The 59,839-nt window shown below is 38.0% G+C and overlaps 4 protein-coding genes across 10 annotated transcripts; all 4 read left to right on the top strand.

Annotated features, from left to right (window-relative positions):
- The first annotated feature begins 587 nt into the window (after positions 1–587).
- On the top strand, positions 588–9,544 carry LOC149042344 (putative skeletal organic matrix protein 5). Of its 3 annotated transcripts, none has more exons than XM_089212940.1 (7): positions 588–1,344; positions 2,433–2,710; positions 2,911–3,025; positions 3,563–3,640; positions 4,187–4,220; positions 4,489–4,615; positions 4,831–6,230. In XM_089212940.1, the coding sequence occupies exons 1-7, from the start codon at positions 1,272–1,274 to the stop codon at positions 5,347–5,349; spliced, it is 1,224 nt and encodes a 407-aa protein (XP_089069066.1). In that variant the 5' UTR covers positions 588–1,271; the 3' UTR covers positions 5,350–6,230. The 3 variants fall into 3 exon arrangements, with proteins under 3 accessions (XP_089069066.1, XP_089069068.1, XP_089069067.1); XM_089212942.1 differs by lacking the exons at positions 4,489–4,615; positions 4,831–6,230 and adding exons at positions 8,691–8,817; positions 8,922–9,544 and having other exon boundaries at positions 622–1,344; positions 3,563–3,688; XM_089212941.1 differs by lacking the exons at positions 588–1,344; positions 2,433–2,710; positions 2,911–3,025; ... (2 more) ...; positions 4,489–4,615; positions 4,831–6,230 and adding exons at positions 8,130–8,410; positions 8,516–8,558; positions 8,691–8,817; positions 8,922–9,544.
- A 4,139-nt stretch (positions 9,545–13,683) lies between these two features.
- LOC149042343 (uncharacterized) lies at positions 13,684–18,613 on the top strand. The gene is made up of 8 exons (XM_089213031.1): positions 13,684–14,103; positions 15,216–15,493; positions 15,695–15,809; positions 16,343–16,465; positions 16,870–16,995; positions 17,503–17,536; positions 17,804–17,930; positions 18,036–18,613. The coding sequence occupies exons 1-8, from the start codon at positions 14,031–14,033 to the stop codon at positions 18,552–18,554; spliced, it is 1,395 nt and encodes a 464-aa protein (XP_089069157.1). The 5' UTR covers positions 13,684–14,030; the 3' UTR covers positions 18,555–18,613.
- A 7,948-nt stretch (positions 18,614–26,561) lies between these two features.
- Positions 26,562–37,620, top strand: LOC149042342 (uncharacterized). Of its 2 annotated transcripts, XM_089212916.1 has the most exons (8): positions 26,562–26,785; positions 28,202–28,488; positions 29,257–29,371; positions 29,704–29,829; positions 30,570–30,603; positions 32,300–32,426; positions 32,511–32,832; positions 37,323–37,620. In XM_089212916.1, exons 1-8 carry the CDS (start codon positions 26,674–26,676, stop codon positions 37,511–37,513), a joined length of 1,314 nt encoding a protein of 437 aa, XP_089069042.1. In that variant the 5' UTR covers positions 26,562–26,673; the 3' UTR covers positions 37,514–37,620. The 2 variants fall into 2 exon arrangements, with proteins under 2 accessions (XP_089069042.1, XP_089069041.1); XM_089212915.1 differs by lacking the exon at positions 37,323–37,620 and having other exon boundaries at positions 26,566–26,785; positions 32,511–33,140.
- A 3,452-nt stretch (positions 37,621–41,072) lies between these two features.
- Positions 41,073–53,857, top strand: LOC149042341 (putative skeletal organic matrix protein 5). 4 transcript variants are annotated; one of them, XM_089213010.1, is made up of 8 exons: positions 41,073–41,228; positions 42,321–42,598; positions 42,827–42,941; positions 43,435–43,560; positions 44,024–44,057; positions 44,325–44,636; positions 46,616–46,742; positions 46,827–47,345. In XM_089213010.1, the coding sequence occupies exons 1-8, from the start codon at positions 41,156–41,158 to the stop codon at positions 47,343–47,345; spliced, it is 1,584 nt and encodes a 527-aa protein (XP_089069136.1). In that variant the 5' UTR covers positions 41,073–41,155. The 4 variants fall into 4 exon arrangements, with proteins under 4 accessions (XP_089069136.1, XP_089069135.1, XP_089069134.1 ...); XM_089213009.1 differs by lacking the exon at positions 44,325–44,636 and having other exon boundaries at positions 46,827–47,440; XM_089213008.1 differs by lacking the exons at positions 41,073–41,228; positions 44,325–44,636 and adding an exon at positions 53,452–53,857 and having other exon boundaries at positions 46,827–46,939.
- The last annotated feature ends 5,982 nt before the right edge of the window (positions 53,858–59,839 follow it).

Genomic DNA, 59,839 nt, shown 5'->3' with positions numbered 1-59,839 from the left:
CTGGATAGGTTATCGAGCAGCGAGACTCAAAAAGATCTGTTGAACGCTTTGAAAAAATAGACGCTGATGTTATGTTAAACTGATACCCCTGTATCACACATCAAGGTCATGAAAGTATAGGAACTAATCACCAACTAAAGAAGCTCTTGATTGTTAAACATATTCTCCTTGTCAGCCCTTTAGGAAATATGTAGAGAACAGTATGGACAATATTTTCATGCCGCCACAGAAACAAAACGTTACTGCGTAACAATTCAAGTATCATCTTTAGGCAAATTTATAGAGTATATAAACGATGGTACGAATATTCTTAACAATAAAATCCCCTGATTAGTGCGCAATCACGAAACAGGCTTGTAGGGATTAAAGTATAGTCTCTCTGTTTTTTTCCACTATCGCAACACATATCGCGCACTACTTCTACGTATCAAGCACTGTAAACGGAAAAATCAATACACAGACTTCCTATATATATATATATTTTTTTTTCCCTTCTAAATTTCTAAGACTCTTTTCACGCAGACCAATGTTGATAAATTGTTGAAATTTTACGCCTGAAAAAGCATTTGATGGAAGACGTTTTATAAACTACGTGATTCGCATCTTTGAAGTCATGTCAATGGATTTTTGTGACAGCATGTGTTTGTGGAACCTGACTGTGTCAGCATTAATCTTGATAAATGAGTGAAGAAAGACAAATAAGAAGGACCATTATTTTGATCATCCAGCTGACATAGGTGTTGCATCATTAGCAAATACTCATTTGTGGAAAAAGTGGAAAAAAGTTTCTGAAATATCCATTACTATTTGTCGTTAAATGCTCCAGGTACTCTAGTTTTCAACAATTTGTTGCAGGGACGAAGACGATTTTGGGCCTAATAAGGGCAAAATTACTCACTCCTATTTCTACCAATGAAGCCAAGTAAAGCATCAGAAGCATTTATATTTTCTGTTTAGCTTCTTGCTAAGAATATGAATACCGATTTTTAGACTTAAACCGCTGTCACGTCCGAACGATTGATTATTAGATAACCCGTCGAGAGGCTTCGTGAAAGTTAATTTATTTTCATCCAGTGAATTGTTTTCGTGCTGGAACAAGGGTCAAAGATATCAAATTAAAACGAAAAACAGTAAGGAAACACCCAAGTCTCATTGTTTAAAAAAAAAAAAAAAAAAAATTTTTACCATAACAAAAACAATTCAAATAAGTTTTTCGCATCAATTTGCGCATAATTCCAGAAGTCGGTCGCGGAAACCTGGCGATCCGCGCGATGAAGAAGTCGATTTTTATCTTTGTTCTGTTACTTTCGTGCTTCATGATACTTGCTTATGTCTCATCACAAGGTTAGCCTCATCATTACTCATTTATGTAGAGAAGAGACATTAGTCCTTCATAGTCACAGTAACCGTTTAACACCTGCATGTTATATGTTTTAAGGAAGTTTTGTTATTCATCTCCACAATAGCAAAAATGTTCACAGATAGCTTAACACTTTCTTAAAATTCTTAACCAAATAAATTATTGGTAATGAAAAGATAATTTCGCAGATAGTTTGTTTGAGTACCTCTATGTGAATTTAATTGCGAATGGTTTTCTTTTCTCCTTTTTGTTTTGTTGTGGCTTTTTTCTTAATTAATTCTTTCTTTTATCGAGCTCGTCATCCAAGTTGATATATTGTAATATTTCTTACCTCTCTATCACTTCTTTATCAATTTATTATTTTTTTTGTATTTTGTTTTCGAACATGTAAAAATTTTATTGTCTTCTTAGTCTTTTGTTATGCCGCTCAGTCTTCTTATTTGTGTCGGCTGGAGTTGTTTTTGTGTTTATTGCGCTGGTAAAGTTGGATTTTTGCCTCAGTTGTGGTTAAATTTTTCTCCAGTGAATAACTCCTAACGTCAGGGAAGATCAAGAAACTTGCGATTCCTGTTAGATATGTAGCTTTTGAGGAGTAATTTTTTTCGGAAGAGGAACACGTTTTGCAATAAAGATCTTCTGCAATGACAAGCTCTTTGCAAACGTTATTTGTTCATTAATCTGGTTCATTTATGGATTTCTTCAACAATTTCGTCCGCTATACAAATCAAAACCGGCGAACTTCCTCGTTACTGAGAAAATTTACTGCTGTCTATTTTTGGGGAATTTTTTCAATGGAAAATCTTCTTACTTAAATATGTGCATTTTTGTGGAAATTAATTGCCATCTGCAAGTTTCCTGCGGATGGCAGTACGGATAATTGTCTGTAATTTATCTAGAAAGGTATTCATCTAGATGAAAAAGGGAAGCAAATGATGGATGAATTGAAATGAATATATTCCAACGGAGAAACTATCAGTAAATCCTCAATTGTTATCATCATTTTGACGTCCCTTATGGCCATCTCTTTTTTTAGTGCTTTCCTTCTTTCATGTTTTTTTTATGAATCTTAAAGGCTTTTGTGACGCAGACCAATGCCGCGTGTTGGAGTTTACCCCTGAAAAAGCATTTGACGGTAAACGTCTCATAAACCACGTCATTCGCATCGTTGAAGTTCTGACAATGAGTTTTTGTGACAACATGTGTTATATGGAGCCTGAATGTGTCAGCATTAATGTTCATAAACAAGTGAGTGGTCATGGAGGCTACAAATGTGAACTGAATAATGTTACTCACGAAAGACACGAACACGACCTGGAGATGAAAGACGATTATTTTTATCATGCAGCTGAGGTAGGTGTTGCATCATTAGCAAATACTAATTTCAAGTGAAAGAAAAAACTAGTTTCCGGTCGTAATCGTTGTAATTGTTGCTTGAATTCTAATATCACTGTCAATATTTCTATCTTTAGCATTATCATTATTGTTGGTTTAAATGCTGCTCGTTTTCCATTTTATTCATGTTTCAATGTATGATATTATTTTTGCTTCAGAGCGCTTGTGTTGATAACCCTTGCGATAACAATTCTACTTGTCAAAGCGGTTTTACTAACAAAGGATATCGCTGTTTGTGTACCACTGGATTCAAAGGTCCAAGGTGTAAGAAAGGTAACTCCTGTCATGTCAAACCGGTCGTAAGCTCGTGTTCACTACAGTTTTATACACAACTTCTCAAGGCACCTGTAAAAGTTAAGGTTCGGTTTTTTTATACACTCACACAATAACCATGCAGCTCTTTACTAACCCTTTGCTAAAGAGCTGCTTCAAAATTGCAGGACTATGACGTCGTATCCCACGTAGGTCTCAATTTGTTTTTCACATCTTATTTTCACATCTCCAATGACAACTTTGTACTTTTAAAAGTAATAAACTTTATACAAATGGTGAATTTGAAAGAGGGACAACTTCTGAAAGTACTTGTAAAAGTTTAGTTCTGGTATATTATAATCGCACTCAATAATCCATACCCAAATGGGTTTATGGTACTCCTGCATGGCCAAGATAACTGCAGGAAAATGGCAAGACTCTCACGACATCAGGTCCAACGTGGGTCTCCATTTGATGTTTACACTTTAGTTTTAAATCGGCATTAGTTTTAAAATTAATTGCAGCGTTAACGTTCTAATTAAAGGAGAGTCTTTTCAGATATCGACGAGTGTGCTACAGGGAAAACGAACTGCAGTGCTGATGCTGTGTGCAAGAATACTAAGGGATCGCACAACGGTATGTGTAAACCAGGGTACTATGGAGATGGAAATATCTGCCGTTTGGGTAAAATTTCTCCTGCTGTATTTTTAAAGCTAGTTTTTGTACTGTTTCTCTCTGTTTAGACTATTATAATAATAAGTTTTGTAATAATTATGTATATCGAGATATAGATATATAGTAAATCGATACAAACTTCTATAAATGCCTTGCGAGAAACTTCTGAGAATTCACACTAAAAACACACTAACTTCTTGATGGACATGGGAACGCTTGCCTGCGTAGATAGCAGTCTTACAGTGTGCATTTGAAGCGTCGAGCGGCTTGAGTAAAAACGGCGAGGCCGCGAGAGGTTTTGGATACTGCTTAAATTCGCGGCTCCGCTGCTTTTATTCTCATCTAGCGCATCACAAACCGCTAAGAATGCAAGCTACGAAAACACACATGTAACCAAGAACGTTGTGTATTTCCTATTCCACATGTAAATTTTCCATTTGAAAACGCTATCCCATCTTTTTTTCTTAAAGGGTTTATAACTGTTGACATGCCTGTAATTTTTTTCAGCTTCGACATGTGAGGAAATTTTGGACCGGAGTGTGTAAGTCAATTATTCACTAACAAGAACAAAGCCAGAGCGGAATATGATGAAAGAATATGAAAATAACGGTGCTACTTCTAATGATAATCCCGAAAATAATATTGCACTATGCATAGCAACCTTGATGATAAGCTTACACATTAGCTTCTCTCTTAGAAGGAATCGCCTCATCGAAAAGTACTTCATGTTATTTACTTAGTATATGGAGGCCATGGCCCTCATCAAGTTTCAACTGTCTCTTCCTTTAAGAAGATTCTTTATTTCGTAGGTCGAAAAAGAGTGGCGAGGTTACCCTGCTCTTAGACTCAAAGCCAATATCTGTTTTCTGTCACATGGGAGACTTTGGATGCGGAGATGGAGGATGGACACCGATCATGAAGATTAATGGCAATAAGGTAAAGATTCGCCTGCGAACAAATTCACTTTTGATACACGACGGTGAAGAGAAGCGACAAATGGAATGGGCAAAATCTGCAGGTTTTCCCTGAAAAACTTCGAGTCGTCATAAGTCGCTCACTTGTCTTCGCTGAGTGGAAGCCTGAAACAGACTTTCACTGATGTCCTATCGAAAATAAGAAAATAAAAATTGTATTTTTTTCATTAATTTCAGAGTACATTCCATTACGATTCCCATTTTTGGAGCAACAGAAGTGCTTATAACCTCCCAGGAGGAAAGACTGGCTTTGACTTACAAGAGACAAAGTTACCTACATACTGGACCACATCCTTCTCCAAGATCTGTCTCGGTATGAAGATCGACAATCAGCTCGGATTCACTGTCATCAACCAGCAGGCCGACTCTCTCCACTCCCTTATCGCTGATGGGAAATACCGCAACACCTCACTGGGTCGTGACATGTGGAAGTCGCTGATTGGCTCGCAAGCCTCCTTGCAATCTTACTGCAATAAGGAAGGATTCAATGCGGTGGGAGACGACACTCGTCTATCTAAAGCAAGAATCGGCATCATTGCTAACCAGGAGAATAACTGTGGTTCCTGTGACTCTCACATTGGTTTTGGCACAGGAGGTACACAAGATGACTCCAACACGTGTGGAAATGAGGCAACGCATTCGCCAGATAATGGAAACAAGCATATTAAAGCCATGGGGTACATCCTCGTACAATGACAGGATCAAAGTTAATTTCCCAAAGTTTTAAGAGAAGTCACCTGGAAGTAGACAATGTAGTACCCTAAAGCTTAAAAGCTAATTAAACAATGGGTTAAAAATTGCCCTCTGGTTGGATTTGTCAAAAACATACCTTTTTGAAATGTTGTCAAAGGTCTTTCAATTTTTGCGAAGCCAATCAGGGTCTTGTAGATGATGTAGAAAATTGGCAAAGAAGTCATATTTTATGTTCAATATACGTCGATTTCGCACAGGGAAGCCACGCAGTTAAGGAAGGGCACGAAAATTAGGACTGCCATATTTTTTTTCTCGCACGTGTCCCTTTTGTGCTTGCCTCGCGCTTTTTTTCGCTTGGTTGAAAAACGCGAAAAAACTATGCCTGTTCTGCAAAGTAACCAGAAGCTAACACTTCCTATTTGTGAATGGTTTCGTCCACATGCAAGCAATTATCCTTTTGTTGCGCCGTCCTTCCGCTTTGTGTGCTCTGGATCGATTTGGGTGCCTGTGAGTAATCCCTTGTCTGTAAAGAAATTTAATGAAACATCCACGTTCAAGGAAGACAGACAAATTGTTAACTCTTCTCTTAGAGTCTTAAGCAGAGGGTCTTCAGGGGATAAACCATTAGCCTTAAAAATGAAAAAGATTTTCACATTTAGGCTTGAAAATTGACATTTTTTAACGGCTAGTCCTATAATACTGAGTTAACCGTAAAAAATGTTTTTTAAAACGTAATGGAAAGAGAGTAGCCGTTACCCATAAAATATTTGATTTAACAGCAATTAAAACCGAAATGATGATGATGATGATATGGAAGGTTTTGTTACAGTGGTCCAGTTTTTACAATATAATTCATCAGAATTTACACATGTATAACAATTTTATTTTCACTGGTTGAGCCGTATTTAACCGTAAAATTAACATATTTGAAATAATCAATTTACAATTGAGTTATCTCGATAAAAGTGTTTATCAACCTGCAAATTTTTAGGCGTGTTACTTAATGTGCGACTACTGCATGAATCATGCTTAGCCAGTTCCAGGCTTTCAGTTGTTAAAACCAAGCGAAATGGCAAACGGCGCTATAGTAGCGAGGGAGGCTTGGGTCGGGATGGGTCATTACGCACTCGACCCAAAACCTCCTCGTATTTTTTTTCGCTCCTCTGCTACCTCAGCGCGGTTTAGTATAGCACTTCGTTTTACTGGCAGAACGCTTGGAATAGGATAGCGATGTTAAGCCGCTACATTATTCTGATCTTTATCTGGATGGACATTATTATATGCTGTTTGCAGAAAATTCTAAGATCTGTCTGAACTCGGAAAGTTAGTAGCGGAGCGAACTTAGAATGGAGCGAGACTCTCAGATACTTGGAAAGGAGATCATACAAAAAAGAAACAAACCGAATTTACTCTTAAAAACACTGAAATGTAGATTTAAATAGGCTTCAACCGATTAATACATTAAACCCTTTGCCGCTAAGAGTGACAAGCAACATTTCTCCTAAAATTATTACCACTGAATCAAACATTGTAGCAAACAACTTAAGAAAACCTTAATTGTCAAATTTTCCCTGACATCTCCATAGGAAATGTAAACAGAAAAGTTTGGAGAACATGAGTATTTACGTTTGGGTGCAAAGTGTTAATTAATTCAGAGAACCAGTTTATCCTTTTTCTTTTGGTATTTTGGTTAAGAAATTTTATCTTCAGGAAAGATGGATTTGTTTTCCATGTTAGAATGAAAAGTTGAAAATCTCAGAACTTGAGACAACTTTGTTGAAGGGCAAATGCTTTAATCTTAACCCTTTAACCCCTTAGAGTGATTAGCATCTAATTTCTCCTGACGATATCACCCCTGTATCACACATCAAGGTCATGAGAATAAAGGAAATAATCACCAACTAAAGAAGCCTTTGATTGTTAAACATATTCTCCTTGTCAGCACTTTAGGAAATATATAGAGAACAGTATGGAGAATATTAATACTGATGTTGGGGTGTAAAGGGTTAATTTCTATCCTGTTTTAAAAGCAACATTCCTTGTCAACAAAATTAATTCATTATATGCTTCGACGATGCAGGTAGTTGCGATAAACAAATCGCGGAAGTTGTTTAAAGCGTGAAAAGGTACTGGAAAGGTTATCGAGCAGCGAGACTCACAAAAGATCTGTTGAACGCTTTGAAAAAATAGACGCCAATGTTATGTTAAACAACCTCGGTCACTGTATTGTGGCCAATTTACATCGCCTACTCAATTTATAAAACCAAATGATCTTGTAACACCCCCCACCGACGCGAAGCACCAGTGTGTCTAGATTTGATCGTAAAAAATCAGTTGAACTTCATTAGGGAATAGGTTATACTTCACTTTTTGGATTGGCCTTTAAAATGCGAAATAAAGGGATGGAAAATTCAGGTTTACAAGAGTACAGCCCTCCACAAGCTTATCGCAGTCCGTAGCGTTTGACTTGCACCGAAATATATAAACAAAGACGAAACAATGAGGGTCTCAGTTGATTGAATGAGTATTCATGCATGAAAAATCGTTAATTCGTTAAAATAAACATAGAAAATTGATTTTATAAAATCGCAATATCGCCGCTCTCAAATTGGCCCTTCATTTTTCAACAGATAAACAGCAATATTGCTATTGGTTTTTTAAAGTGTACTATAACTTCTTTACAGGACACTGTACACAAACAATAAAAATATTTTAAGTAGCAACTTGTCGATTAGACGTCCTAAAAAGCGAGCAAGAAAATACGAGTTGTGTTAAACAATGATAACAGATAATAACGATGTAAAGTCATCACAATCAGTTTTCCACAGGTTCAGCAACACAGAAAATATTTTCCAACGTCGATCATTTTTCAAGATGCGCTTGCTATTTGCAATTTATTTCATTGTAAATGTTCTCGCGCTGTTAATTGTTTTGGTCCACGCCAGACAACAATCCTGTACCGCCAATCATTGCGGCGAGATCAGCAAAGACATTAAGACGCTTCATACCGAAGTTAAAAATCTTATTGCACTGGTAAAGGACACTTTACGCCCGAAGCTTACAGGTACCTTTTCGGATAATATCTATGGGTGCCTCTTTCACTGTTGTTATTTTTCAAATATTCTCAATGCGCTCAGATTTTAAAATGGCATTGTTATCTTCCTCACAGTCTATCCCTTTTCTTCTTGCAAAGAGCAGTACGACGTAGGAAAGTAAGTACAAAGTAAACTGTTTTAGTTGCAAGATTCCAAACAGAACGCTCGCTTGATGTGTTGACAGTCAAAGGACACCGCGCTTGTATACAATATGACTTATTCCGATATATATGACTTTTTTTCCAAAAGGTCGAGACGAAGTCAAGTATACCCGCTGATGTTTGGTTCACAGAAGATTCCTGTCTACTGTCACATGGAAAACTTTGGGTGTGGAGGTGGAGGATGGACGTTGGCCATGAAGATAAACGGCGCAAAGGTAAACTCCCTGCCTTCTAAAAACCCCTTGATGTTGTTGAAATTAAAAAAAAAAAAAAAAAAAAAGGAAACAAAAAATTGAAAACTGAGTTCCATGTCTTTCAGAGAACCTTCCATTATGATTCCCACTTCTGGAGCAACAAAAATGTCTATCATCTTACTGGAGGCAAGACTGGCTTTGACTCACAGGAGACCAAATTACCAACTTACTGGAATACACCCTTCAACAAGATCTGCCTTGGCATGAAGATTGGTCATCAACTCAGGTTTGTTTTGATTAACCGGCGCGCCAACTCACTGTTCTCGCTGATCGCTGATGGGAAATACCGCGCCACCTCACTGGGTCGTAACACGTGGAAGTGGCTGATTGGTTCACAGGCCTCCTTGCAGTCCTACTGCAATAAGGAAGGATTCAATGCGGTGGGAGACAACCCTCGTCTTTCCAAAGCTAGAATCGGCATCACCGCTAACCAGGAGAATGACTGTGGTTCCTGTGACTCCCGCATCGGTTTTGGCACAGGAGGTCTACATGATGATTCCAACACATGCGGAAATGAGGCAACGTACTCGCCAGATAATGGAAACAAGCACATCAAAGCCATGGGGTACATCCTGGTACAGTGACAGGGGACACAGTTAACTTCCCAAATTTTAAGCCGAGAAGCCATCATGAAGTAGAAAATGTAGTATCCTAAAGCTTACCAGCTAATAAAACGGGTTCAAAATTATCTTTTCCTCTGTCTAAAATTTTAAAATCTAGCGTAAGACGTTTCAATTGTGCGAAGCCAATTCGAAGTAATGAAGACATACTCGATGTTTGTAATACGGCATTATTGCGGACTTTACGTGAAAGGAGGTCATGATCTGATCACACACTGAAGGACGTACACGAAATTAGTGACTTTTTTAAATTTGATTATTTATTTATTCAGTTATTTTCTGCGCCAGCTACTCGCCGTTTGTACACGTCCCATGCATTTGTCCGCCCGGGTGAAATGCGCGAGAAATTACGCCTGTTATGCAGGGTAACCCGGAGCTCAAGGGCATGAACGACTTAATTATATGGAAAACAATTGGCTCAGAAACGAGAACTAACAGAGCGCAAAAAGTAGCTTCTCTCGAAGTATTGCCTACTTCAATTTTTGGCTATCACCAGAACGGCCAAATTTTTCTGTACCATTTGTTCGAGACGTCTGTATCCACGCGAAATGCGAATGTACATATCGACAAGATGATCATTAGCTCTTCATTCCAAAGGATTTCTTTCCGGAATATTTCCCATAGCCAAAACCTTTCTCATCACAATTTCAGATGTCCCCCTTTCAATTCGAAAACTTGCCTAAATGGATCAGTGCGATTTCCCAATATAATCTTAGAGAGACGGATTCTGTAGCTATCTCTTGTAGAACAAACGATAGTTTTGGGACCAGTCATTTATGTGGGGAATCGCACATTTCGGAGAGTAGATCAGTCGTCAGCTGCAGACCATATAGTTGGGACTATAGAAAAACTGACTGCCAAATAACTGCCAATAAAGAGGGGAGTGGGGAAGTTAGTAAGAATAGTACAATCAAAACCCGTGCGTTTACTATTGACGAGAAAGAAACGGAAATAGAAAATTGCAAATTTCAACGTAAAGCCAGATTGATAAGAGTTCTCCATCGGTGTGCGCATCCTTCACAGGCCACCAAATTTGGCCATTGCGTGATCTTGTTTCAGAAGGATGGTAAGGTGATTTATTATGAAAGTATAATTATATAAAATCAGCTATTACATTAGTCTTTCTTTTCCTTTTTTTAGTTTATACGCTGATGTTTTGTATAATGTTTTTTTTAAAATGTCAAATTTTGCAATAGTGAGTGTGCATAGTTGAAGATCTAAATCAGTCTACCATTTCCTTTACTGCCTCAAATAGAATGCATCACCAACATATGATCATCGCCCTTCAGCTTTAGGCTGAAAATAAACGAAGGGGTTTTTGCATAGAAAATCCTTAAGGAAACTATGATCAGCGGGTTGAGAGGGTCTAACTGATCCAAGTTGCTTGAAGATTATCTAGATCAGAAAGCAGGGACTTTCATTTCAATTCAGTAAGCCAGGCAGAACGAAACGTCCTTTTTTTTCAATTGTCTTAGACGCTGTTATAACAAGAGCAGCTGGAAAAAAACTGGGGAAGCTCGATTTCGAAAGGTTCAAACTCACGAAACCCAAACAGCCTACGCTACCCACTCTTATTGTACATCGTTTCGAATTGTTCCTTTTAATTTGGTTATCATCTGCTTGTCTTATTAGCCACCAATCACTTCCTTCTCAACTGAACCTCTCTGAGAGACAGCCTTCCACTTTAACACAGGTAGCTTCTACCAATTGGGGGAAAGACTGGGTTTGACTCATGATAAAATCAATTGCCAACTTACTGAAACAAATTGTTCTCTAAGATCTTTCTCGAAATGAAGATCGACCAACAGCTCAGGTTAATTGTATCCTTGGAAGTCTGCTTTCGGCATTGACTGATCAATGATGGGCGAAGCACGAAACACACGTTTGTGAAATTTCTCCACTAATCGACCATGAAATGCCGCTAAATTCTACGCAATTGTCGATTACGATGTAGAATTTTCTCTCAGTACGTTACGTAAAGCGTTACGTATTCTATCGCTCTGTGGGGATCCCCGAAGTCACTTCAGCTCCTTGAGGATATCCACATAAGGCAGTGAGATTTATTTTTAATATGAAGGAATCCACTCCCCTCACTGATGTCTTGACAGTGACGAAATAGAAATTAATAACGATCTCGTACAAGAAGAGAATGGCATGCATAACTTACCAAGCCTTTTACAAAGGTGCTTCGGGTGGTATTAATTCTCTCTTCACTCTTAAATACTCCTTGTTAAGATATTATAGAGACGATCTTAAACTCTACGTGCAGCCCCCTAAAAGTGACCTACTGCGTTCCTCCTCTAATCACGCGTCTATGTTATGGAATAACTTAAGTGCATTCTTAAAGAGCAAACTCAACCTTGAATCCTTCAAATGTGCTCTCAAAGCAAATTCTGACATGTTAGATGAAACCTCATTCAATGGAATTTAGGGAACAAACGAAGACTCTACAAGTTATATTTATTGAAACTTCTAATTTTCCCTTACTATATTTGCTGTTTTAAATAGCTTATTTATTTTGGAAATATTATCTTTTACTTAATTTTTTTTAGATATTAGTCTGTAGGTTCACTTCAGCTTTTCACCTGCCATTTTGTTGACGACCTAAATATAAAAAAAAAAATTGCTATGTTATATAGTCGCGATGTTTTTTAGCTGTTGTGTATTCATTTAGATGACAAAATTACTCGTGAATTATAGTCTATATCTTTCTTCATTCATCGACCCACTGTCTAATAGGCTGATACAATCATGTTACTTGATTAAAGTACTTTTACATCATTCAGTAATCCCACATAAACTGGTACAAGTACCTTTACTATGTTCTCCGATATACGACATTAGTCATCGAACGGCCGGGTTACTGCTATAAACTGATAAACTTAACATTACCGTAATGTTCGCCATGCTAATAATATCTGAAAATAAAAGTTTTTAAAACATTCTCAAAGAGCTCCTGGAAAAGGTGCCAGTTGGTCTGGTTTTCAGCAAGTTTATTTCAAGGCGGAGGAAAAGTTTTGGCCAAGAAGAGGCAAAATAGTTTGCTGCATATTTCTACAAATTCAAGCCAAGAGCATTCATATTTTCCATTTAATTTGTTGCTACGAAAATGCAGATCGATTTTCAAACTTTAACCGCTGATATGTCACAACGATTAATAAGTAAGATAAAACGATTCTTTTTCTCCCAATGGATTGAAAACCCGTTGGTAAATGACTAAAGATATCAAAGTAAAACAAAGAACGATAAGGTAACAGCCAGATCTCATTGGTTAGAAGAAAGTCAGGGAGTTTTTACCATAAGGAGAAAATTAAATAAAACTTGTTGGACTAATTTGATAATATTTCGTAAAAGTCGGTCTCAGAAAGTGATTTGCGACATGAAGAATTCGATTCCTATATATGTTCTGTTACTTTGGTGCTTCTTGATATCTGTTTCTGTCTCATCGCAAGGTGAGCTTAAGCATTATTCATTTCTGATAAGGAGTGGTTCTTCTCAATTATAGTTATCGTTAAGCACCTGTATCTGTTGTTCGGTCAAAAGAGGTTTTGTAGTTTATCGCCACAATAGCAAATCGCCTAACGATAGCTTGACACTTTTTTCAACGTTTTTAAAATTCTAAACCAATATACTTTGGGTTGATAGATGATGAATAGGCGGATGATTTTTTTGTATTTCTTTCGCAGCATATCGTGAAAGATTTTCTTTCCTTTCTTTCTCTCTCTCTCTCTTTTTTTTTTTTTTTTTTTTAAACTGGTTCTTTGTCCTCGAGCTCGTCATCCAAGTTCATCAGTTGAAATATTTTCTATCTATTTAGCCACCTCTCTCATCTTAGCTTAATTCTTTTTTTTTTTTTTGAGGGGGGGAGGGGGATTCTCATGTTTGAAAAGTTTATACTTGTCGATATTGTCGTCTTAATTCAGGAGTTTTTCATTTATTTAGAATACCTAAACATTCAGACGGATAAACTTTCGATAATTACCATCATCATCACGTATATTATGGTCATTTATAGGTGTTGCGTCATAAGCAAATACTCATTTCAAGTGAAAAAAAGTTTCTGAAATATTCATAACGATTTGTCGTTAATTGCGCTAGGTACTCTAGGTACGCTAGGTACAGCAGTTTATTTCAGGAAGGAAGACGATTTTGGGCCTAATAAGGGCAAAATTGCTCCCTCCTATTTCTACTAATTAAAGCCAAGTAAAGCATCAGAAGCATTTATATTTTCTGTTTAGTTTCTTGCTAAGAATATGAAAACCGGTTTTTAGACTTAAACCACCGTTACGTCCGTACAATTGATTATTAGGTGACTCGTCGAGAGGCTTCATAAAAGTTAATTTATTTTCATCAATGAATTGTTTTCGTGCTGGAACAAGGGCCAAATATATCAAATTAAAACGAAGAACACCAAGTCTCATTGGTGAAAAAAAAAAAAAAAAAAAAAAAAAACCCAGAAAGCTTTTACCATAACAAAAACAATCTAAAGAAGTTTCTCGCATCAATTTGTACATAATTCCAGAAGCCGGTCGCAGAAACCTAGCGATCCGCGCGATGAAGAAGTCGATTTTTATCTTTGTTCTCTTACTTTTGTGCTTCATAACACTTGCTTACGTCTCATCACAAGGTTAGCCTCACCATTAGTCATTTATGAACGGGAATAGAGAAGGGGCATTAGTCCTTCATAAACATAGTTATCGTTTAACACCTGCATGTTCTATGTTTAAAGGAAGTTTTGTGATCCATCCCCACAATAGGAAACTGTTTAAAGATAGCTTAACACTTTCTTAAACTTCTTAACCAAGTAAATTATTGGTGATGGAAAGATTCTTGGGCAGATAGTTTGTTTGAGTACCTTTACGTAAATTTAATTACAAAGGGTTTTCATTTCTCGTTTCTGTTTTGTTGTGGTTTTTTTCTTAATTGAATTCATTTTTATCGAGCCCGTCATCCAAGTTGATATATTGTAATATTTTCTACCTCTCTTTTCCTTCTTTATCAATTTATTAATTTTTTTGTATTTTGTATTCGAACATGTGAAAAATTTACACTCATAAATTTTTATTGTCTCCTTAGTCTTCTTTTGTTATGCCCATCAGTCCTCTTATTTGTGTCGGCTGGAGTTGTTTTTGTGTTTATTACGCTGGTAAAGTTAGATTTTTGCCTCAGTTGTGGTTAAATTTTTCTCTAGCAAATAACTCCCAACGTCAGGGATATCGACAAATTTACGATTCCTGTTAGATATGTAGCTTTTGAGGAGTAATTCATTCGGAAGAAGAAGACGTTTTGCAATAAAGATCTTCTGCAATGACAAGCTCTTTGCAAACGTTCTTTGATCCGTGATCTGGTTCATTCATAGATTTCTTCAACGATTCAGTCCACTTTACAAATTAAAACCGGCGAACTTCGTCTTTACCGAGAAAATTTACTTCTGTTTATTTCTGGGGCATTTTCGAATAGAAAATCTTCTTACTTAAATATGTGCATTTTTCATGGAAATTAATTGTCATCTGCAGGTTTCCTGCAGATGGCAGTACGGATAATTGTCTGCAATTTATCCAGAAAGGTATTCACCTAGAAACTAAAATGGAAGATAAAAAGGGAAGCAAATAGATGGATGAGTTGAAATGAATATATTCCAACGGAGAAACTATCAGTAAATGCTTAATAATCATCATTTTTACGTCTCTTATGGCCATCTCTTTTACCAGTGTTTTCCTTTTTCTATGAATCTTAAAGGCTTTTGTGACGCAGACCAATGCCGCGTGTTGGAGTTTACCCCTGAAAAAGCATTTGACGGCAAACGTCTTATAAACCACGTCATTCGCATCGTTGAAGTTCTGACGATGAGTTTTTGTGACAACATGTGTTATATAGAACCTGACTGTGTCAGCATTAATGTTTATAAACAAGTGAGCGGTCATGGAGGCTACAAATGTGAACTGAATAATGTTACTCACGAAAGACACGAACACGACTTGGAGAAGAAAGACGATTATTTTTATCATGCAGCTGAGGTAGGTGTTGCATCATTAGCAAATGCTCATTTCAAGTGAAAGAAAAAACTAGTTTTCCGGTCGTAATCGTGGCAATTGTTGCTTGAATTTTAATATCAATGTCAATATTTCTATCTTTAGCATTATCATTATTGTTGGTTTAAATGCTGCTCATTTTGCATTTTATTAATATTTCAATGTATGATATTATTTCCGCTTCAGAGCGCTTGTGTTGATAACCCTTGCGATAACAATTCTACTTGCCAAAGCGGTTTTACTGACAAAGGATATCGCTGTTTGTGTACCACTGGATTCAAAGGTCCAAGGTGTGAGAAAGGTAATCCCTGTCATGTCAAACCGGTCGTAAGCTCGTGTTGACTACAGTTTTATACACAACTTCTAACGCACCTGTAAAAGTTAAGGTTCGTTTTTTTTTTAAATAAACTCACGCAATAACCATGCAGCTCTTAACTAACCCTTGGCTTGAAAGCTGCTTCAAAATTGCAGGACTATGACGTCGGATCCCACGTAGGTCTCAATTTGTTTTTCACATCTTTTTTTCACATTTGCAATGATGACGTCCTAATTAAAGAAGAGCATTTTGAGATATCGATTAGTGTGCTACAGGAACACAAGACTACAGTAAAAATATAATGCTGTTTCCAACAATACCAAAGGTTCCTATAACTGTCCAAATAAACCTGGATATTCTAGAGATGGTTGCAAAGATAAACGTGACCAAAGCCCTGATTTTATTTTAACGAACAAGGGAATGGAAACTAGAGACACACATTTCAACCCTTAAAATGATCAAATTGGTCATGTGTTTGGGGATTCTCCCCATTGAATCTGTTGCCATGAATTTTACAGATATAAAGGAGTGCGCTAACGGAACATCCAACTGCAGTGTTGATGCTATGTGCAACAATACCGAGGGATCGTATTGCTGCAAATGCAAACCAGGATTTACCGGGAATGGACGGACTTGCAAAGGTAAAACAGAGCCTTGTTTGAGAGTCTAATGATAATTAACTAGATACTGATAAATGTAAATATATGTTGTTTCTTATTGGTATCATCAAGCAAAGCGGCGGACAACTTTGTACTTTTAAAAGTAATAAACTTTATAAAAATGGTGAATTTTAAAGAGGGACAACTTCTGAAAGTACTTGTAAAAGTTTAGTTCCGGTATGTTATAATCGCGCTCAATAATCCATACCCAGATGGGTTGATGGTACTCCTGCATGGCCAAGATAACTGCAGGAAAATGACGAGACTCTCACAACATGAGATCCAATGTGGGTCTCCATTTGTTGTTTTCACTCTAGTTTTAAATCTGCATTAGTTTTAAAATTAATTGCAGCGTTGACGTTCTAATTAAAGGAGAGTCTTTTCAGATATCGACGAGTGTGCAACAGGGAAAACGAACTGCAGTGCTGATGCTGTTTGCAAGAATACTAAGGGATCGTACAACTGTATGTGTAAACCAGGGTACTATGGAGATGGAAATATCTGCCGTTTGGGTAAAATTTCTCCTGCTGTATTTTTAAAGCTAGTTTTTGTACTGTTTCTGTCTGTTTAGACTATTGTAATAATAAGTTTTGTACTAATTATGTATATCGAGATATAGATATATAGTAAATCGATAAAATCTTCGATAAATGCCTTGTTAGAAACTACTGAGAATTCACACTAAAAACAAGCTAACTTCTTGATGGACATGAAAACGCTTGCCTGCGTAGACAGCAGTCTTATAGCATGCATTTGAAGCGTCGAGCGGCTTGAGTTAAAACGGCGAGGCCGCGAGTGGTATAAGGATGCTGCTTAAATTCGCGGCTCCGCTGCTTTTATTCTCATCTAGCGCATTACACAATGCTAACAATGTAAGCTACGAAAACACAAGAAACGAAGAACGTTGTGTATTTCCTATTCCACGTGTAAATTTTCCATTTGAGAACATTTCGAAACGCTATCCCATCTTTTTTTCTTAAAGAGTTTATAACTGTTGACATGCCTGTTATTTTTTTCAGCTTCGACATGTGAGGAAATTTTGGACCGGAATGTGTAAGTCAGTTATTCACTAACAAGAACAAAGCCAGAGCGGAATATAATGAAAGAATGTGAAAATAACGGTGCTACTTCTAATGATAATCCTGAAAATAATATTGCACTAAGCATAGCAACCTTGATGATAAACATACACATTAGCCTCGCTCTTAGAAGGAATCGCCTCGTCGAAAAGTACTTCATGTTATTTACTAGTATATGGAGGCCACGGCCCTCATCAAGTTTCAACTGTCTCTTCTTTTAAGAAGATTCTTTATTTCGTAGGTCGAAAAAGAGTGGCGAGGTTACCCTGCTCTTAGACTCAAAGCCAATACCTGTTTTCTGTCACATGGGAGACTTTGGATGCGGAAATGGAGGATGGACACCGATCATGAAGATTAATGGCAATAAGGTAAAGATTCGTCTGCGAACAAATTCACTGTTGATACACGATGATTCACTGATGTCTTATTGAAAATAAGAAAATAAAAATTGTACTTTTTTTCATTAATTTCAGAATACATTTCATTACGATTCCCATTTTTGGAGCAACAGAAGCGCTTATAACCTCCCAGGAGGAAAGACTAGCTTTGACTTACAAGAGACAAAGTTACCTACATACTGGACCACACCCTTCTCCAAGATATGTCTCGGTATGAAGATCGACAATCAGCACAGATTCATTGGCATTAACCAGCAAGCTGACTCTCTTCACTCGCTCATCGCTGATGGGAAATTCCTCAAAACCTCATTAGGTCGTAACACGTGGAAGCTCCTGATTGGCCCACAGGCCTCCCTGCAGCCCCACTGCAATATGGAAGGATTTAATGTGGTAGGACACAACCCTAGTTATTCCAAAGCAAGAATCGGCATCACTGCTAATCAGGAGAATAAATGCTGGACTTGTGACTCTCGCATTGGTTTTGGCACAGGAGGTGCACAAGATGACTCCAACACGTGTGGAAATGAGGCAACGCATTCGCCAGATAATGGAAACAAGCACATTAAAGCCATGGGGTACATCCTCGTACAATGACAGGATCACAGTTAATTTCCCAAAGTTTTAAGCAGAGAAGCCACCAGGAAGTAGACAATGTAGTACCCTAAAGCTTAAAAGCTAATTAAACAATTGACTTCCCCTCTGGTCGGATTTGTCTAAAACATACCTTTTTGAAATCTAGTCAAAGGTCTATCATTTTTGCGAAGCCAATCAGGGTTTTGTAAGTGATGTAGAAAATTGGCAAAGAAGTCATATTTGATGTTCAATATACGTCGATTTCGCACAGAGAAGCCGCGCAGCTAAGGAAGGGCACGAAAATTAGGACTCCCATATTTTTTTCTCGCACGTGTCCCTTTTGTGCTTGCCTCGCGCTTTTTTTCCGCTCGGTTGAAAAACGCGAAAAAGTTACGCCTGTTCTGCAAATTAACCAGGAACTAACAGTTCTTAGTCGTGAATGTTTTCGTCCACATGTAAGCATTTATCCTTTTGCTGCGCCGCCCTTCCGGTTTGTATGCCCTGGATCGATTTGGGTGCCGGTGAGTAATCCCTTGTCTGTAAAGAAATTTAATGAAACATCCACGTGCAAGGAAGACAGACAAATTGTTAACTCTTTTCTTAGAGTCATAAGCAGAGGGTCTTCAGGAGATAAACCGATAGCCTTAAAACTGAAAAAGACTTTCACATTTAGGCTTGAAAATTGACATTTTTTAACGGTTAGTCCTAAAATACTGAGTTAACCGTGAAAATGTTTCTTTAAAACGTAATGGAAAGAGAGTAACGTAACCCACAAAATGCAAAATTTTTAACTGTGAGCCGTAAAAGCCACGAGACCCTTTACTCAGACGTCCTGCAATGAAATAGTTAAGGAGTGCGGTCGTTATACAGCTCTTTGTCGGTGAGAACAGCTAAGCTATTTTCTTAGAACTACTCAATAGATTTAGCAGAAGATTTGTTTTGAATTAAAATCTGAAATCTGACAGGCAGCTACACTAAGTGGTTTTATTGATCTGTTCTTACTGTTAGTTTTAATATTTAAAAATCCAGTTTCTGTACTCTTTCCCTATCTTACGCACATAAACAAACTGCATTTGCACTTAGACCGACTAACCATATGACGCAATTGTTCACTGGCCAGACGGAATTTAAAATATCATGTTTTAGTTAATGAATGTACATTTAAGCCTTGAAGTAAGTTGTAGTCAAAGGATAGAAAAAAGAATCGATCGTTTAGTATATAGATAAATATTGAACTACCATTTTGAACTCAATGGTTTGATGATCTCGATCATGATCAACGTTAACCTCATATTTTCGTATTTTCGTCATGCCAGTTTGTCATATGATGTACACCTGTATAATGACAATAAAAGTTTCTGAAATATTGATAACGATTTGTCGTTAAATGCGCCAGGTACTCTAGTTTTCAGCAATTTATTTCAGGGAGGGAGGAGGACGATTTTGGGCCTGAGAGAGATAAAATTGCTCACTCCTAGTTCTACTACTGAAAGCCAAGGAAAACAACAGGAGCATTTATATTTTATGTTTGGTTTCTTCCTAAGAATATGGAAACGGATTTTCAGACTTTAAGCACTGTTATGTCTGTACGATTGATTATTAAGTGACTCATCGAGAAGCTTCGTAAAAGTTAATCAATTACTTTTGGTATGCCTTTTTTTTTAGCTTCGACGTGTAAGGAAATTTTCGACCGAAATGTGTAAGTCAATTATTCACTAACAAGAACAAAGCTGGTGCGAAATTTGATGATAGAATATGAAGATAACAGTACTACTAATAATAATAATTCTGAAAATAATATTGCACCAAGCATAGCAACCTTGACGATAAACTTCCACATCAGCTTCTCTCATGAAAGGAATCGCATTATCGAAAAGTACTTTTTGTGTCATTTACTGAATATATGAAAGCTATGGCCCTCATCACGTTTCCACTGAATTTCAAAAGAAAATTCTTTATTTATTAGATCGAAAAAGAGTGGCGAGGTTACCCTGCGCTTAGACTCAAAGCCAATTTCTGTTTTCTGTCAAATGGGGGATTTTGGATGCGGAGATGGAGAATGGACGCCGACCATTAAGATTAATGGCAATAAGGTAAAATTTAATCTGCGAATAAATTCACTGTTGATACAAGACAGTGGAAAGAAGCGGCAAAGGGGATGGGCAAAATCTGCGGGTTTTCCCTGAAAAACGTCAGGAGTCGCTCGCTTGTCTTCACTGAGTGGCAGCCTGGAACAGACTTTTATTGATATCTTGTTGAAAGTAAGAAAACAAAAATTGTATTTATATATATATATATATATGTCAATTTCAGAGTACATTCCATTACGATCCAGTTTTGGAGGAACAGGAGTGCTTACAACCTTCCAGGAGGCAAGACTGGCTTTCACTTACAAGAGACAACGTTACCGACAAACTGGACCACATCCCTCTCCAAGATCGGTCTTGGTATGAAGATCGACAATCAGCTCAGATTTATTGTCATCAACAAGCAGGTCGACTCTCTCCACTCCCTCATCGCTGATGGGAAATACCACAACACCTCATCGGGCCGTAAAACGTGGAGGACCATGATTGACTCAACAGCTCCCTTACAGCGCCACTGCAACACGGAAGGGTTCAATGCTATGTTTAAGAACCGGGCCTCCAAAACAAGAATCGGTATTATTCACTTGGCTTCAAGGTATAGTTTTTATCTTCCTTATTTAACGAGGCTCCGTGAGAGATCTTTCGAATGAGATTCATCACGTTTAATATCAGAACATCTAATTCATGACATGCAAGAAATTAGCTAATACTTTCAGAAGAAATGAAAGGGTTTTCCCATTGATTAAATTTCTTGGGCGTAATTTAATTATTTTACCAAAAAGACAAAAGAATTTAAAATGAAGTCAATAAAACTTGGCATTTGTGGCTAAAACGTCCAAGACACAACGTTAAAAACTTTTTTTGGTTCGAATGAAGAGAAAACTTGTCAAATTATCGTTTACATCCAGCTTTGCCCATTGTTACGGGTAAATTTACTGATTTTTCCGTGTGTTTGGTTGGAACATAATTATTCGTAAACTTATACATCTAACCATTTTTAATTTATTCTAGTTCATTCAAGTTCTTTCATTCTAGTAAATCAAAAAATGTATAAAAACCACAGTAGCTTTTGGAATAGATTTTGCTTGTTACTCGCTTTCATTATGCACCTGCATGTCGGTACTTTTGTTCATCATTACTAGTGAAATTTTAGGTAAATGTAAGAGTTAATGGTCCATCTGGAAAATTTGGTTTTCATGGTAGTTAGCAGCTGAGTTTATAGGTAGGTTTCCACACCAACCTTGCATAGCTAAGCAGAAACTTTTATTTACTGTTCCACTTTTATTTCCTAAGCTGCTCCACTGTAATTAAGATAGGTATATTTTCTATATCAGAGCTGTGAATTCTCATCTAAGTTTCCTATTTTAATGGCCTCGAGTTTATTGTATCCGTCCTTTTAATTTTGAGATTCTTTGAGAGATGGAATATTTAAGTAGCTTTCGTTTAACGTCAAAGAGACTTTTTTCCTTTCCTTTTTGTCCTTATTCAAATATTGTGATTTGTGTAACAATGGAACCTCACATCAGTTCATATTTAAGCAAGTACTTTGTGAAGCTTTTTCGATTACATACATGACGGCGTGCCGATTAGATTACATACGACGGCGTGCCGATTAGAGATCACTAGTTTTGACTCTGGCATGATGTGTGTCAGAGTGCCCTTCGAATAAAAGTCTACTGTGGAACCCTAACACTGTCTCTTCCTTGACGTCCGTACAAGCTCACTCGAAGTAGATCTCCGTGTACTAGGAAATCGTGACGAGTTTCCGTTCTCGTTAGCCGGATGGTCTCTACCGAGCTCACGAAACCTTATCGTCACACCATAAATCCATCTGTGTGATTCATTCTTCACCTATTCATTAAACGGCTTGCACATAACAAACCAAAATAAGCCGCAGTGGAAAATATTAACGGCACAGAAGAAGTAAAACCCAGTGACTATATCGCTTTTGGCATTTAAGACAAAGTATTTTCTCTTACGGAAATTGAGTCTGCACGCACTGTGGATAAATGTTCTTAATTTTTGGTCAGTTTTCAGCTATCAGGTTTATCTACGAGAGCTAATAAAGCCTTTTTATGTGATAATTATCCTTTAATATATGAAGCATACGACCCCGCGCGCTCTTTTCTTCGAAAATTTATGACAAATATCTTCCTCTGAGGGCGGTGCGCGATGGCGTAAGTTGGGCAGCTAAAATACCTACTGCTTTGCGCAGTGTGAGCTAATAAAAAAGTAAAAAAAAAATAATAAGTAGCATTCAATATTATGATTAAGATTACCTCTGATGAAATCTTCGGTCCTCAGACTCTATTGAGAGAGAGAGAGAGAGAGAGAGAGAGAGAGAGAGAGAGAGAGAGAGACAGAGAGAGAGAGAGAGAGAGAGAGAGAGAGACAGAGAGAGACAGAGAGAGAGACAGAGAGAGACAGAGAGAGAGACAGAGAGAGAGACAGCGAGAGAGAGAGAGACGGAGAGAGATGGAGAAAAAAATTTTAATTCGGGCCATAAGATGCAAAGCTTACCCATAAGGTCCTGATGACCTTAAGGGCCACAGGGGCGGGGTATAGAAAAGAAAAAACGACGGTGAAAAGGTATTTCACTATAACTCGTGAGCCAGATGTTCGGTTTAGAGGGATAATTGGACTTGTGACTCGTTGATGAAAAAAGTTATCACCACTTAGTAATACAAATGGTTGAACCACTTCTTGATGTAGTCATCATGCTCACCAAACGCGCGAATTAAGATTTACAATGCATTGCTATAGCTATCACCACTCCCATTAGATCTGTCTCGGTATGAATCTTTACCAGCACCTCAGTTTTGTTGCATAAACAAGAAGGCTAACTCCCTGCCCTTACTGATGGGCAATACCGCAACGCCTCACTGGGACGTGATAGTGAAAGACGACGATTGGCTCAGAAGCCTTCCTAAAGTACAACTGCAACAAGGGAGTGTCAATACCATTGTTGAAAGCAGCCTTTCCAAGGAAGAATTGGCATGTGAGTCCAGAGGTGGCTTTTTCACAGGACGATACAAGAATGAGCCCAACACGTGTGGCAAAGAAAAGCATGGACCAATTCGTTAGACGGTGCAAACAAACACATCAAAGCCATTGGATATATCCTGGTCCAGTGACAGGGAAGACAATAAAATGTCCGAAAAAAGACCATGAAGTTACATAAATTAACAAATAGAGAAGCCTTGACTGTGCTCTGTTCTGTTATAAAGCACGCAGGAAGCGGCTAGAGCACGAAAGAAGTGTAGGGAGAAACACGAGACGTAGTCGAGTGTTTCTCCCCACTTCTTGAGTGGACTTGGATATTCAAATAATCTGATTGGTTCTACAAGACAAAAGCTGTCAAAAGTGTCAAACCATCAAAGTTCAAAAGCCATCAAAGTTCACAATCCGCGATAGTTTACAAACTAATATAGTTCGGCAGGTCGATTTTAAAACTTTTGCCTGAAGTTTTTAATATTGACTTCATATTTTTTTAAAGCTGAAATAAAAACACAGTATTTAATTCTTAATATCTAGGCTTTCAAATATAAATATTTTTGGTGCTTTGTCGCCAAAAGATACTCAGCTTATTTACAGAAAACAAAAGAGGAATACTACTAATTGCATATCATGATAAAATGATTCTTGTTTCTTCATAAGTTCTGATTTGGATCAAGAATCTATAATCTATATATCTGTTATGAGAGGCTTTTTACATGTCTTATTACAGCGTTGTATCTCCAGAAGAAGCACGACTTAAGACAAGGGGTTATGGGTCTTAATAAAACGTTTTAAGATTTTTTTTTTCTTTTTTTCTTTTTTTGCATCAGAGTACTTTTGCAAAAACCTTTCAAGAACAAATCCGCTTGTCTGAACGGTTTTACTAACAATAATAATAAGTGTTTGTGTTCCACTGGATTCAACAGTCGGACTTGCGATCAAGGTATAATATGTTTGCATATTCTAAGTTGTAAGGAGAAGATGTCATAATTTCCGTCCGTGACTTGAAAATCCTAGTATGAGCTCCACGGATGGAGCTTGGGAGAAGTTATACAAAGAAATTATTACAAAACTGGTTTCGATTGGTCAATTGACAATTTAAAGTATTTTTTTGTCATAAAGGATAGACGCCCCTTAGTGGTATTAAAACACTGACATCTCAGTTTGTGAACCGATACCAGATATCTTTGCCATAAGCCTAAGGGGTACCTTATCTCAGAATTGGTTTGGGTACAGGAGGGCATACGGTCAACTCTAACTCGTGTTATAGCAGGTATATCTTGGTTCAGTAACAAGGAAACAATAACCTGCCATAAAGCGGCGCCCAAAGTGTGGCTGCAAAATGCAGATGTATTTTAAGTAAAAGGCAGAAAACAAAGAAAAAGGAAGAAAGCTGAATAGAAGGTTGAAACCGGTTTAGTCTCGTTTGCTCAGAGTCTCTGAAATGTACTAAGGAAGGGTTGAGTGCTACGGTGACCAAGGTTTTCGATTCAAAGCACGAATTAATCAGTATCACTGGTAACTAAAAGAATATCTACTTGTGTTGCGACTTCAATATTAAACCTGTTACAGAGGGGCTTCATTATGACTCCAATATCAACCCTAAGAAATAAAGCAGCAAATTCATCGGAATCGTCGATTGTCTCATCGCAGTGTTTGGAAAGGTGAACCACGAGAAACAATAGGACTTCAGGTAAGAGTTTAGTCATTTTAAGCCTGCTTCTCCTCTGAGTAAGAGATTCTAATTCAACTTGCTTCCGATTTCGAGGATTAGACAGCTAGGGGATGTGGTCGCTATCGTCGACCTTGCCATTCCGCCGAGACCTCAAAAATTTATTATGGAAGCCAGGTCATTTCAAATTTATGAAATGCGAGAGTTTTAAGAGATCTTTCTACCAAAGTAAACATCCCGTGCTCTGGTCACAAAGACACGCTAGATAACAACAGGCTATATATTGCGTGCATATGCTAATCAATAAATGACAGGTGAAGACATGATGTGATAGGAAGAAAAGAGTGGCACGCCAGTCAAAGCTTGTCATCTTCCAGCCGTTTTTCGTTTTGTCTTTTTATTTCACATTTCGTGATACTCAATGCCTTGTTAAATGTTTTGCTGAATAATTCGATAGTTAAATGGGAGATAAAAAAGGAGAAGGAGAATGAGAAATATTAGCATATACCAATTGTACCACTGTAAGAAGAGTAAAAAAATTTCAAAATGAATTAAAATCGCCTCGCAATTTTGTCATAAAAAATATATTTTAAAAAAGTTATTAAGTTATGATTAATTAACCGATGAAAATTTCAGCTGAGTGGATAGATGAACGGTTTGCATAATTGGAACAAATTAGAATTATATTATACAGCAAAATTAGGTTTTTTTCGTGAACCACTTTCAGAAATAATTCTCCTTATCCTCCTGAATGATTTTTATCAAGCTTTGATGTTATTTTTGAAAGCAGAAAGTGGCCTGGCCTCTTTATAATAGTCAGACTGATTTACATAAAAAGAAGCTGAAACGCAGTCGTCAGACAATGGAAACAAATATATCAAAGAATCAGTAAAAACTAGTTAGTTTGGCCACCTCATATCACAACGTCGTGATAATTTATCAAAGTTTACCTAATGAGTATTGCTAAGCCTTTATGATAAATCATAGTCAGTGTATATAAAAACAAATTTATAGTAAGGTGCATAAATTCACTTGCAGCACCTCCAGTTTCAGCTTGTAACTTTAATGATCTCGATCGTGACCAACCTATAATTTTGGTATTTTTGCCTTGCCAGTTTTTCACATGATGCAGACCTATAAAATGAAAATAAAAGCGTCTAAAATATTCAAAACAAACTATCGTAAAATGCACCTGGTGGTCTAGTCTTTATGTTCTTGAATGACGCACAAGGCTTGTTGAGTGTTGGTGCAAAAAAGCGTTCTACGATTGGTTACCAGAGATAGTTACCCCCTTAACTACCATCAATACTCAGATTTCATTGGTTAAAAGGAAGTCAGGAAGTTAAAAAAAAGAAAATGATAGAGAATTTAGGCGTCAATTTGTATGTCTTTCGGGAAGTCGGTCTCCAGAGGGCTCAGAGCCATGAAGAATTCGATCATTATCTGCGTTCTGTTAGTTTTGTGCCTCATGATGTCTGCACTTGTGTCTTCGCAAGGTTAGTTTCCCCATTACTCATTTCTGAGCGGAGGTCAGTGAGGGGAAATTAGTCCCTCTCAATCGTGGTTGAGATGCAGTCTCTCTAAGAAGTGGTCTAATGAATTTCGGTTAAAAAAATCGATTTCTTTCACATTTTGCCATGAATCTGTTTTAGTCTTATCATTCAATTAAAGAGGAAGAAAGAGGGAATTCACTAAAAGTCAAGATAAATTCGAAATAGTCAAGTTAATCCTAAGTCATTATTAGTGTCAATTTGGAAAGTGTTCCTAAGAAAAGTATTTAAAGTGCAGTCACTTTAAATTCGATTAAGCTTTGTGAGTGTCACTTAATGGAGAGTGCAGATGGTTTTCGTTGCTTTCGTATGTAAATTTTGATTTACTTGACTGGTTCTTCGTTTATATCCAGTAAATGAACCAAGTTAATCAAGTGTGTTTTTTTTTTCGTTTGGTATTACACCCTCGGGTATGGAAAAAAAATATGGCAGTGTGAATGCAGCTTTTATCCTTAAATTATGCCTTCATTATTCTATGTGTCTCCTGCAATGGTTGTTGCCCACGCGTTGTCAACTTTTTCACTAAAAAATGGACTATGACGTCCGCAGTCCACGGGAAAAATATAATGTGCGACTCATGTTTCGTTTGGAGCCTCTGAATAGGAATCTGTTCGGCTGTAGAACAGGAAGTTCTACAAGAAAGCTCGTCTGTCGTCCAGGCTGTTTATAAAATTTCTTGTAATAGTTCTGGCAGAATGGGTAGCTCAACCTTTTGGAAACTTAGCAATTCACTGTACTTCACTGAATTTAGAAATAACGGCCTGGCTGAGCAAAAGCAGCGCTTCTAATTTTGAATTTCTCCTATTCAACTTGAATGTATACTGGCGAGTTTGAGATAGTAAATTTCCTATTTGTGCGTTTATCTCTGGTAATAAACGCTTGCATCACCCAAGTCTTCCACCGGTGGCAATGGATACCATCGACTACAAGACAAACAAAGAGGTTTAAGAAAAAGGGAAAAGGAAGTATAGTAGAAAATAATTAGTGTAAAATATTATCACTTTTGAAAGTTTGAAATAATTCGAGGTTCGTTCATAAAAAGTTCATAATCAGATCTGCCAAAAGCTGTTGGTTGAAAAGGATCTAGGTAAGATCTGCAAGCTTCTTTTTATCTACGCCGGTTTTTATTTTAATAGCTCATTTTGTTTTGGCGAAATGAATACCTTTTCGATCTATTGTCGGTCACAATAATTTTTAATCGCGAACAATTATTCATGGCAAGTGCAGGTAGACCATGCACTCTAATTAGTTGTCCCTGAGTAAGTGTCATCAAACATCTAGTCCTAAAAGTAGGCATTTAGAAAAAAAAAACAAAACAAAGGAAACATATCGACAAAAGGCGCGTGTACTCTTAACCGACAGGAGCAGCCAGTTTAGAGCCCGACGACATACTAGCTACTTCATCACAGATATCCAGGCAAGGTCTGCTCTCGTTGGACAAGTTTCGTTATCTCGATGTACCTAAGCTTGACGAAATTATGGTGTACGACGACTTTGAATGCACATTTAAATGCCTTCACCATCCTCTGTGTGTTTCCGTGAACCTGGTTACTGAAGGTGATTTTTGGTGTGAGTTGCTGTCTTCTGATAAGTACAGCAACCCCAATGAATTCAAAGAAAAAAAGAATTCGCATTATTACTTCTTTGAGGTAAGGTTTAATTACACCTTGAATGCATGACTTAAGGAATGATTTTGAAACACAGCAAGAAAATACAGTTGCAAAAAGAACAATGTTACTTAGGGCACGAATCAGACTAGATGATTTTAGGAAGCACGAAACCTATTTTTTATCATTCAGCTGAGGAGGTAGTTAATTGAAAAATGCTACGATATCATAGCAATTACGTTTACGATCACGAGCATGAAATCATCGTTTCAATTATTATAATTAAATACATTTGTCATTGCTATTCATCTATATGCTAATTGGCAAAGGATCAATTGTGGTATGTTTGCCAATCTCGAAAAAAGAGAATTTTAGTTGGAGAAAATTGATTGGGGCTTCATTGGTGTGTTATCATTTTGCTATAAGAGGCTCGCACATGGTCAACGTCAGGTGGACTCTTGCCCAGCTATGATGATTTAATACCGAGTGCAGCGTAGGTTTCTTTGTTTAAAGCTGAAATAAAAGCACAATGTTCAATTTTAAATGTTCAGGCTTACAAATTTAAATACGTTCGATACTTAGCTTACTTGCAGAACACAAAATGGGAGCATAGCTAGTTACATAACATAATAAAACGATTCTTGTTTCTCCCTTACTTTTGATTTTGATTAAGAGTCTATGTATTTGGAATGTGAGGCTTTTTACAAGTCTTATCACAACATTGCATCTCCAGAAGGAGTAAGACTTATAAGACAAGGGGTATGGGTCTTACTGAAATGTCCAGGATTTTTTTTTTTATTTTTGCATCAGAGTGCTTGTGCAAAAAAACCCTGCAAGAACAACTCCACTTGTCTCAGCGGTTTTACCGACAAAAGTTATCAGTGTTTGTGTTGGATTGGATTCAAGGGTCGGACTTGCGAGGAAGGTAAAATACGTCTGCATGTTATACGTTTTATGGAGGAGATGTCAGTATTTCCATCAGTGACTAAAAATTCTTTGTATAAGCTCTATGGATGGAGCGTAGGGGAAGTTAAACAAATAAATTATTAATAAACTGGCTTCGATTGGTCAATTGACGATCAAATTCCTTTTTGTCATTAACGAAAGATGCACCCCAATGGTATTAAAGACTGTCATCCTCAGTTTGTGACCTGATATTTACCAGAAAATCTTTGGCATAAGCCTAAGGGTTAAATTATTAAAGTACATTGTACTTAACTTTAATATACTCTACATCAGTGAGGTTCAATCTTGCAGACATAAACGAGTGTATCGAGGGAACATCCAATTGCAGTGCTGATGCTGTGTGCAACAATACTAAGGGATCGTACAACTGTACATGCAAACGAGGATACTATGGAGATGGAAATATCTGCCGTTTGGGTAACATTTCTTCTGCTTTATTTTCTAAGCTAGTTTTTGTACAGTTTTTGTCTGTTTAGACTACTGTAATGAGAAGTTCGTTTACAATAATCATGTATATCGAGAAATAGATATAAAGTAAGTCGATAAGAACTTCCGTAAATGCTTCCTTAGAAATTACCGAGAATTCAAAATAACACCAAGCTAACTTCTTGATGGACGTAGATAGCAGTCTTATGTGTGCATTTAAAGCGTTTAGCGGCTTAAGTAAAAGCGGCGAGGCCGCGCGGGGCTTGGGGTGCAGCTTCAGTTCGCATTTCCCCTGCTTTGATTTTCATCTAGCGCATTAGACGCCGGTAACAATGCAAATTACAAAAACACGAGTGACCAAGTCACGATTGCTTTGATCCTCTTCGCATAGTGAGTATCTGCACCAATCACAAAGCTCACCAAAGTCAAACTAGTGCAAAAAACTGGCTCATGGAGAATTTCATAGCCATCACAACTAAATGGAGTTGATAACTTTCGTACTTAAGGATTATTATAATCTGTTATTTCTCTCTAATAGCGACCAATTACTTTCTTAAACCTGGATTACAATGTTATATATCTGTTATTCCACATGTACATTTTCCCTTTGAGAGCATTCAGGACGCCATCCCATCTTTTTTTTTTTTTTTCAATTTTTTTTTCTTTTTTTTCTTTCAATTTTTTTTTCTCGAAGGGTTTATTGCTGTTGGCATACTTTTTCTTTTTTTCAGCTTCGACGTGTAAGGAAGTTTTCGACCAGAATGTGTAAGTCAATTATTCACTGACAAAATCAGAGCCGGAGCGGAATTTAATGAGAGAATATGAAAATAACAGTACTAATAATAGTAATAATTCTAAAAATAATGTTGCACTAAGCATAACAACCTTGATAATTAACTTCCATACGAGCTTCTCTCTTGAAAGGAGTCGCGTGATCGAAAAGTACTTTGTGTGATTTACTGAACATGAGGAAGCCTTGGCTCTTATCATATTTCAACTGAATCTTTCCTTTAAAGAAGATTCTTTATTTAGTAGATCGAAAAGAGTGGCGAGGTTACCCCGCACTTAGACTCAAAGCCAGTTTCTTTTTTCTGTCACATGGGTGACTTGATGACATGACTAAGAAATGGCTTTCACAAACTCCCAATCCACCTAGAATACCAATATTCTGTAGGCTCTCGAAAATACATAAAACTACACCGGTCGGTAGACCTACAATCTTAGGTTGTGACGGCCCTTCTGAGAAAATATCATCTTTTGTGGAGACGCTACTCCAGCCTATATAACAACTGCAAAAATCCTATGTAAAGGATAACATACCAAGTTCTTCGAAAAAACAAAGATAGACAAAGATACTAATCTGAGCCCAAGGTCCAGAAAACAAGACACGATTAGTGAGACAAGATGAGGATAACGGTTTTGGTAATCTGCCAAAAACTTCAACCTCATGTACAAATCTAAATATGAAAAACTGATCGCGCGACATTATGTACAAGAAAAAACCTAAACGGAAAGATTGAACAATTCTAGTATCAATGGACGTTTTGTAGCTTATACAAAAATATACCTCAAGAAGAAGGAACGAACATAGTATGTGAAGCATACGAAAAGTTCTACAACCATAATGCACCGATCCCAACGCACAACCTTAGGGAAATGCTTGGCTTAATCCTTTGAGAAAATTCGTTTCAATTCAATGAGGAGAACTTCCTCCAAACACATGGAACCGCTATGGGTATGAAAATGGTAGTGTCATTTGCCAATATTTTTATGGTATAAATCGGAACGAGATTAATTGAATGGAACCGTTTAAACAACACCTCAAAGCAAAAGGGTACCCAGAAAACATCATGGAATGGTCTTTATTAGGGATTAACTTTGCATCAAGACAATCGGCTCTTACACGTGCACAAAAGCCATAAGGTTACCAACGTTTATTGCCGTTTGTCACAACGCACCACTCGGCGGTTAAAAAAATTAAAAAAAAAATACTAATGGAGCATTGGAGTCTGATACACAACCAGCCCTTGCCGAAAACAATTTTTACAAAAGCTCCGATCATCTCTTACATCTCTTTTGCGAGGGCAAAAATATACTTTTAAAATAATGCGACAAGACTACAAAAGCCACGTTGAGAGTCCGTGCCGGTCTGTCTGTCCCTTACCAGATTTCAAAAAAGTAAGCAGGACTTGAATGGTTCATCTTTGATGAAAATCGATGACAAATGAAATCGAGACTAGCACCAACGATTGAGTTTTGTCACTGGTGATTGGTATTTTAGCACTGACATTTGAGTTTTATCACTAGCGATTGATATTTTAGCACGAACGATTAAGTTTTATCACTGGTGATTGGTATTTTAGCACTAACATTTGAGTTTGTTACTAGCGCTTGGTATTTTGGCACAAATGGGTGCCCATAGGCTGACAATTTTTATTTTTACTTCCTCTTTTTCCTTAAGGTCGCGACGAAGCCAAGTATACCCGCTGATGTTTGGTTCACAAACGATTCCTGTTTTCTGTCACATGGGAAACTTTGGATGTGGGGATGGAGGATGGACGCTCGCCATGAAGATTGACGGCACGCAGGTTAACTCCCTGCCTCCTTTAAGAAACTCTCGATATTATTAAAATTAACAAAGGTAAATCAAACGTGTAATTCTTGTTTTTCAGAGAACCTTCCATTACGATTCCCAATTCTGGAGCAACAGAAATGCCTATAACTTTGCTGGAGGCAAGACTGGCTTTGATATGCTAGAGACCAAGTTACCGACCTACTGGAACACATCCTTCTCCAAGATCTGCCTCGGTATGAAGATTTTTCATCAGCTCAGGTTTATTGTCATCAACAGGCAAGCCAACTCACTGTACTCACTCCTCGCTGATGGAAAATACCGCGCCACCTCATTGGGTCGTTACACGTGGAAAACGCTTATTGGTTCGCCGGCGTCCTTGCAACATAACTGCAACAAAGAAGGATTCAATGCTACGGGTAGTGATAACGGCTCTTCCAGAGCAAGGATTGGTTTCCTTGGGAATAATGAGGGAGACTGCGTAACCCCTGATTCTAGAATTGGTTTTGGTACGGGAGGATATCATGATGACACCAACACGTGTGGAAACGAGGCAGCAAATGGCCCATCTTCAGATAATGGAGGCAAACACATCAAAACCATGGGATACATCTTGGTGCAGTGACAAGGGTGACAATAAACTGTCCCTGAGCTGATGGACCTCGAGCCACACCCATATAGACTTAAAAAAGTATATGTAGCTTAAGGGGTAAGAACTAATAAAACATTAAGTTCAAACTGATGCAGTATTTTTTGTTGAGAACTTTATCAAAGGTGATTTCCAGTTTCTAATTTCAGAACAAAGTTGTCTTTTTGTGAGGCTGCACTTGAAGAGCGTAATTCAATCGAATCACTCAAAACAAATTTAAATTTTGTAACGAGGAGAGAAGATAAAAGTGAAAAAGTAGAAAAAAAAAGGGCGAGGACATACCCATAGGGATTAATATCAGTTCTGGTCAGAAATAACCACAACAATCACTCAAAACATCGTTTAGGTCTTCTGCATAAACTTAGCATCTATTCGATCCTCGTTGATCTACTAACAATTGCTTATTTTCAAAAAGAACTCAGCCTTGCCATCATTCATCTGTTGCGTTAAGCCAATCACTGAACGTTCCATGTCTCGAAAAAAAAAATTAGTTTTACCATCTTAAGTGCTTGGCCTCAAAACTCTTAAATGAGCTACAAAATTGAAGGCATTTTTGCTCAAATATTTTCAAGCAGAAGCTGAGTTCGATTTGATTGTGCTTGATTGGTAAAAATCGGGTTTATGCGAACGGATTGACAAGTTCTGCCGCAATGTCATGGGTTGTAGGACTTTAAAGTGCGTAAGACAATCGTGATTGATAATTTTCGATCTTTAGGTACAGTCGGGTCGTTGTGCTCGGCCCTTTTTTAATTTAAAATTGGTGAATAAGATTTTCATACGATTGTGGTGGTTGTTGACATCTGTTTAGGAGAGTCTGATCTAAAAGTGATCCAGCTTTACAAATGTAGTTGTTGCAAGTAGTAAGTTCAATGCAAAGAGTTTCAGTCTTAGTATCAGTCTCAAGAAAAACGTGGTTCGAATCACACTGATGATTGGGACTTAGGAAATGCCAACCACGTCAAAACTGACCAATCAATTTTATACTACCAAGTGAAAGTGTTAGTTCACAGCTAACTTTCCTTCTTACGCGGTCGATGCAATTTTTAAGGGGAACTATGACGTCTCTTAAAAATGTTCGCGGATTCGTGTTTCCGTCACTAAAACTAAGAGATATTACACCGAGAATATCTCTCTTAAGTTACCAATTCCGAAAAGGTCTGATTATATAACACTTTTTTTTGTTTCTTTTCGCTGATGTGAGCTGAAATGAAAGAATTGCGTCCTACCTATCTTTTAATCATCTTATTTATTTAGTACTTATGGATTATAACAGTGAAAAGTGTTAGGGCGTAAACAAGTGGAAACAAGCGATAAACGTAACCGGAAATAATCGTAACGGAAATGTTACAGAACAGTAGTAAAAATCGATGTTGGAGTTTGTCGAGAACAGGAAATACATGTCTTAAAGTGCTATTTGTTTTATAAACCTTTAACGTGATTTTATGGGGCACGGGTAACAAAAGCAGGTTATTCCCCCTCTTTGTTCCTCAACCACACAGGCTGGCTAGGGTGGGCTAACATTAAAGACACTTAAATAACTCAAACGAAATCAGGATGGCCAAGGATGAAGCTTATTTAGGTAATTTTGGCACGTTCCTTTAAATCAAAGCTAGGTGCAGCAAAAGTAGCATTCATATTCTCTGTTTGGTTCTTGTTAAGAAAAAAAACAATTTTCAAACTTTATCCGTAGTTATGTCAGTACGATTAATCACCCCGAAACTTAGTAAACAGTCTTTCAGTTTCTTCCGATGAATTGAATAACTGCTTGCAAAATAACGAAATATATCAAATTAAAACAAAGAACGATAAGATTACCGTCACGTTTGCCATGCCAGTTTGTCATACAATGTAAACCTATAGACTGATAGTAAAAGTCTCTGAAATATTCATAAAGAGCTGTTATAAGAGGTGCCAGTTGATCTAGTTTTCAGCAAGTTTATTTCAAGGCGGAGGACAATTTTAGACCTAATAAGGGCAAAATAGTTTACACCATATTTCTACAAATTCAAGCCAAGAACGGCAGCAGTAGCATTCATTTTTTCCGTTAAGTTTGTTGCTCAGAATACAGAAATCGATTTTCAAACTTTAACCGCTGTTAGTGATAGCAATCATCGAGAAACTTAGTAAAGTGAGATAAAATGATCCTTTTTCTCTCAATGAATTGAAAACCTGTTGGTAAAATGACTAAAGATCGATATCAAACTAAGACAAAGAACGATAAAGTAACATCCAGGTATCATTGGTTAAAAGAAAGTCAGGAAGTTTTTACCATAAGGAGAAAATTAAATAAAACTTATTCGACTAAGTTGCACATCTTTCGTAAAATTCGGTCTCAGAAAGCGATCTGCGTCATGAAGTATTCGATTCCTATATATGTTCTGTGACTTTGGTGCTTCTTGATATCTGTTTCTGTCTCATCGCAAGGTGAGCTTACGCATTATTCATTTCCGATGAGGAGTGGTTCTTCTCAATTATAGTTACCGTTAAGCACCTGTATCTGTTATTCGGTTAAAAGAGGTTTCATAGTTTATCGTCCCAATAAAAATTCGCTTAACGATAGCTTTTTTAACTTTTTTTCAAATTCGTAACCAATATATATGCTGTGAGTGAATAGATGATGAATGAGCGGATGTTTTTTGTGTATTTCTTTCGTAACCAATCGTGAAAGATTTTATTTTATTTCTTTCTCTCTCTTTTTTTGTTTTGTTTTGTTTTTTTAGACTGCTTCTTTGTTATTGAGCTTGTCATCCAAGTTCATCAGTTGAAATATTTTATACCAATTTAGCCACCTCTTTCGTCTTATCTTAATTTTTTTCACACTCATGCTGGAAAAGTTTAAATGCAGGAGTTTTTAAATTTATTTTTATTTTTTGAAGACGTTCTCCTTGTTTGTTTCAGCCGCAGTAGTTATTGTGCTGCTAATTCAGTATTGACTTCAATTCAGTTTTGTTCAACTTTTTGTCAAACAAATTACCTGTCAAGATGGATATGTAGCTTTGTGAAGTAATTTAGCCCATTAAAAAACAGGATGTCATGCAATAAAGCTCTCCTGCAGTATAGACTTGTTAAGTTCATTGATTTCTTTAACGATTCAACCCACTTAATGGGAGAATACGAAAATAATAGTACTACTAATAATTATACTTCTGAAAATGATCTTGCGTTAAGTATAACAATCTATGATTAAAAAACGTTCGCACCAGCTTTTCCCTTTAAAGGAATCGCCTCATCGAAAAGTACTTTGTGTCAGCTACTGAGAATATGCAAGCATTGCCCTTATCAAGTTTTAACTGATTCTCTCTTTTTTAAAAATATTCTTTTTTTAGAGAAATATGTTTTTCGTCTTGTCACGGTCCTGGAACAAAGAAAAATGATGAGGAATCGAACCTCAGACCTTCGGATTTCGCGCTCCGATACTTTACCACTTAGCCACATAGTCTTTACGGTGATCGAGGTCTATTACGAAGTTTATATTACACGGGTCCTGCATATTGCTAGGATCAGCAATGTAGATAGCGTCATGTTTTGTAAAGAGAATAATAAAGATGAGCTCAAAACTTACCACCTCTCTTATTCTATCTTTTATTGAGTAGATCGATCAAGAGCGGTGAGGTTACCCTGCACTCAGACTCAAAGCCAATTTCTGTTTTCTGTCACATGGGAGACTTTGGATGTGGAGATGGAGGATGGACGCCGATCATGAAGATTAAAGGCAATAAGGTAAAAATCTATCCGCGAAGAAATTCACTGTTGAAAAAGGACAGTGAAGAGAAGCGACAAAGGGGATGAACAAAATCTTCGGCTGCTTCCTTGAAAAAACGTCAAGGGTCGTCATGAGTCGCTCGCTTGTCTTCACTGAGTGGAAGCCTGAAACATGCTATTAGTGAGACCTAATTGAAAACGAATATACAAATTTTATTCTTTTTATAAATTTCAGGATACATTCCATTACGATTCCCAGTTTTGGAGGAACAGAAGTGCTTACAACCTTCCAGGAGGCAATACTGGCTTTGACTTATAAGAGGCAAAGTTACTAACCTACTGGACCACACCCTTCTCCAAAATCTATCTCGGTATGAAGATCGACAATCAGCTCAGATTCATTGTCATCAACCAGCAGGCCGACACTCTCCACTCTCTTATCGCTGATGGGAAATACCACAACACCTCAAAGGGTCGTGACACGTGGAAAACACCGATTGGTTCACAAGCCTCATTGCAGCCCCACTGCAATAAGGAAGTATTCAGTGCGGCGGGAGACAGTTCGTCTATCCAAAACAAGAATCGGCATTACTGCTAACCAACAGAATGACTGTTCTTCCTGTGACTCTCGAATTGGTTTTGGCACAGGAGGTCTACATGATGACTCCAACGCGTGTGGAAATCAGGCAACGCACTTGCCAGATAATGGAAACAAGCACATCAAAGCCATGGGGTACATCCTGGTAAAGTGACAGGGGACACAGGTTAACTTCCCAAATTTTAAGCTGAGAAGCCATAGTGAAGTAGAAAAAAAAGTATCCTAAAGCTTACCAGCTAATAAACGGGTTCAAAAATTATATTCTCCTCTGGTCCGATTTGTCTAAAATATAAGAATTTAAATCTAATTCAAGGCGTTTCAATTGGAATCTAGTTTATGCTGTTGAGTTGTGCGAAGCCAATTCAAGCTATGAGAACGTAATAGAAATTGGCAATAAAGACTTATTCGATGTTTTTAGTACGTCTATGTTGCGAACATGTACGTGAAAGGAGGTCATAATTTGATCACGCCCTGAAGCACGTACTCGAAAATAGTGACTTTTTTTTCTGCGCGAGTGACATGCCCTTTGCACCCGCCTTGTGCATCTGTCCGCCCAATTGAAAAACGCAAGAAATTACGCCTGTTCTGCAGGGTAACTAGGAACTCAAGGGCATGAACGATTTGTATGGAAAAGAATTGACTCAGAAACGAGAACTAACAGAACGTAAACAGCTGTTTACTGCCTACTTTTCTCGCTATCACCAGAACGACCCAATTTTACGGTACCATTTATTCGAGACGTCTGTCTCCATGCGAAATGCGAATGTACATATTGACAAGTTGATCACTAGCTTTTCATTAGAACGGATTTCTTTCCGGAATATTTCTCACAGCCGAAACCTCTCTCACGACAACTTCAGATGTCCACCTTTCCATTCGAAAACTTGCCTGATGGATCTGTGCGATTTCCTTATATAATTTTAGAGAGACGAATTCTGTTGCTATCTCTCGCAGAACAAAGGATACTTTTGCGACCATTCATTTTTCTGTACCATTTATTCGAGATGTCTGTCTCCACGCGAAATGCGAATGTACATATTGACAAGTTGATCACTAACTTTTCATATGAACGAATTTCTTTCCGAAATATTTCTTACAGCCGAAACCTCTCCCGCCACAACTTCAGATGTCTCCTTTCAATTCGAAAACTTACCTTATGGATCTGTGCGTTTCCTTATATAATTTTAGAGATATGAATTCTGTAGCTATCTCTCGCAGAACAAAGGATAGTTTTGCGACCATTCATTTATGTGGGGGGTTACACATGGTGTTCAGGAGGTTTTGGAGAGGAGATCGGTCGTCGCCTACAGACCACACAGTTGAATATATAGAAAACTGACTGCTAAGTAACTGCCAATACGAAGAGAGGGGGAAGTTAATAAGAACATCACTATAAAAACACGAGCGTTTGTTAAAATGACAAAATAACGGAAATGAAAAATTTTAGTATTTCAACGTACAACCAGTTTAAAAAAAAGATCTCCATCGGTGTCCGCATCCTTCACAGGCCACCAAATTTGGCCATTTCGTGATCTCGTTTCAAAAGGATGGTGAGGTGATTTATTATGAAAGTATGATTGCAATTATATTACTCTTCCTTTTCCTTTTTCCCGGGTGAACTTCAGTGGCATGTTTTGTTTTCAAAGGAGTTGCGCATGTGAAGATGGAGCTCGAGTATGGACGCTGGCCATGGTGACTGATGATACATGACCGATCTACCAACCACCAAGCTGAAAATAAATCAAGCTATGATGACACCAACACTTGTGGAAGTGAAGCATTAAGTAGCGTGTCGTCAGATGATAAAGGCAAACACACTGAAGCCATGGGATACATCTTATTACAGAGACAAGGGAGACAATGTACTGTCTCCAAGCTGATGGACCTCGAACCACGCCCATAGAGGCCTAAAATATGTCTATGTAGGTTAAGAGTTAATAACTAATAACACACTCAGTTCAAACTGGTGCAGTAATCAAAAAGGGAATATCAACAAAAATCACCTGTCTAGGTAGATATGTAGGCTTTGTGTAGTAATTTAATCGGCTGAGGAACGGCATGTTATATAATGAGGCTCTCCTGCGGTATAGACTCTTCGCAAAAGTTATTTGGTCATTGATTCCTTAAACAATTCAATCCACTTAACTAATTAAAACTAAGAACTTGCGTTTTAGCTGAGAAAATTTACTTCTCTTAATTTTGGGGGAATTTTGGAATGTTAATTTCTTACATAAATATTTACATTTTCTGTGGAAGTGAGATAGCAATCAAATTCTTAGAAAATGTAGATATTTAAGTACGAAATTGACATTTTGAAATTCCCTTGAAATAAAGAGAAGTATATTTTCTCAGTTAAAACGCAAGTTTTTAGTTTCAATTACTTAAGTGGGTTGAATCGTTGAAGAAATCAATGAACTTAACAAGTCTATACTGCAGGAGAGCTTTATTGCATGACATCCTGTTTTTTATCGGGCTAAATTATTTCACAAAGCTACATATCCATCTTGACAGGTAATTTGTTTGACAAAAAGTTGAACAAAACTGAATTGAAGTCAATACTGAATTAGCAGCACAATAACTACTGCGGCTGTTAATTTCTTAATTTTGGGGGAATTTTGGAATGTCAATTTCTTACCTAAATATTTACATTTTCTGTGGAAGTTAATTGCTATCTGGGAGTTTTCTGCAGGTGGCAGCACAGATAATTGCGACTGAGAAATTAAAATGGAAGACAAGTGCCCAAAGGGGTTTTAAATAGTCCGAATAGGAACAGAAATGGGTGGATAAATTGAAAAATTCATAGTAGATAAATATTCAGACGGATAAACTGTTTAAAATACATAAAATAAAATAAAATAAAATAAATAAAATATTCAGACAGATAATCTCGGCTGATATATATGTCTGTATGCGTGTGTGTGGGTGTGTTTTACCTTCTAGATTTATTTATTTAGTATGTATTAGTATTTAAAAATCCAGTTTCCGTACTCTTTCCTTATCTTACACACATAAAGAAATTGCATTTACACCCAGGACGACTAGCCATGTGACGCAATTGCTCCCTGTCCAGAAGGAATTTAAAATATCATATTTTAGTTAATGAATGTACATTTAAGCCTTAAAGTAAGTTATAGTCATGGATAGAAAAAAAAAATCGATCATTCAGTTTATAGATACATGTTCAAACACCATTTTTAGCTCAATAGTTTGATGATCTCGATCATGATTAACGCTAACCTCATATTATCATATCATTTCGTCATGCCATTTTGTCATGTGACGAAGACCTGTATAATAATAATAAAAGTTTCTGAAATATTCATAACGACTCGTCGTTAAATGCGCCAGTTACTATAGTTTTCAGCAATTTATTTTAGGGAGGAGGACTACCTCGGGCTTAAGAGGGGCAAAATTTCTTACTCCTATCTCCACTAATGAAAGCCAAGTAAAGCATCAGAAGCATTTATATTTTCTGTTTAGTTTTTTGCTCAGAATATGGAAACCGATTTTTAGACTTTAACCACTGTTACGTCCGTACGATTGATTTTTAAGTGACTCGTCTAGAGGCATCGTAAAGGTTGATGTATTTTCACCCAATGAGTTGTTTTCATGCTTGACCAATGGCGAAAGATATCAAATTAAAACGAAGAACATTAAGGATTCACCCAGGTCTCATTGGTTAAAAAAAAAAAAAAAAAAAAAAAAAAAAACAGAAAGCTTTTACCAAAATAAGATATCTCATATCAATTTGCACATAATTCGAGAAGTCGGTCGTAGAAACCTGGAGATCCATGCGATGAAGAATTCGATTTTTATCTTTGGTCTGTTACTTTTGTGCTTCATGATACTTGCTTATGTCTCATCACAAGGTTAGCCTCACTATTACTCATTTATGATCGGGAATAGAGAAGGGACATTAGTCCTTCATAATCATAGCTATTGTTTAAAACCTGCATGTTATATGTTTGGAGGAGGTTTTGTTATTTATTTCCACAATAGGAAACTTTTTAAAGATAGCTTAACACGTCCTTAAACTTCTTAACCAAGTAAATTATTAGTGATGGAAAGATACTTTGGCAAATAGTTTGCATGCGTGCCTTTATGTGAATTTAATTGCGAATGATTTTCATTTGTCCTTTTTGTTATTGTCATTGTTTTTTTTTTTGTTTTTCTTAATTTTTTTTTATTTATCGGGCTCTTTATCCAAGTTGGTATATTGTAACATTTTATACCTCTTCATCACCTCTTTATTCATATTTTGTATTTTGTATTCAAACATGTGAAAAGTTTACACTCGTAAATTATGTGGTCGTCTTCGTCGTCTTTTGTTATGCCGCTCAGTCTTTTTATTTGTGTCAGCTGGAGTGGTTTTTGCGTTTATTGCGCTAGTAAAGTTAGATTTTTGCCTCAGTTGTGGTTAAATTTTTCTCCAGTAATGTCAGTAAATATCGAAAAATTTGCGATTCCTGCTAGATATGTAGCTTTTGAGAAGTAATTTGATCGGATGAGGAAGACGTTTTGCAATAAAGATCTTCTGCGGTGACAGGCTCTTTGCAGAAGTTCTTTGTTGGTTGATCTGGTTTATTCATAGATTTCTTCATCGATTCAGTCCACCTTATTAATTAAATTCTACGAATTTCGTCTTTACTGAGAAAATTTACTTCTTTTTATTTTTGGGGAATTTTTGAATGGAAATTTTTCTTACTTAAATATGTGAATTTTTTGTGCAATTTAATTACCATCCGCAAGTTTTTTGCAGATGTCAGTACGGATAATTGTCCGTAACTTATCTAGAAAGGTATTAACCTAGAAATTAAAATGGAAGACAAAAAGGGAAGAAAATGGATGGATGAACCATTATCATTATTACTATTATTATTGTTGTCATCGTCTTGACGTCTCTTATTGTCATCTGTTTTACCAGTGTTTTACGTTTTTCATAATTTTTATAAATTTCAAAGACTTCTGTGACGCAGACCAATGCCGAAAGTTGGAGTTTACGCCTGAAAAAGCATTTGATGGCAGACGTCTTATAAACCACGTCATTCGCATCGTTGAAGTTCTGACAATGAATTTTTGTGAGAACATGTGTTATATGGAACCTGACTGTGTCAGCATTAATCTTGATAAACGAGTGAGTGAACATGGAGAGTACAAATGTGAATTGAACAATGTTACTCACGAAAGACACGAACACGACCTGAAGAAGGAAGACAATCATTTTTATCATGCAGCTGAAGTAGGTGTTGCATTATTAGCAAATACTCATTTCAAGGGAAAGAAAAAAACTATGAAAAAAAAAGCCAGTGATGAGCGTTGCAATTGTTGCTTTAATTCTAATATCGCGGCCAATATTTATATCCGTAGAGTTATCATTGCTGTTGGTTTAAATGCGGCTCGTTTTCGATTTTATTAATATTTCAGCGTATGATATTAAGATTGTTACCATTTGTTCTTTTTGCTACAGAGCGCTTGTGTTGATAACCCTTGCCGTAACAATGCTACTTGTCAAACCGGTTTTACTGACAAAGGATATCGCTGTTTGTGCACCGCTGGATTCAAAGGTCCAAGGAGTAAGAAAGGTAATCGTTGTCTTGTCAAACCACCCGTAAGCTCGGGTTTTTACACAACTTCCAAGGGTGCCTGTAAAAGTTTAGGTAAAACAGAGCCTGGTTTCAGAGTCTTAAGTTTAATTAACTAGATACTGATAAATGTAAATATATGTTGTTTCTTATTGGTATCATCATGCAAAGCCGCGGACTACTTTGCATTTTTTACTTTACAAAAATGGTGAATTTTAATAGGAGGGGAATCGCCAGAGTATTGTACGAAACTTCTGAAAGTACCTGTAAAAGTTCAGTCCCGGTGTATTGTAATCGCGCTCAATAATCAGTTCCTAAATGGGTTGATGGTACTCCTGCATGGCCGAGAGAGCTGCAGGAAAAATTGCAAGACTCTCAAGACATCAGATCCAACTTGGGTCTCCATTTGTTGTTTACACTTTAGTTTTAAATCTACATTAGTTTTAAAATTAATTGCAGCGTTGACGTTCTAATTAGAGGAGAGTCTTTTCAGATTTCGACGAGTGTGCTGCAGGAAAAGCGAACTGCAGTGCTGATGCTGTGTGCAACAATACTAAGGGATCGCACAACTGTACATGCAAACAGGGATACTATGGAGATGGAAATATCTGCCGTTCGGGTAACATTTCTCCTGATGTATTTTTTAAGCCAGTTTTTGTACTGTTTCTTTCTGTTTAGACTACTGTAATAAGACGCTCGTCTATAATAACTATGTATATCGAGATATAGAGATATAGTAAATCGATAAAAACTTTGATAATAGCCTTGTTAAAAACTACTGAGAATTCAAACTTAAAACAAGCTAAACTGAACTAAAAACAAGCTAACTTCTTGATGGGTAAAAACGGCGAGGCCGCGAGGGGTTTGGGATGCTGCTTAAATTCGCGGCTCCGCTGCTTTTATTCTTATCCAGCGCATTACAAACCGCTAACAATGCAAGTTACGAAAACACGAGTGACCAAGAACGTTGTGTATTTCCTATTGCACAACTAAATTTTCCCTTTGAGACCATTTTAAAACACCTTCCTTTTTTTTTTTTTTTAATGGTTTATTGCTGTTGATATGCCTTTTCTTTTTTTCAGCTTCGACGTGTAAGGACATTTTCGACCGGAATGTGTAAGTCAATTATTCACCAAGAACAAAGCTAGCGCGGAATTTAATGAGAGAATATGAAAATAACAGTAGTACTAATAATGAAAATTCTGAAAATGATACTGCGCTAAGCATAGCAACCTTGATAATAAACTTGCACACTAGCTGCCATCTTGAAAACTTTCGCCTCATCGAAAAGTACTTTGTGTCATTTACTAAATATATGGAAGCCATGGCCCTCATCAAGTTTCAACTGAATCTCTCTATTTAGGAAGATTCTTTATTTAGTAGATCGAAAAAGAGTGGCGAGGTTACCCTGCACTTAGATTCAAAGCCAAAGTCTGTTTTCTCTCACACGGGAGACTTTGGATGCGGAAATGGAGGACGGACGCCGATCATAAAGACTAGTCCCAGTAAGGTAGCAATTTATCTGCAAAGGAATTCACTGTTGATACAGGACAGTGGAGATAAACGACGTCAGCAGTCGTCAAGAGTCGCTGAGCTTTCAGGTTTGAGTTGCTTCTGTATTAGCTCCTCTATGACGGTAGATGTAATGGCACCATCCTTTAGCTGCGTTGGAGCCACTAAATTCTTCGCAAGCTGGTAAGTTTCTACTGAAAGATTTGTTAAAAGTACGGCGTTCTTCGTTTTAGCCTCTGTGATTCCATTTGCGAGAAAATAAAAACCCAACTGTTCGGTATATAACTCCCAGTCCGCTCCCACAACCTACTTTGTCACTTTTCCAATGGTTTGACTCGTGTTGACGTTCGTCGCTTCGTTCGGCATTTCCTGCCGTGCCTTCGTCAACTTCAGACGTGATTCGTGTTTACCGCTCGTGCTTGGCCAAAAAAAGATCCCATTCTCGTCGCCAGCTTTGATGTATTAGTCCAAGGTCCAGAAAACAAGACAAAATTAGTGACACAAGATCTGCCAAAAACTTCAACCACATGGCCAAACCCAAATATGGAAAACTGGTCGCGTGACATTGGGTATAAGGAAAAATCCAAGCGGAAAGATTTACCAATTCTAGTGTCAATGGACTTTTCTGGTTTGTAAACAAATATACCTCAAGAAGAAAGAACGGACATAGTGTGTGAAGCATACGAAAAGTTCCACAACCATAACGCACCGATCCCAACGCACTACCTCAGGGAAATGTTTGGCTTAATGCTTGTAGAAAATTCGGTTTAATTCAATGAGGAGAACTTCCTCGAAACACTTGGTATTGCTATAGGTACGAAAATGGCAGTGTTCTAAGTACGAAAATGGTAGTGTCATTTGCTAATATTTTCATGGCGTTAATTGAAACGAAATTAATCCAACAAAGCGAAACTAAGCATAGAGAATGGAAATGTTGTATAGATGACGTTTTGTTTTCTCTTTCTCTCGCTGACCGAGACCTTTTTTAATTTGCGCACTTTGCCTCGTGCCACCGACCAGACGTAAATTATGGTATCAAGAAAGGCGAAACAATAACATGGCCTGGAAGTAATTCTTCGAAAGAAACATTTGAGGAGCACCTTTTGAAATTTAAACAACGCCTCAAAGCAAGAGGGTACTCAGAAACCATCATAGAATCGTCTCTCTCAGGGGTCAGCTTTGCCTCTAGACAATCATTTCTTGCATATACACAAAAGCTAAAAGGTCACTAGCGTTTATTGCGGAGGGGGACAGGGGGGCGGGAGAGGGCAGGAGGCGGGAGAACGGGGGCGGGAAGCGGGAGCTATATGAGGGCGGGAAGCGGGAGAAGAAATAAAGATAGCGATAGTTTGTTGTTTATCACTAGGTATTATTTAGTCAAAAACACTCATATATTAAAGTTTTGAAAATTTCCATTTGATATCCACCAAAGGCCAGAAAATGAACAAGAATGTTAAGTTTTGGCACAGTTTAAAATTTTAACCAGTGTTTTTGATCCTCTTGATTAACCTGAAGACGGGGGCAACACAATGAAGGGTGAGAGTCGGGAGATAAAAGGGCATAAAAGTACGGGAGGTGGGAGAACATGGTACGGGAAGCGGGAGACTCTGACCCCCCTGTCCCCCCCCCTCCTCCACTAAATTGTCTTTTGTCACAACGTACCACCTGGCAGTTAAAAACGTAAAACAAATACTAATGGAGCATTGGAATCTAATACGCAATCAGCTCTTGCTGAAAACAGGTTTTCAAAACATCCAATAATCTCTTGCAAAAAGGGAGCATCCCTTAAGGACACGCTTGTGAAAGTAAAAACATAATTTGAAGGCGATTATGCGACACGACTTCAAAAGCCACATGGGGAGTCCGTGCCGGTCTCTCTATCCCTTATCAGATTTCAAGAGAGTAAGCAAGATTTGATTGATTCATCTTTGCTTAACAAGCGGGAGACTGGTTCAAGTTAAAATCGATGACAAGTCGATTCTAGCACTAACGATTGAGTTTTATCACTAGCGATTGATATTTTAGCACGAACAATTGAGTTTATAGCTAGAGATTGATATTTTATAACTAACAATTGAGTTTGTTACTAGTGATGGATATTTTGGCACAAATGGCTACCCATAGTTTGATTCAATTGTTTTTAATTCCTCTTTTTTTTTAAGGTCGAAACGAAGCCAAGTATACCCGCTGATGTTTGGTTCACAAACGATTCCTGTTTTCTGTCATATGAGAAACTTTGGATGTGGGGATGGAGGATGGACGCTGGCCATGAAGATTGCCGGCACGCAGGTTAACTCCCTGTCTCCTTTGCGAAACTCTTGATATTATTGAAATGAACATAAGCAAATCAAAAATGCAATTCTTGTCTTTCAGAGAACTTTCCATTACGATTCCGAATTCTGGAGCAACAGAAATGCCTATAACTTTGCTGGAGGCAAGACTGGCTTTGATTCCCAAGAGACTAAGTTACCAACCTACTGGAATACATCCTTCTCCAAGATCTGCCTTGGTACGAAGATTGATCATCAGCTCAAGTTCATTGTCATCCACAGGCACGCCAACTCACTGTTCTCACTGATCGCTGATGGGAAAAACCGTGCCACCTCACTGGGTCGTAACACGTGGAAGTCGCTGGTTGGTCCACAGGCCTCCTTGCAGCTCAACTGCAATAAGGAAGAATTCAATGCGGTGGGAGACAGCCCTAGTCATTCCAAAGCAAGAATCGGCATCACGGCTAACGAGCCGAATGACTGTGGTTCCTGTGACTCCCGCATCGGTTTTGGCACAGGAGGTCAACCTGATGATTCCAACACGTGCGGAAATGAGGCAACGTGGAATCCAGATAATGGAATCAAGCAAATCAAAGCCATGGGGTACATCCTAGTACAGTGATAGGGGACAGAGTTAACTTCCCAAATTTTAAGCCGAGAAGCCATCATGAAGTAGAAAATGTAGTATCCTAAAGCTTACCAACTAATAAAACGGGTTCAAAATTATCTTCTCCTCTGGTGTGATTTGTCTGAAATATAACTTTTTTAAGTCTAGCCTAAGACGTTTCAATTTGTACGAAGCCAATTCGAAGTAGAAATCGGCAATGAAGACATACTCGATGTTTTTAATACGTCGTTGTCGCGGACTTAACGTGAAAGGAGGTCATGATCTGATCAGGCACTGAAGGGCGTACACGAAAATAGTGGCTTTTTTAAATTTTTTCTTTATTTATTCAGTTATTTTCTGCGCGAGCGATTCGCCGTTTGCACACGCCTCATGCATTTGTCCGCCCGAGCGAAACACGCGAGAAATTACGCCTGTTATGCAGAGTAACCCGGAGCTCAAGGGCATGAACGACCTATATGGAAAACAATTGGCTCAGAAACGAGAACTAACAGAGCGCAGAAAGTAGTTTCTCTCGAAGTATTGCCTACTTTTTTGGCTATCAACAGAACGGCCAAATTTTTCTGTACCATTTGTTCGAGACGTCAGTCTCCACGCGAATACGAATGTACATATTGACAAGATGATCATTACCTCTTCATTCCAACGGACTCCTTTTCGGAATATTTCCTATAGCCAAAACCTCTCTCATCACAATTTCAGATGTCCCCCTTTCAATTTGAAAACTTACCTAAATGGATCAGTGCGATTTCCTAATATAATCTTAGAGAGACGAATTCTATCGCTTTTTCTAGTAGAACAAAGGATAGTTTTGGAACCAGTCATTTATGTGGGGAATCGCACGTTTCGGAGAGGAGATCAGTTGTTACTTGGAGACCATGTAGTTGGGACTATAGAAAAACTGACTGCCAAGTAACTGCCAATAAAGAGGGGAGTGGGGAAGTCAATAAGAATATTACAACCAAAACGCGTGCGTTTACTACTGATAAGAAAGAAACGGAAATAGAAAATTGCAAATTTCAACGTAAAACCAGATTGATAAGAGTTCTCCATCGGTGTGCGCATCCTCCACAGGCCACCAAATTTGGCCATTTCGTGATCTTGTTTCAGAAGGATGGTAAGGTTATTTATTATTAAAGTATATTCAGCTGTTACATTAGTCTTTCTTTTCCTTTTTTCAGGGGGAACTTCAGTTTATACGCTGATATTTTGTATAATGTTTTTTTTTATAATGTCAAATTTTGCAACAGTGAGTGTGCATAGTTGAAGACCTAAATCAGTATTTACCATTTCCATTACTGCCTCAAGTAGAATACGTCACCAACATATGATCATCGCCTTTCAGCTTTAGGCTGAAAATAAACGAAGGGGTTATTTTATAGAAAATCCTTAAGGAACTATGATCAGTAGGTTCAGAGGGTCTAACTGATCTAAGTTACTTGAGGATTATTCAAGATAGGAAAACAGGGGCTTTCATTTCAGCTCAGTTAAGTAAAACTAAACGGCCTTTTCTTTCAATTATCTTAGACGCTGTTATAACAAGAGCAGCTGGAAAAAAAATGGGGGAAACTCGATGCGGAGAGTTTCAAACTCACGAAACCCGAACAGTCTATGCTACCTTCTCTTATTGTACATCGTTTCGAATTGTTCCTTTGAATTCGGTTATCATCTGCCTGTCTAATTAGCCACCAATCACTTTCTTCTCAGCTGAACCTCTCTAAGCGACAGCCTTCCACTTTGACACAAGTAGCTTCTACCAATTGGGGGAAAGACTGGGTTTGACTCATGATAGAATAAATTGCCAACTTACGGAAATAGATCGGTATCTAGCATCTGTCTCTATATGAAGATCGACAGCTCAGGTTTATTGTATCCTTGGAAGCCTGCTTTCGCGGTGACTGATCAATGATGGGTAAAGCACGAAACACACGTTTGTGAAATGTCTCCACTGATCGACCATGAAATGCCGTTAAATCCTACGCAATTGTCGATTATGATGTAGAATTTTCTCTCAGTACGTTACGTAAAGCGTTACGTATTCTATCGCTCTGTGGGGATCCCCGAAATCACTTCAGCTCCTTGAGGATATTCACATTGGGGCAGTGAGATTTATTTTTAATACGAAGCAATCCACTCTCGACACTAGTGTCATGACAGCGACGAAATAGAAATTAATAGCGTTCTCGTACAAGAACAGAATGGCATGCATAACTTACCAAGCCTTTTAAAAGGTGCTTCAGGTGGTATTAATTCTCTCTTCACTATGAAATACTCCTTGTTAAGATATTATAGAGACAATCTTAAGCTCTACGTGCAGCTCCCTAAAAGTGACCTACTGCGTTCTTCCTTCTCTAATCGCGCGTCTATATTATGGAATAACTTAAGGGCAAAGAGCAAACCTATCCTTGAATCCTTCAAATGTGCTCTCAAAGCAAATTCTGATATGTTAGATGAAACCTCATTCAATGGAATTTAGGCAACAAACGAAGACCCTACAAGTTATATTTATTGAAACTTCTAATTTTCCCTTACTTTATTTACTGTTTTAAATAGCTTATTTGTTTTGTAAACATTATCTTTTACTAAATTTTGTTTTACATATTAGTCGGTAGGTCCACATCAGCTTTTTACCTGCCATTTTTTTGACGACCTAAACACAAAAAAAGTATGCTATGTTATGTAGTCGCCATGTTTTTTAGCTGTGGTATATTCACTTAGAAGACAAACTCACTCGTGAATCATTGTCCATATCTTTCCACTATGTAATAGGCTGGTACAATCATGTTACTTGATTGAAGTACTTTTACATTATTCAGTAATCCCACAGAAATTGGAACAAGTACCTTTAGTATGTTCTCCGATACACGACATTAGTCATAGAACAGGTTAGTGCTACCAGTGTATTCGCGATTTCACTAGGAAAAAGCATATTCCAACTTAAAAATCGTACCAACCAAAACTTCTACACTAAACCTTACTAGCTTTGTGGAAACGGAAATACCATTAAAAGCTATTATCCGTATTTTCAAGCACACGTGCATGACCTCTTTGGAACTTTGTTTACTGGAACGCTTGCTCTCCACTTTTGCGTTGCTACCCGGTATCCAAGTATCCTTGCGCCGTTCGCTGTTTTAAGCGACGCCAGACAACAGTCATGTACCGCTTATCACTGCGGTGAGATCACCAAAGCCATTAGGACGCTTGGAACGAAAGTGAACAATCTTATTGCAATGGTAAAGGACGCTTTGCCTCCGAAGCCTTCAGGTACTTTTTTTAATGATATTTTGGGATACGGCGTTTAATGTTTTCATATTTCAAGTGTTCTCAACACGCTAAGATCTTAAAATGGCGGTCTTATTTCTCTCACAGCCGGTCCCTTCTCCTCTTGCAAGGAACAGTACGACATAGGAAGGTAAGTACAGAGCAATTCGTTTTAATTGCGAGATTCCAAATCACTTACTTGACGCGTATTTACATTCCATCGTGGTAGATATAAGGACCCTGCATTTGCATACAGGCTGACTCACATGATTTTTGTGGCTAGTGCCTCCTATGAAGGCGAAGCCATAATATTGTCCTGTTGAGTGAGTGAGAGTAACAATAGAATACGAACGACCTCTCCGTCCACAACCAAGTCCAACAGGGTAATTTAGTGTTATCAACTGAGTTGATAACGCAAATTGGCTACCGTAAGGAGTTAAAGGGATGACGTTTCGAGCGTAAGCCCTTCGTGACAATCGCTATGACAAAGGGCTAACGCTCGAAACGTCAGCCTTTAACTCTTCACGGTGGCCAATTTACGTTATAAACTCAGTTGATAACGTAAATTGGCCACTAAATTACCCTGTTATGCTCTCCCACTGACGCAGCACCTCATTTTCTTTAAAAACTTCCCCTCTTTGTTCACCACGAAGTCTGCCGAGTTTTACCCGATATTCCTCACTCTTGGCTATTATTTGTTTCCGAACATCTTTGTCTGTTCAACTCTTAGTGACGATTTCTTCTGATCGCTTTGACTGGTGACCACACTGTTTTCCGGTGCTACTTATTGTTCGTCTCGTAGTGTACTAAGGAAGACGGTAAACATCTCACATTCATTTCAGAATGACGCGTGAAAAAAGTAACCTTCACCATGCAGAAATGTCTAAAGAGGAGTGATCTGCGCATCATGGAAATTTAGAGGAAAAATTTTTTAGTTTAAGAGAGAGCATTTTACCGTTTGAATCAGCGAATCATTCCCAGTAGATCCGAAGATATAATTTTTCAGTTCTAGCCGCAAATTACTACAATAGATGATAAACATCTTAAAATAACTTCACAGTGGCGTCTCCGGCACATGATTGAAAAAAAATACTTTTTCTTTGCCGAAATATCTAAATAGGTTTGACCTGCACATCGTGGAAACTTTGAAGAACAATTTTATTCATCCGAAAAGAGATCATTTTACCATTTCAATCAGTGACAAATGCTCGAAAGAGCCGCTAAATTTGTGAAGCGAGCAAAGGTCCGAAATACGATACGAGGAGTTCAACAGGGCGACGCCATTCGATGGAATGATGGAATGGCGGAATGGTGGAATATTCTGAAACGCGGAATGCCTTGTTGTATGAAACAAAAATCTCACAAAAATGGAATTGCAATGAAGTGTGACAATGATTCATAATTAACAGGCAAATCAAGTTATCATTACTATTACTTTTGTTATCGTCATTATGATCATTATTATTACTATTATTATAATTATTAATATGATTATTTGTTACAATTAAGGTAGTGATTAAGTGTAAATTATTCACTATATTCTTGAATCTTCTTTCTCTTGTGGACTTCTCATAAGTATGTGAGATGTAGCAGGTTTTCTGTTTCGCATGCTAATCAAATCTTCTGCAACGCTAACTTTTAGCATCATCATACAACCCCGGTTTTTTTTTTTTTCAATTCTATAAAACAATGTGCTGTAGCAGTAGCTATATGCAGTCTTCACTGCCTATTTTTTTGACGTCCTCTTTTTCCTTAAGGTCGCGACGAAGCCAAGTATACCCGCTGATGTTTGGTTCACAAAAGATCCCTGTTTTCTGTCACATGAGAAACTTTGGATGTGGGGATGGAGGATGGACGCTGGCGATGAAGATTGATGGCGAGAAGGTTAACTCCCTGCTTCCTTTAAGAAACTCTCGACATCGCTGAATTTAACAAAGGCAAATCAAAGATGTAATTCTTGTCTTTCAGAGAACCTTCCATTACGATTCCCATTTCTGGAGCAACAGAAATGCCCATAACCATATCAAACTCATGGGGTACAAATAGTCTTAACATGAATGTAGTGACCACGTCCACTTCAACACCCCACTCAAATCGACTGTATTTTTCGAATGTTTTACCATCGTGCGGATTCTCTACGGAAAAAGCACTCAATGTACCTCTGAAATATTAAACTATAATATTGTGGCTTTCTATTTCGCTATTTTTCTAACTTGAAGGTAAAGTTTTTCCCTCGTCATACTTACCATTTCGCCGAGCGGTTGCGTGAAATTAACAAGGCGTTTTTGATCAAAACACGACCGAGCGAAAGCAATGTAAAGACGGAGACGGAGAACCAGTCCTTTCAACAATCGTAAACAAATTTTTTGAGCAATCAGGTATACGAGGTGTAATAATCAATAGCTGCATATCAGAAGTCTTCAGAAAGAAAGTATTCTGTCTTCAGAAAGCTGTCAAGAAAGCTAGTAATCGTGGCGGAAGGCAATTAAATGCACTTCTCAGCAAGTTGGAAACGGGCCCTCGGTATCGATTTAATATCATATCGATCTCAATATCATACAGTTTTGTATCTTTCTTGCGTAGATTCGCCTTTCTAACGAGGGTGTATGTTGAGTATTCATTGCAAAATCGCTTTGTTTTTTTTAATTTCCCTCTTTTGCCTGTCCGCCATTTTGAAAATTCGTAACGGAGAGCATGCGCATTACGTGGGGTTTGTGGTTGCGTAAACCTGGAACCGAGAAAAACAAATGTTCGTCGCACTGGGGAAAGAGTTTGATATGTTTGCTGGAGGCAAGACTGGTTTTGACTTACAAGAGACTAAGTTACCGACCTACTGGGACACACCCTTCTCCAAGATCTGCCTCGGTATGAAGACTGGTCATCAGCTCAGGTTCATTGTCATCAACAGGCACGCCAACTCACTGTTCTCACTGATCGCTGATGGGTTATACCGCGCCACCTCACTGGGTCGTAATACGTGGAAAACACTAATTGATTCCCAGGCCTCACTGCAGCCCCACTGCAATAAGGAAGGATTCAATGCGTTGGGAGACAATCCTCGTCATTCCCAAGCAAGAATCAGCATTATTGCTAACCAGGAGAATGACTGTATTACCTGTGACTCCCGAATTGGGTTAGGTACAGGAGGTGTACATGATGACTCCAACACGTGTGGAAATAAAGCAGACGCCTCCCCAGATAATGGAAACAAGCATATCAAAGCCATGGGTTACATACTGGTACAGTGACAGGGCACAGTTGACTTCCCAAATTTTAAGCCGAGAAGCCACCATGAAGTAGAAAATGTAGTATCCAAAAGTTTACCAGCTAGTAAAACGGGTTCAAAATTATCTTCTCCTCTGGTACGATTTGTCAAAAATATAAGTTTTCAAATTTAGTCTAAGGCGTTCAATTGTGCGAAACCAATTCAAGATTTGCGAGCGAAGTAGAAATTGGCAGACATATTCGATTTTCATTATACTCCGATATCGCGGATTGTGCATGAAAGGAGGTCATGATCTTATTACGTATGAAGGACGTACACGACAAATAATGGAGACTTTTTTTAATTCGATTTTTTTTTCTGCGCTAGCGACTCGCCCTTTGCACTCTCCTCGTGCATCTGAACGCCCGAGTGAAATACGCGGAAAACTACGCCTGTTCTTCAGGTTAATCAGGAGCTCACGGGTATGAACGATTCGGATGGAAAACAATAGGCTCAGAAACGAGAACTAACAGAACTTAAACGGTAGTTTCTCGCTATTACCAGAACAACCAAATTTTTCTGTTCAGTTTTTTTGAGACGTCTTCTCCGCGCGAAATGCGAATGTACATGTTGACGAGATGATCATTAGCTCTTAGTTCGAACGGATTTCTTTTCGGAATATTTCCCAAAGCCGAAACCTCTCTCACCACAACTTCAGATGTCCCCCTTTGAATTCGAAAACTTGCCTTAATGGATCAGTGCGATTTCCTTATAATGTTTAGAGTCAGCAAAGCCTAAACGCGGAACTCTCGCTAGTTTATTCCCCAGCCCTCCATTATAATAAAAACTGTAATAAAACTCTTCAGCACTGGCTGTAGAAGGGTTTCTTCAAGGGGATTTAGGGACCAGTCTGGTGGGTGGAGAGGGTAGAAGAAGAATTGCCAAAATAGGTAAGGAATGTATCAGATGAAGTGCGAAGTCAGCGTCAGTTGAAATTATAGCAGAGCTCGAAGCGAGCGCAGCATAGCCCACAATTATTGGAAATGGTAGTAACCCATCATGCCCAAAACATTTGGATTTGAGACCGTGCGGCCGACCGTACAAGGTGCTACTTTTAGCATGCGTGGCCAACTGCATTGCAGGTACTATCTTAGCTATTAGGTAATGGAAGGGCGAAGGAGAAGGTAATGCGCAGGCACCATTTTGTGCGTAACTTGAAAAGCCCATTAGTGTGCATTAAAAGACACCGGCAGGTGACAATGAAGTGCGCATACTCAAGTGCTGCGCTGTAGTGCAGCGTACCGCGGGCACACGGTTAGGCATTAGACGAGGGCTTCACGCGGGCTGGTAGATCGTTAGCCGCGTAAGCAAATAATTTGCAGCCTGCGTCTTGAGCGGGAAATCAAACTGGTGAGGTTGTAGTTAAACAGTAATTCTGAGTATTTTCAAATTCCTAATTAACTAGCAAAGTAACAATACCGGCAAAGCTAAGGCTTTATCAACCGGAGGAAATTGTTATAATTCAAGTTCAACAAGAGAGGGTTTTGGGTGAAAATAGGCTGGAAAGAAAGAGACGGGGCAACCAAAGAAAGCAAGAAGTAAAAAGCGTAAAGTGAGTGCAAAAAAAAAAACGCGCCAGAAAGTTAGAAAGGACGCCAAAATAGGTAGGAGGAATGCGAAACAGAAAAAGAAGAGGCATAACTAAAAAGACGAATATCTAACGAAGAGCATTAGGAAAAAAATATCGTGTTGCATGCATGTTCATCGTAAACCGAGCAGTAAGTAAGCCTCGAGATGTTGAGCAAAGAGAAAGTGGCTCCATGTTTTGCGAGACAAACCATTTCCTAAAATGCGAACGAATCGAGTAGGAAGCATGAAAACTTAGTGCTGAAAAGTACCATGGCCAAACAATGACATTCACTCCTCCTGCAGTGGAAACAACGCCATTTTGCCCGTGAGTTTGATTACATCACACATTTACGGTCGGTAATTTAATTCTCAGATGTTTGACAGGTTCTCACACGACAATGTTGTCAAAATCGAATTACCGCGTTAGACTTAATGTAAACATGAACATCGCTGACCCAATCTCATTTTATTTCAATGTTAGGAAAGGCCATTATTTCATTCTTAGGGTAAAATAACACATCATCGACAAAGCGCGATTTTTTTAAGCGAATAAAGTAAACCCTGCGCTTTGTAACTGAAGAGAGAATGGTAGAAACTTGCTCACGCCGTTCGCTATCATTTGAAAACTTTCTAGGCAAAACGTAATCAGTAAGATAACTTCGTTTCCCTTAACATCACGACTGTATTAAACATTCCAAAGGATAGCACAAGAAATAACTTAAAGAGTACGAACACTTTGAAATATCATTCGAGCCATGGACCAGCGCGAGGGTTTTAAAGCGAGGAATGCCAAAGTCATTGTTTTACCGAAACGTGATTTGAATTATAAACTGAAGGTAGTATCAAACGATTGATTAAAAAAAAGGTTTGAGTTTTTCCGGGCCTTAGCTTAAGAGAAAACCCAGAAAGACATGACTTACCTCCTCTTCTTTCTCAGAACCTTCATAGTTCGCTTCTCTTCGTTGATGACCTCTTTTCAGTCTGTTTTCTGGAGCCCTTTGTATTTTCTTCTCGCGTTGCTCTTCGCTAGATTTCGCCTTTAAAGTTATGCCTCTTCTTGTTCTGTTTCGATTTCCTCTCGCCGTATTTTGCCTATTTTAGCGTCCTTTTTAACTTTCTTGCGCGTTTTTCTCGATTCACGTTACCTCTTTTTATTTTTTTCTTTCTTTGGTCGCTTTCTTCATGAACTTGAATTATAACAATTTCCTCCGGTTGACAAGGCTTAGCTTTGCCGGTATTATTCCTTTGCTAGTTGATTAGAAACTGGAAAATATTTAGAATTACTGTTCCACTACAACCTCATCAGTTTGATTTCCCGCTCAAAACGCGGGTTGCAAATCATTTGCTTGCGCGGCTTCTCATTCACCAGCCAACGTGAAGCCTTCGTGTTATGTCGAACCGTGTGCCCGCGGTACGCTGCATTATAGCGCGGCACTTGAGTATGCGCACTTCATTGTCATCTGTCTGTGTTTCCTGGCGCACACTAGTGGGGTATCCAACTTATACACGCAATCGCGCCCACGTATTACCTTCTCCTTCGCCCTTCCATTACGTAATGACTTAGATAGTGCCCACAACGCAGTTGGCTGAGCATGCCAAAAGTAGCACCTTGTGCGGTGGGTGGTAAGGTGAGTCCAAATGTTTTCGGCTTGATGAGTTATTACTATTTCCTATATTTATGGGGCTACGCTACGTGCGCTACGAGTTCCACTATAATTTCAGAGAGACGAGTTCTGTAGTTATCTCTCGCAAAAGGATTGCTTTGGGACCAGTCATTTATTTAGGGGACCACAAATAGTGTTTAGGGGGTTTCGGAGAGGAGATCAGCCGTTGCCTGCCTACAGAACATATTGTTGGGACCATAGAAAACTGAATACCGAGTAACTCCTTTTTACGGAGGGGAGAGGGTGTTTAACAATATTACAATCAAAACAAAAAGGAACGGAAATAAAAAATTGCAATATTTCAACGTGGAACCAACTGATAAAAGTTCTCCATCGGTGCCCACATCCTCTACAGGCCACCAAATTTGGCCATTTAGTGATCTTGTTTCTTATTATGAAAGTATGATCGACAATTATTCCTCTTCCTTTTCCTTTTTTTCAGGGTGCAATTCAGATTATATTTTGTTTTCAAAGGAGTTGCGCTTGCGAAGATGGAGGATGGACGCTGGCCATGGTGAATGATGGTACATGGCACACTCTACAAACCCCAAAGCTGAAAATTCTTCCAGCCATGATGACATCAACACTTGTGGAAGTGAAGAATTAAGTTACTTAACATCCTCGATTAGCGCCACTACAGCCTTTTGGGTAGAGGTATTATCCCCAACCAACCCTGAAACATTGATAATATCATATTCATTTTTTTGCAACATGGTAATCTACATCAGACTGGTGTTTTCCAGACCCGCTTGCTGTTAGGCTATTTGCAAGGACATAAGCTCGTAGCTTGCTCTCTATGGGATACCAGGTGTGAACACCCACTACGTGCCTCTCCTCTCCTCCTTTGTGGGAGTCATCACTCCAGAGATGAAAATCATATTTGGAATTTGAAAAGCGCTTGCGTAAAATTACTTTGTCGACTATATTGCTCATAAGATAACATTCTTCCAAAGCCGCGCATGTTTCATTTTTCTGAAACATTTGTTGTTGAGAACATTAGATGTAAACACATCGCCAAATTATGCAATATCCGACTTTGAGCTTTTTTCGCCAATTGCCCCTATAAAAAGTAGGGGCAGGCCCGCAGAGATTTTTACATATTTAAATACTAGAATATTATAACCAGCTAGGTGGGTAGTTTCAGTTCCAGAATCGGTGTACTTTTGGAGAAATTCAGATAAACGTTTTCCCTGTTTTACCCGAGATGTAACTGTACCGAGATGAATAATCTATTGCGTGTTCACATTCACTCCCAGGGAAAATTGAATAAATCAAAGTGAAGACGAATGATGTCACTAAGCACGGTAGAAGTGCTAATTTGTAATGTTGTATTCAGCTTGAGATAGAGAAATAAACATTTCACTCTTTTTTGCGACGTTTTTGTATGAAAATGAGGCCCCAGGTCTCGAACAAGCAGCCGTTGTTACCATGGCGACGACCTTTAAAAAGGGCATTTTTGTGCATCCCCCCTGAGTGCCTAACTCCATTCAAAAATTTGAAGTGGGGTTGAAAATTTTCATTTCCCATTTGATTCTTACAGAGACTGTAAAAGACTGTGTTTCCGTGAACCTAGCTGCTGAAGGTGATTAGTGGTGTGAGTTACTGTCGTCTGATAAGTACAGCAACCCCAATGATTACAAAGAAAAAAAAGAGTTCGCATCACTATTTCTTTGAGGTAAGAATTAACTTTTTATGATCGACTCAAAATTACACCTAGAAAAGCCGAAAAAAAAAAAAAAGGGTCACAAAGGCAGTTTACTCGCTATATCCAATTTTCTGTTTTATTCTTCTATCTCAAGTATATTCTTATAATTTTTTTTCATCAATAGGCACTAGGAAGGGCACAAATAACAAATCCTTGGAAATTCGACCTTAGAAACGCGATGAATCTTGCTCGAAAGATCTCTATTTTCCTGTCGCAAAACATTACGTAACGGAATAGAACTTCGCCAATTTCGGTATCTGAACATGCGTAGACTTAAGAATCTATCGCCTCTAAACAATCTTTCCCACGGTGTCTTCTTTTCGGTGGACCTTTTTTTAGGCGTAGAAGGCCTATGAATATTACGGGTGCAGTTGCTGGAACTGTAGATTTCATCACATAGACATTTGTGTTTAAAAACTCCAAAAAAAAAATACACTTAGGCATAAAATTGACAGTTCTTGGCCGTTAGTCCTAAAAATACCGCGTTAACCGTAAAAATATTTCTTTTAAACGTAACAGAACGAAATTAACCGTTAGCCGTAAAGGCTGTGACCCCATCGAGACCCCCTTGTCAGACGTCCTCCAATTGAATACTTTAGCAGTGCCATCGTTATACAGTTCGTTTTCGAAGAGGACACTTCGGCTTTTTTCCGACAACTGCCCAATAAGTTTAACAGAAGATTTATTTTGATATTATGAGCTGAATATGAACTGAAATCTGAAACCTGCCACCTGACAGGCAGCTATAATAACTGGTTTTAGTGATCTGTTCTCACTATCAGTTTTAATACCTTTGTTACTCAGTACTCTTTGCTTTTCTTAACTTTGGCTAAGTTTGAATCTATTATTGGGGATGAAAAAATTAAAACTTGAGACTTTATAATTGTTAACTTCTAAATTATAGACATTGTTGTGCGCTTTTGTTTGAAAATCAGCAAATGTATTATTCAAGTATTCACTGAAGTCTCAAACAAAAAACGAAAAAAACAAGGAAAATTGTCACGACAATGATGTATGATGCTATCTC

This window comes from Pocillopora damicornis, chromosome 7, assembly GCF_964200805.1.
Source record: "Pocillopora damicornis chromosome 7, jaPocDami1.2, whole genome shotgun sequence".
Taxonomy (NCBI): Eukaryota; Metazoa; Cnidaria; class Anthozoa; order Scleractinia; family Pocilloporidae; genus Pocillopora; species Pocillopora damicornis.
The sequence above is the reverse complement of the archived record's forward strand: the minus strand, read 5'-3'. Positions and strand labels throughout refer to the sequence as shown.

Bases quoted from the DNA above. Each gene is read 5' to 3' on its own strand.
- LOC149042344 (XM_089212942.1), top strand. From the start codon at position 1,272: ATGAAGAAGTCGATTTTTATCTTTGTTCTGTTACTTTCGTGCTTCATG. The intron at 1,345-2,432 runs GTTAGCCTCATC...TGAATCTTAAAG, and splicing joins TGCTTATGTCTCATCACAAG to GCTTTTGTGACGCAGACCAA. The intron at 2,711-2,910 runs GTAGGTGTTGCA...TTTTTGCTTCAG, and splicing joins ATTTTTATCATGCAGCTGAG to AGCGCTTGTGTTGATAACCC.
- LOC149042343 (XM_089213031.1), top strand. From the start codon at position 14,031: ATGAAGAAGTCGATTTTTATCTTTGTTCTCTTACTTTTGTGCTTCATA. The intron at 15,494-15,694 runs GTAGGTGTTGCA...TTTCCGCTTCAG, and splicing joins ATTTTTATCATGCAGCTGAG to AGCGCTTGTGTTGATAACCC. The intron at 16,996-17,502 runs GTAAAATTTCTC...TATTTTTTTCAG, and splicing joins TGGAAATATCTGCCGTTTGG to CTTCGACATGTGAGGAAATT.
- LOC149042342 (XM_089212915.1), top strand. From the start codon at position 26,674: ATGTCTTTCGGGAAGTCGGTCTCCAGAGGGCTCAGAGCCATGAAGAAT. The intron at 26,786-28,201 runs GTTAGTTTCCCC...CTTAACCGACAG, and splicing joins TGCACTTGTGTCTTCGCAAG to GAGCAGCCAGTTTAGAGCCC. The intron at 29,372-29,703 runs GTAAAATACGTC...TCAATCTTGCAG, and splicing joins GGGTCGGACTTGCGAGGAAG to ACATAAACGAGTGTATCGAG.
- LOC149042341 (XM_089213010.1), top strand. From the start codon at position 41,156: ATGAAGAATTCGATTTTTATCTTTGGTCTGTTACTTTTGTGCTTCATG. The intron at 43,561-44,023 runs GTAACATTTCTC...TCTTTTTTTCAG, and splicing joins TGGAAATATCTGCCGTTCGG to CTTCGACGTGTAAGGACATT. The intron at 44,637-46,615 runs GTAAGTTTCTAC...TTTTTTTTTAAG, and splicing joins ACTAAATTCTTCGCAAGCTG to GTCGAAACGAAGCCAAGTAT.